Source organism: Rhinatrema bivittatum, chromosome 14, assembly GCF_901001135.1.
Source record: "Rhinatrema bivittatum chromosome 14, aRhiBiv1.1, whole genome shotgun sequence".
Lineage (NCBI taxonomy): Eukaryota > Metazoa > Chordata > Amphibia > Gymnophiona > Rhinatrematidae > Rhinatrema > Rhinatrema bivittatum.
Genome location: NC_042628.1, coordinates 60,948,932 through 61,021,020, shown reverse-complemented (window position 1 = coordinate 61,021,020; position 72,089 = coordinate 60,948,932). Strand labels below are relative to the sequence as shown.

The 72,089-nt window shown below is 45.3% G+C and overlaps 1 long non-coding RNA gene across 1 annotated transcript; it reads left to right on the top strand.

Annotated features, from left to right (window-relative positions):
• The first annotated feature begins 54,493 nt into the window (after window positions 1-54,493).
• LOC115076013 lies at window positions 54,494-68,621 on the top strand. The gene is made up of 2 exons (XR_003852672.1): window positions 54,494-57,133; window positions 59,730-68,621. It is a non-coding gene; the product is annotated as an uncharacterized LOC115076013 (long non-coding RNA).
• The last annotated feature ends 3,468 nt before the right edge of the window (window positions 68,622-72,089 follow it).

The window sequence follows — 72,089 nt, the reverse complement described above, 5'->3', positions numbered from 1 at the left end:
CAAGACCGATCAGATCGGCTTACAAAGGAACACTCCAAGCCCCCCCTAACAAATCCACTAGTCACACTTCCATCCAGAAACGAACCTTCTCCATGGCCGGTCCATATCATTGGAATCTTCTTCCCCCGGAACTTCGACAGGAACAATGCCCGTTTTCATTCAGAAAGAAACTAAAAACGTGGCTGTTCTCCCAAGCCTTCCCTTAATGGACACACTACTAACAGCACAGCCATACACTCCATTCTCACAGATCCGCCCCCTCCTCCTCCCTCATTCGTGCCTGCAGCTTTATAGATCTAAAGATTAAGCTATTGTCTAAGCTTGCTATATTCGCTCCTTATGTTAAACTTTGTTATGTTAAACTTAGTTATGTTATAATTTATTGTTAAGCTTATGCTTTTGCTCTCTACTCTCCCACTCTGTAAACCCCTATTCATTGTAACTTTATCTTCCTAGTTAATTGGTTACCCCTTGTTTCAATGTAAACCGGTACGATAAGACACTAGTCTTGAGTATCGGTATATTAAAAGAATTTTAAATAAATAAATAAATAAATAGTAGGTAAAGATAATGGAAAGACTAGGGGGCACTCCATGAAGTTAGCATGTGGCACATTTAAAAAATCGGAGAAAGTTCTTTTTCACTCAACGCACAATTAAACTCTGAATTTGTTGCCAGAGGATGTGGTTAGTGCAGTTAGTATAGCTGTGTTTAAAAAAGGATTGGATAAGTTCTTGGACGAGAAGTCCATTACCTGCTATTAATTAAGTTGACTTAGATAATAACCACCGCTATTACTAGCAACGGTAACATGGAATAGACTTAGTTTTTGGGTACTTGCAAGGTTCTTATGGCCTGGATTGGTTACTGTTGGAAACAGGATGCTGGGCTTGATGGACCCTTGGTCTGACCTAGTATGGCATGTTCTTATGTTCTAAAGGACTTCTCCTCCATGAACTTATCCAATCCTTTTTTTAAACACAGCTACACTAACTGCACTAACCACATCCTCTGGCAACAAATTCAGAGTTTAATTGTGCGTTGAGTGAAAAATAACTTTCTCAGATTCGTTTTAAATGTGCCACATGCTAACTTCATGGAGTGCCCCCTAGTCTTTCTATTATCTGAAAAAGTAAATAACCAAGTCACATTTACCCATTCTAGACCTCTCATCATTTTAAACACCTCTATCATATCATCCCCCCTCAGCCGTCTCTTCTCCAAGCTGAAAAGTCCTAACATCTTTAGTCTTTCTCATACAACACTGTTCCATTCCATTTATCATTTTGGTCGTCTTTCTCTGTACCTTCTCCATCGCAACTATATCTTTTTTGAGATGCGGCAACCAGACTTATACACAGTATTCAAGGTGCGGTTTCACCATGGAGCGATACAGAGGCATTATGACATTTTCCGTTTTATTCACCATTCCTTTTCTAATAATTCCCAACATTCTGTTTGCTTTTTTGCCTGCCGCAGCACACTGAACCGACGATTTCAATGTGTTATCCACTATGACGCCTAGTTCTCTTTCTTGGGTGGTAGCTTCTAATATGGAACCTAACATTGTGTAACTATAGCATGGGTTATTTTTCCCTATATGCATCACCTTGCACTTATCCACATTAAATTTCATCTGCCATTTGGATGCCCAATTTTCCAGTCTCACAAGGTCTTCCTGCAATTTATCACAATGTGCTTGTGATTTAACTACTCTGAACAATTTTAAATCATCTGCAAATTTGATTACCTCACTTGTCGTATTCCTTTCCAGATCATTTATAATAATTGAAAAGTACGGGTCTCTCTGTTTCCTGTCTTTTAGCCAGTTTGTAATCCACGAAAGGACATCGCCACCTATCCCGTGACTTTTTACTTTTCCTAGAAGCTTCTCATGATGAACTTTGTCAAACGCCTTCTGAAAATCCAAATACACACATCTACCGGTTCACCTTTATCTACATGTTTATTAACTCCTTCAAAAAAGTGAAGCAGATTTGTGAGGCAAGACCTGCCTTGGGTAAAGCCATGCTGACTTTGTTCCATTAAACCATGTCTTTCTATATGTTCTGTGATTTTGATATTTAGAACACTTTACACTATTTTTCTTGGCACTGAAGTCAGGCTAACTGGTCTGTAGTTTCTTGGATCACCCCTGGAGCCCTTTTTAAATATTGGGGTTCCATTAAATATTGGGGTTACATTAGCCACCCTCCAGTCTTCAGGTATTAATAGGTCTGAAATTTCATTTTTTAGTTCCTTCAGAACCCTGGGGTGTATACCATCTGGTCCAGGTGATTTACTACTCTTCAGTTTGTCAATCAGGCCTACCACATCATCTAGCTTCACCGTGATTTGGTTCTTCAATCCATCTGAATCATTACCCATGAAATCCTTCTCCGGTATGGGTACTTCCCCAACATCCTCTTCAGTACACACCGAAGCAAAGAAATCATTTAATCTTTCCTCGATGGCCTTATCTTCTCTGAGTGCCCCTTTAACCCCTCGATCATCTAATGGTCCATTCCGGTAGAAGGAGGGGCAGCTCTAAAGGATGCTCAGGATAGAAAAATGGAAGCTATCCTTAAGGAAGCCGTTGAGGTCATGACAATGAATTTGCAAATTGCTTCTTGTTGTTCCTTCATGGTTCGATCTAGTCTGCGTCTCCTTCAAGAGACTGAGGGAGCGGGTTCGGATAGCAGAACTGTAAAGGAACTGGGAGCCACCTTCTTAGCTGATGCAGGCTGTGACGTTGTTTGCACTGCCGCCAGAGGAGTTGCTTCCGTGATAGCTGCTAGGTGTCAGCTGTGGCTGCAAAATCGGTTGACAGACACCATTTCTAAGTCCAATTTCACTAGATTGCCCTTTATGAGTTCTCTTTTATTTGGCAGTGAGTTGGAGAAAATGGCAAATAGATGGGGGGGAAGCCTAAGTCCCTTGTTTGCCAGAGAATAAGAAGCCAGTTTCATGTCCTTTTTGTGCAAGTAGCTGTTCTCAGGAGATTTTATACTTATAGGGAGGGCATCTTCTCAGAGACCTCGTCCTTTCAGTAGGTCTCAGTCCTTTTGCCCCAGAAGGCCGCGGATGGATATAGGCTCCCAGAGCAAAGCCTCTCGATCTTCTCAATGAAGGTTTGCAGACTCACCTGTTGGTGCAGGAGATAAGCGGGTACCTATCTTGTTTTTATCAGAGATGTGTCCAGATCACGTTGGATCAATGGATCCTGGAAGTGATAAGGGATGGCTATGCTCTAGAATTCTGTCACAATCCTCTGGATTCCTTTATGATTTTTCCATGCAACTCCCTTCAGAAGAGGGTGAGAGTGGAGACTATCTTAAGGAGGCTATTGGACTTGAAGGCCATAATTCCTGTTCCCGATTTGCAAGAAAATATGAGCTGTTATTCCATCTACTTTGTCATACCCAATGATAGGGAATATCAACTTAGTGGGGGTGTGGCAGTTTATGTCCAAGAGTGTATAGAGTCCAACAGGAATAAGATCACACAAGAGACTAAATGCTCAGTAGAATCTATATGGGTAGAAATCCCATGTTGTTGCGTAAGAGTATAGTGATGGGAGTATACTACTGTCCACCTGGCCAAAATGATCAGACAGATGATGAAATGCTAAGAGAAATAAGGGAAGCTAACCAATTTGGTATTGCAGTAATAATGAGAGATATAAATTAACATCAGGACATGCTAGAGACATAAAGTTCCTGGATGGAATAAATGACTGCTTCATGGAGCAATTGGTTCAGGAACCAATGAGAGAGGGAGCTATTTGGATTTAATACTTAATGGAATGCAGAATTTGGTGAGAGAGGTAATGGTGGTGGGGCCACTTGGCAATAATGATCATAACATGATCAAATTTGAACTATTGACTGGAAGGGGGCCAATATGTAAATCTACAGCTCTAACACTAAATGTTTAAAAGGGAAACTTTGATAAAATTAGGAAAATAGAAAAAAAACTGAAAGGTGCAGCTGCAAAGTTAAGTGTACAACAGGCGTAGATACTGTTTAAAATACAAACTTAGAAGTGTAATCCAGATGTATTTCACGCATTAAGAAAGGTGGAAGGAAGGCAAAACGATTACCAGCACGGTTAAACGGTGAGGTGAAAGATGTTGTTTTAGCCAAAAAAGCATCCTTCGAAAAGTGGAAGAGAGATCCATCTGAAGAAAATAGGAAAAAGCATAAGTATTGTCACGTTAAGTGTAAAACATTGATAAGGCAGGCTAAGAGAGAATTTGAAATGAAGTTGGCCATAGAGACAAAAACTCATAATAAAAATGTTTTAAAATATATCCGAAGCAAGAAATCTGTGAGGGAGTTGGTTGGAGCATTAGATGACTGAGGGGTTAAAGGGGCTCTTAGAAAAGATGACATTGCAGAAAGGCTAAATGAATTCTTTGCTTCTGTGTTTACTAATGAAGTTGTTGGGGAGATACCTGTTCCGGAGATGGTTTTCAAGACTGATGAGTCAGATGAACTGAACAAAATCACTGTGAACCTGGAAGATGTAGTAGGCCAGATTGACAAACTATAGAGTAGCAAATCACCTGGACCAGATGGTATGCACAACAGAGTTCTGAAGGAACTAAAAAAAAATTTCAGAACTATTAGTTAAAATTAGTAACCTATCATTAAAATCATCCATTGTACCTGAAACTGGACGGTGGCCAATGTAACCCCAATATTTAAAAAGGGCTCCATGGGTGATCCAGGAAACTGTAGACCAGTGAGCCTGACTTCAGTGCCAGGAAAAAGTAGAAACTATTCTAAAGATCAAAATCACAGAGCATATAGAAAGACATGGTTTAATGGAACACAGCATGGATTTAATCAAGGGAAGTCTTGCCTCACAAATCTGCTTCATTGTTTGAAGGGGTTAATAAACACGTAGATAGGAGACCACGTGATGTGGTGAACGGGGCCGGTCGCATCTGGCAACGCTCCGGGGATGGGACCCCCCTAATCCCACTTCATCTGTCCTTCTGCGCCCTTTCTGCCGGATTTCATTGATCCTAATTGTGGCATATGTCGATCACCAACTATATGCATAAGTCGCCGGTGAACATGCCGCCGAAAACAGCGAAAAAACAAGGAAAAGCCGAGCGGCCTTGGAGCCAAGATGGCGGCGGACACCGGGAAAGCAGGCAGCGGAGAAGGGAACAACAGCGATCAGCAAGCGCACCCTACTACGCTGGAACTGCAGGAGGCGATTTTGCAGGCGCTAGAAAATAAATTTACAGGGCTTTCCGAACAACTGACATCGGTGCAATCATCTTTATCGGAATTTGCTCCTCGGCTTGATCAGGTTGAAGGGCGTACGGGAGTTTTGGAAGATGACGTATTAGCCCTTACAAATCGAGTACAGGTGCTTGAAAAAGCACTGGCAGAGCAAAAAGATAAAACAGATGATCTGGAAAACAGATCAAGGCGGTCCAATTTGAGGCTGATGGGCTTCCCAGAATCTATTCTGGACCAGAATCTCTGAACCACTTTGACGGCCTGAATCCCGGAGGCGCTTGGGTTAAGCGAACTGCAAACTCGATTTGAAATTGAACGAGCACACAGGCTGGGACTCGGGGAATCGGGGTTGAACCCTCGCCCGCGGATCGTCATTATTAAAATCTTGAATTACCATCATAAGGAGAGTGTGCTGCAAGCCGCGCGGAAAATACCTGACTTACAGTTCCAGGGGCATCGCATTCGCATGGCGCCAGATTATTCGGCCCGGGTAACAGCACAACGGAAAGCCTTCTCAGCGGTGTGCAACCTGCTTTTTGAGAAACAAATCTGATTTATGCTACAATTTCCAGCGAAATTAAAAGTGTTTCGAGAGGAGAGTTGGACAGTGTACTCCTCACCTGACCTGAAGCCACAAGACAACTGCAGGAGGACTTAAATAAGTGATGTATTCCTAATATAAGGTTCCATGTTATGTTATGGTTCTACTTGGTTCCAGTACTGGCAGGGAAGTGGGGGAGGGGGGTCCTATACTCCCAACACATCCCTACGTGCTCTCAATCTAGGCTTAGCCTGTGTGGGGTTAGCAGACCAGGAGGGGAAGGGGGGGGGAGGGGGTGGCAGGGGTTCTATATTTACTTCTCTCTTTTGGGTATTGCAAAGGGAATCATGTTGGTTGCGATTGTAATGGGGAGTCAGTGTGTGAATGAATGTAGTTTTCAAGATGTACTGATGGATTTGTTGGTGGGAGGGAGGCTAGGCTGGGGGCCTCCTTCTCCTTTCGCATTCGTATTATTCCGGAATGGAAGGTTTCTGGGGGAGGCTGGATAATGGGCTCCACTTATAAAGTGGTATCCTGGAATGTGGATGGCCTGGTAGCCCTATCAAACGGAAAAAGGTTTTCCAGCACCTGGCCCGACTCAAAACGCACATAGCGTGCCTCCAGGAAACACATCTTAATGTGTTGGAAAGTAAAAAGCTTTGTAGAGAGTGGGTGACTACTTGTCACTTCGCCCCTGCAGTAGGACGCAAACGAGGAGTTGTAATACTGGTGAACAAAAATACTCCTTACATAATCTCTAAGGAGGTGGTAGACCCAGAGGGTAGGTTTATTCTCATCACAGGCACGCTGGAGGGGCAGCCTCTCACTATTTGTAATGTATATGCCCCTAACAATTCAGATAGCAGATTCTTTGGCCATCATTTCCCAGATATTAGAGCACATCCAGGGCCGTCTGCTTCTGGCAGGAGACTTTAATTGTGTAGCAGATGCTACTCTAGATAAATCCAGCATACCTAGCAGTTATAAAATACCAAAAGAGTCTGACATAGATTATATTTGCAGGAAACTAGACCTGTTAGATGTCTGGAGGGTTTTGAACCCAACCTCCCGGGAATATACTCATGTCTCCAGAGCACATCATACTATGTCACGCATCGATTATGTGCTCGTCGCTTCATCTCTATTTCCTAGTGTAGTTGAGGCGGACGTGGGTTCTATTGTAATATCTGACCACGCCCCTACGTGGGTGTGTTTAAAACTGTCCCGGGAGCCCCAAGCCCCGGGATTGTGGCGATTCCCTGGTCAGTTGGGAAATGACAAACAATTCCCCTCTATCTGCGTCAAAAATGGGAGGAATTTGAGAGAAAATATTCAGCACACAGCTCAGCCACTACTTTTTTGGGCTACAGGGAAAGCAGTTATACGTGGTGACATAATCGCATATACTATTAAACGGCGGAAGCAATTGTTGAGCTCTATTTTACGCTTAGAAAAGGATTTAAAACAGAGGAAGACAATGCTAGCGCAATCCCCGTCACAAGTTACTAAAGAAGCTTATTGGGCATGTTTAAGCCAATTAAATTCCCTACTTCATATGCGGGCACAGAAGGCCTTAAAATGCGGAGCTCAATTACCATCGTTTTGGGAATAAAGCGGGAAGCTTACTCGCCAGATTAGTAGCCACTAAAAGGAGGAAAAACTTTATTAGTAGTCTTTGTACCGATAATGGGCAATTGGTTACAAAAACATCTGAGGTGTGTAAAGTTATGAGGGAATTTTATGTGCATTTATATACCGAAGACAGAGTAGGCACATCTCGGGATGAGGAGGAGTTTTTTTAAAGATCTTTCTCTACCGCAATTGACATCCTCTCAATTAGCAGCTTTAAACAAGCCTATCTTGGAACAAGAGGTTCAGCAGGTAATTAAGCAAAGTAAGCCACATAAAGCCCCGGGTCCAGATGGCTTCTCCTCCGATTTTTACAAAATTTTACAACTTCAAATAACTAAACCATTATGCCGGTTCTTTAGGGAAGCCGAATCTGTAGGGGAATTTCCGAGTGACTTCAATAAAGCTTATATCACTGTTCTTCCCAAACCTGGGAAGGATCCGTTAAAGGCCACTTTCTATCGTCCAATTTCCCTGTTAAATTGCGATCTGAAACTCTATGCCCGTATCTTAGCTAATCGTCTGAGTACGGTACTCCCAGATCTTATTTCTCTGCATCAAACTGGATTTGTTAAACATCGCAAACCAAGTGCTACTGTTATAAAGTTAATATCGGCAATTGAAGTCACTAGGAAGCAAGGTCACCCATCTATGGCTGTCGGATTTGATTCCGAGAAAGCCTTTGATAGGGTAGCCTGGGAATACATGTTTTCAGCTTTGCAAAGATTTGGGATAACGGGGAATATCTATCACAGGATCGCTATGTTATACAAGGATCCCGAATCCCATCTCATGGTTAATGACTCGCTCTCTGATACTATCTCTATACAACGAGGGGTCAGACAAGGTTGTCCCTTGTCACCTATTCTATATGTCCTTTCCTTAGATTCCTTGTTAAGGAAATTGGGTAGTTCAGTGGCAATATCTGGGTTTCACGGGACTTCCCCCCCATTCACCATAGCAGCATTTGCAGATGACATGTTAATATTTCTTAGTAATCCCTTGTCGGCCTTACCGGAGGTGCTTAACATCCAGAAGTCCTTTGGGAAGTTCGCAGGTTTGAAAGTTAATACAGATAAATCAGAGGCGCTGGACATTACAGGGAAATTACAGTCCTTATGGGAAGGAGTATTCCCTTTGAAGTGGGTAACTTCCGAATTAAAGTACTTGGGAGTAAGGATCCCAGCGGACCCTGCCCTTTATATTCGTTAAATGTAGGTCTCTTAAAGAAAAAAATGATTCGTAACCTAAAGCAGTGGAGGGATCTTCCCTTATCCCTGTCGGGGAAAATTCAATTAGTGAAAATGATGGAGATCTCCCGTTGATATATTTATTTCAAATGTTACCCATCTGGTTGACCCGCACTGATATTCTTGAGATTAACAGAGAACTCCGCTTATTTATATGGGGTGGTAAGCGAGCTCGCATATCCCTATCCATGTTAATGCAGTCAAAGCAATGGGGAGGTCTTAATTGCCCTGATTTATCTCTATATAACTGTGCCTGCTTACTTCGTCACATTAGGGATTGGCTCTTTGATACTGATTATATTACACCGTTGAAATTTTATAAGGATTGGGTGGCACCCTGGTCTCTGAGTTCAATTCTACATATGCAGACTGATATGTTACCCCAGCACCTACTTGATAGCACAATGATCAGCCCTATGAGACAAGCATGGAAGTTTATCTGTAAACAATTAGGATTGTGGCCGGGCAACACAGCTTGTCTCCATATCACAGGTTGCCCCTTGTTTGCCCCGGGGATGGTACGCTCTCTTTTCACTACGTGGAAGGAGAAAGGACTGATTTGGATCTCACAATTATTCAGTTCGGGCTCGGACCCGAGTCACCCTATTAAGCTTTCAAGATTTGAAGACTAATTTTCACTTGCCAATCAAGACCATTATGGGTTTCTTCAACTGCGGCATTTCATCCAGGAGCAATGTGGCCTGAATCCCAGGTTTCCAGCTTTTTCGTCCTTACATAATCTGTTGTTAGGACTGGACAACAAGCGTTTGAAATGTGCCCGTATTATAAAGGTTTATTGGACCTGAAGTCTCAGACTCATATTCAAATTCTCCTGGCGGCATGGAACTCAGGCTTGGGCACTTCCATTTCCAGCGACGCCTTCCTAACGTGTTTTGTGAATATTTCTAAAATGGTGGATAATGTGAACTTCAGAGACCAACAATATAAGCTGTTACATCTTGCCTATTACACACAAAGGCATGCGTATCATATGGGACTACTACCACAAGCTAGCTGTCTACGATGCTCACATCTAAGCCGGACTTACTGCACTGCTTCTGGTTTTGCCCTTATATACAGAAATTTTGGGCCGCGATTGCCAGGCGGGCGCACGGGTTGTGGAATGCTGCCATACCGCTGGTTCCTGAAACTTTGGTTGCTTGGCTTATATGACTCTCATATTGCTTGGTTGTCGGGGCCACAAAGACTGTTGCTTGACAAATTGGCTCTGATGGCGAAGTCTGCAATCCTATCCTCCTGGACGGTACATTTACCTGATTTATTTGCCATATGGACTCAGAAACTTCATCACTTACTACATTTGGAGCATTTATTAGCCCACTCGCTCGCCTCCAAAGCGTCTGCTTCTCTTCCAAGAGATATGGGATCCTTATTTACTCCTGCTGCCTGTAACACTTCAACATCAACTGGCACCGAAGAAATTTTCTTTGCCTAATCAGCCATCCTCTGCGTGAGGGTTTATTCTCACCGGTTGCATCCTTGCCCCCTGGGAATAGGGGATATTTGTCCTCGCTTTACCAGTGTGCTCGTCCAGCGAGGCTTATCCGTGGATGCCGATTCCTGAGTCTTCACGGTACTGGGGGACCTGGTGGCTCTGGCTTTAATTTAATTTCATATATTGTGTTGTGTGGTCCAGCTCTGATATCTGCTGACGTGTACAACTGGTAATCTTACATGACAAGTCTCCTTGAGCATCCTCTTATTACACATCTGACTCCTACCATGCATTTCCTTTTGACTCTTTAGTTCCCACCTGTTCTCTGTAACTCTAGTGCATACCCAAAGTGTAGCCATTCTGTTGCGAGGGAGGGAGGGGGGGGGGGGAGAGAGAATGAAGGTCGGTGGTGCTGTTATGGCCTTCATTCACAAAAACAGGTGTTTCAATTTCACTTTCGATTTTATTTTACAAGACGATATGTATCGGTATGTTCATGTTGATCAGTTGCTTGTATGAAGAGGAAGGTTGTATATCATTGTGAGATATATGGTTGTATACTTACGCCTCGTTTTTGCGTTACATACTACTATTGTGTTCAATGTTGACTGTTTCATGTAATGGTTTGTCACCTTGAATAACATTACTATGCAAAAAAAAAAAAAAAACACGTAGATAAAGGTGAACCAGTAGATGTCGTGTATTTGGATTTTCAGAAGGCATTTGACAAAGTCCCTCATGAAAGGCTTCTAAAAACTAAAAAGTCATGGGATAAGAGGCAATGTCCTTTCGTGAATTACAAACTGGTTAAAAGACAGAAAACAGAGAATAGGATTAAAAGGTCAATTTTCTCAGTGGAAAAGGATAAACAGTGGAGTGCATCAGGGATCTATACTTGGACTGGTGCTTTTCAATATATTTATAAATGATCTGGAAAGGAATACGACGAGTGAGGTAATCAAATTTGCAGATGATACAAATTATTCAGATTAGTTAAATCACAAGCAGATTGTGATAAATTGCAGGAGGACTTTGTGAGACTGGAAGATTGGGCATCCAATGGCAGATGAAATTTAATGTGGACTGTGATACATTTAGGGAAAAATAACCCTTGCTGTGGTTACACGATGTTAGGTTTCACATTAGAGTTACCACCCAGGAAGAGATCTAGGCGTCATAATGGATAATATTTTGAAATTGTCGGCTCAGTGTGCTGCGGAAGTCAAAAAAGCAAAGAGAATGTTAGAATTATTAGGAAGGGAATAGTGAATAAATGGAAAATGTCTTAATGCTTCTGTCTTGCTCCATGGTGAGACCTCACCTTGAGTACTGTGTACAATTCTGGTCGCTTCATCTCAAAAAGATATAGTTGCACTGGGGAAGGTGCAGAGAAGGGCGACCAAAATGATAAAGGGAATGGAACAGCTCCCCTATGAAGAAAAGCTAAAGAGGTTGGGGCTGTTCAGCTTGAGAAGAGATGGCTGAGTGGGGATATGACAAAGGTCTTTAAAATTATGAAAGGTCTAGAAACTAGTAAATGTGAATCAGTTAGTTACTCTTTTGAATAATTAAAGGACTAAGGAGTACTTCATGAAGTAAACAAGTAGCAAATTTAAAAACAATCGGAGAAAATTCTTTCTCACTCAATGTACAGTTAAGCTCTGGAATTTGTTGCCAGAGGATGTAGTTAGTGCAGTTAGTGTAGCTGGGTGTAAAAAAATGTTTGGATAAAGTCTTGGAGGAGAAGTCCATTATTTGCTATTAATCAAGTTGACTTAGGAAATAGCCACTGCTATTACTGGCATCAGTAGCATGGGATCTACTTAGTGTTTGGGTACTTATGGCCTGGTTTGGCCGCTGTTGGAAACAGGATGCTGGGCTTGATGGACCTTTGGTCTGATCCATCTCAAAGGAGTCAGTCGGCATTTGAAGGTGACTCATTTCTGAACGGAGACTGTGCACAGTAATAATAGTACAATCAGGGGAATATATCACATCTCTGGATCTGGCAGAAGATTATCTACATACTCCCAATTCACCATTAACATCAACAGTCTTGTGGTTTGCCATTCTGGGACATCATTATCAGTTTCAGGTCCTGCCTTTTAGGCTTGCCCACTACGCCCAGGACCTTCTTCAAGGTCATGGTGGTGGTAGCGGCAACTTTGCACAAGGATGGCATCCTGGTTCACCCATATCTGGATGATTGGTTGATTCAAGCCAAGAGTATGGAGGAGAGTGGTGGTGGTCTCCTTACTGCAGGATCTAGGGCTGGGTGGTGTAGCTTACAGCCATTTCAGATGCTGAAATATCTCAGCATTTGTTTGCTATGAAAACAGGACAGAGTGTTCGTGCCACAATCATTCAGCAGTTGATTACTCAAGTTCAAAACCGTGAGAAGGACTATTCGTCTGACAGTGTGGTTCTGCCTACAATTTGGAGTTGTCTCCTGGGTAAGGGTGCATTTGAAGCTTCTCCAATACACGTTGCTTTCCTGGTGGCGTCTGCAGCCTCAGGATTACATGGTGAGGCTTCATTTACCATTGGAGGAGAGAGTCTATTTGCAGTGGTGGTTATAGTCTGATCATCTCCAGAAGGAAGTTTCTTTGGAGTCACCGGAACGACAGATGCGAGCCTTCTGAGTTGGGGAGCTTACTGTCAGGAGTTACTGGTACAAAGTCACTGGAATGCCGAGGAACGGCAGTGAAGTATCAATCGATTGGATGCACGGGCAGTATATATGGCATGCTTGCAGTTCACTGAGCATCTTGAGGCTCGGGCAGTCAGGATAATGAAAAAAGTTTGAAAGTGGAATATAAATAAATAAATAAATAAATAATATCGGACATGCGACAGCTGTGGCCTACATCAATTATCGGGGTAGAACCAGAAGCCAACAGGTGTCGAAAGAGATAGCTGTGCTCATGGTGTGGCAGAGCAACATCTGCTAGATGTTATCTTTCTCCCACATTACTGGAAAGGACAATGTAAGGGCTGACTTTCTCAGCAGGAATTGCTTGGACCAGGAGAGTGGGGAATTAGCGGACAAAGCCTTTTAGCTCATAGTGGAGCACTGGGGTTGCACGTATCTAGATTTGCTGGCGACTTCCAGCAATGCGAAAGTTCAGCGGTTCTTCAGTTGCAGAAGGGATCCGAAACCTCTGGGCATTGATGATATACACTCCTTCATAATTTTCTCACATAGGCTCCCTCTCTTTGCACCCACGCACCCTCCAGCCTCATACTCCAGACTTCACAGCAAGAGGAAACGCCTCCGCTCAAAGCCGCACCGGGGCCTGCTCCATCTTCACTGCGAGCAGGACGGCCAAATTCTGCGCAGAATCTGCCCAGTAGGGGAATTCTGCGCACTGCAGTAGCATAGAATTTCCCCAGGACTAAGCTTTAGTACATCCCACTTGTGGGGATTGGCCTGCCTGAGTACAAAAGGAAGGAGAAATTACTACTTACCTGATAATTTCCTTCTCCTCTGAAGACAGGCCAATCCCCGACCCACCTGCGGCTGCAATTTTTGCCTTTGGGTCACCCTTTAGGTGCGAACGATGCAGAGTAGTGTTCCTGCTGTTCGTTGGAGGACTGATAAGTGTCTTAACAGCCCCTCAGTTTAATGAATGTTCATTGTTTTGTCTGAGCTCAGTGTTCCCTATTACTTGGAAGCATGAATGGTTGATTGTTAATAGATGTTCAAGTCTAATCAGTTGTGCACAGTTTGGCTTTTCCAGAGAATACCGGCAGGCTGATATCAGGACAGGGCTATATGTTCATGACAATCAGCTTTACTCATCTCCATCTGCTGGTAGGAGTGCGTAACCTCTCGTGTGGATGGACCCTGCCTTTCCTTAGAGGAAAGGAAATTATCAGTAAGTAGTAATTTCTCCTTACAAATCAAAAAACAAAATGCAGTGCTCTTTGCATATGTTAATGCTTGATGGGTTTTGTAGCTCGAGGTCAACTTTTTACCCCTTTGAAGTCACAAGAATGACAAAAAAAAGGTGACCATTTCCAGACCACACCAGCAGACTTTCTGCATTGTTTTAGTGGTGGGTGTCCAGAACTTAAATCTGTCATTAAACAGGCACATTTTCAAAAATGTCATTGCCTATTAATGGGAAAAAATATAGTTAATCTGCGCAAATCAGCCAGAGGCAGATAAGTGGACCCTCAGCCTTGTGCAGGGTACATAGTATATGTACGTTACAACATTTTCAAAAGGTTGTAAATAGTTGGCATGCCACAAACATGCCTCGCTTTACAACCCCTATTTTCCTTTTCCTATCTACATGCGGTCATTTCGTTTACCTTCATAACAACTCTGTTTTCAAACTCGGTGTGCGCTGGTGCCACCTTGTATGCAGGCTTTCCAGGGCGCGTGTACCTTTGCAGTGAGGCGTCTGACTTTACCCCACAGTACCATAAATGTTTTCTTCTGCATTTGCCCTTTCTTTATGCCATTTCCCCAACCCTAACACATTCACTGAGGCATCAACACTTTTTCACCAAATCTTTCTTTTAAAGGAGAACTCTGTCCTTAATGAACTGTTCACTGCTTCATAAGGCCCACAGCAACTAGCAACATTGATCCTTTGAGAGCACTTTTCAAAGGGCACTTTCAAAAGCCATTTACTTAAGTAAATACTAATTTATCCATGTAAATGTACTGCCTGAAAACTGCTCACCCATATCCCAGGTAAAAGTAGCCATGGGAATCCACAACATGCAGGCTTTTAGTCACCTTAGGTGGAGAAATTAACAGAGGCATGTTTAGGTCAAAGGAGGAAAGTAATGCACGTAGTTTTGCGTTTTCAATCTCCACAATGTAATTTTCCCCAGAAAAAGGACCCGCATCCAAAGCAGAGACACAGTATGCACATCCTATCGCTTGAAAATTGGTGCAAACACCATAGGTAAAAAGCATCCATGGACTTTGCAGCAATACAGATAGCTTGGAAATTGTCCCTTTATTGTTTAAATATGTTTCTCCTAATAAATGATTTTTTTAGGTTCTTAAGCCAATCCCGTGCACACCTCCTGGGATTCAGCCATGTTAGCAGGAGAGGTGGCCAGTTATCTCACATGATCACCAACTGGTTCAGATTGGCTGTGCTGTCACAAACTGCAGCCAATCAGCTGCCATTTCATATAAGGTAATTGTCAGTCCTGTTGCCAAGATGGCTACTGGAAGGAGTATCTAAAGAGTTTCACAAATGACAGTACAATTTTTCATTGCAGGAGGGTTAGGATTACTTCTTGCCTGGTGGGCTTTTGAAATATTCTACAGTACACAGATAGGATTGCATTCTTGAGACCCATTAGCTGAAATAATATCTTGTAGATGGAGCAATTAAAACAAAGGAAAAAAACACAGGCCTCTCCCCAGGGCTACATACACACATTTGGTCTTGTTTTCAAAAGGGTTTCCATTCTGAGTTTGTTTATGGTCAAACTCTTTCAAAAGGTGGGTCCACACTTTGTAGAGACAAACACACAGTTTCAAAGGCGAAAGGACATTGAGAGGCCTTGAAGACATCCCTAACAGAGTTAGAGATATAGCTGATGGAACTGCTGCTTCTAAACCAGAAGGCCACTGCTAGATCGGTGCTGGTTATGTGGTGCTACAGACAAAGAAGGGATTTAATCATCTCCCATGACTTTGGACATCTGTTTTTGGCTCTCTTTGATCTCTTTGTTCTCTCTTTCTTGTTCTGGTTTTTGCCAGTTGCCATAAACCCGTAGATCCGATCTTGCGGTATGATTGAGTCACACAAGCCCGAGTCTGTGGGTCTGTGTCGGCATGGCAATGACATCCAGATAAAAGAGGCATTCCCTACCCTATTATCCACATTTGGTGCCCAAACTCCAGAGCATTTTGCAGACCTTGGTGAAGATTCTCTTCCAAAGTAATCATTTTCAGGAGTCATATACATGAACTAAGAGGACTGGCACCAGAACCTCCTGCTGATTTGGTTAATGGTGCCTGTAGCTGCCAGTGTTTCCATTGATGATGTGGCCTAAGTTGGAGACTCCATTGCACATGGTCAAAGGTTGTTCTTTCACCCTCTCCCACTGAAAAGCTTCTTCACCCAGCAGTAAAGCATTTCGGCTCCCTCTTGGGCTCATCAGAAGATCCTAAGCCTTAAGTAAAAATGAGATCAAGCAGAGTCTGTGATATTGCAACAAGAAGCAAAAATGGATAGACCAGATGGGTTTTGTGGTCTTTATCTGTCGTCACAGTCTATGTTTAGATGTTGTATCAAAATTTATCCTCTTGATGAGATTCTTCAGCCATGTCTGATTGAAAAAAAATCAATCAGGTTGAAATGCCAGCTTTGGGTCTGTAGTGTTCAACTGCCACTGCCCCTCAGAAGCAGACAACATTCTATTGAAATTTAAAGCTGTTTTCCCTTTGCTTCATGATCTTTGGGTGCTGGGAGAACAGGGGTTCCACAATTTCATTTGAAGCCCACCAAAAGATTTATGATAGGCCTAGCAGAGCAATGGAGGGCAAAAAAGCTTCATGCTTACATTTTCTGGAAAGATGTTTTCTTCTTCTGAGGGAGTACTTTATTTCAAAATTGTGTGCCCTACTCTCACCCTATTGATGTTTTAAATCAGCATTTGAGGGCTATTCTTATAGGCCTCTCTGAACCAACAAGCCCAGCCCGTGTCCTCTAATTTTTCTCATCTGCTTCTCATCAGGGAATTTATCAAAGAGAGACTTCGGCTTTCATCAGCAAGCCATCATACACAACCTCCTGCTTTCCCATCTGCCTCTTATCAGAGAGATGTTGTACACTATGCCTTTGCATCCGCTTCTCATCAGGGAATCATTACAGCTTCAGTCCTTTCCATCTGGGAGCCACTGTATACAAAATTTCTTTCCCATCTGGCTTTTATCAAGGGCAATTATTAGAGGTAGGGGGAGGGGATATGGCCTCATTGAAAACTGCAAACTATTTTCTTCTTTTAATTTATATTTATAAAAATAAAGGTGAACAAATTGTAGGTGATAATTTTGTACTGGTCTAAATGCCATGTGGGACTAGCTTTCAAGAGCTCTGCTCCATCCAGCAGGTCAGTGCAGAATGAGCTAAGGATCTTAGCTCTTGCACTGACCTAATGAAAAGAGCAGAGCTCATCACAAATCTATGAAGATAGTCCTATAAAATAGTCTCACCTACAGCTTGCTTGTTGACTAGTATTTCACTGTGTCCATGTGGACTAACATGGCAAGCACACTTCTCTGTTTAAAAGTGTATAAAAAGGAATTTGGTTAGCTTTTAATTAAAAAAAAAAAAAAAGGGGGGGGGGGGGGGGGGTGTGGGGGGGGAGAGACCTCTTGAGTAAGTCTGTCTCCTGCAACAAGATTCTGATCCAAAGAACACACAGTGGATGCTTCTGCTAGTTAAGAAGGCTAGAATGCTTAGCTCCTTAAAAAAAATGAAACAGATTTCTTTACAGGAGAAGACTTCATCGGAAAGTTTCCCATCATTTGTGGGGAAGTGTGGTATCCAGCACAAGACCTCTGGTACCCCTCAGGATACCCCCTTGTTCCCTCAGCAGGCATGCTTCGGGTTGAGGTAGTAGGTTGTATAGTTTAGAGTAACATCACAGGAGGTAGCTGTACAATCTCCTAGCTTTACCCGGGGTATTGCTATGGCAGCTGAAGGCCTCAGGTTTCCAGAGCAAAGGTAAGTAGACCTCATCACACCCCTCCAAATCCGGAGGTGGCTTCTGATATTGTTGACAAAATGCATGCGCATGACTCTCAATTTGCCCCTTTAAATCCCTTGGACATGGCAAACCTGACTTCCAAAATAATACGGTTGAAATGAGAACTTAAGGTGTGCAGTCATCTTGTCTGTTTGTTATTGGATTTTCACAGTCTCCAATCTCACAAGTTGTCATTGGCAGCTTCTGCTACATCAATTGGTGGGTTGATTTAGCAGATTTTTTTGCATGGTCCTAATTATCTCTGAGTCAGGGTTTCCCTAACCTGTCTGACTACTCTACCGCCATCAGGTTTTCAGAATATCCACAGTGAATATACTTCAGTTAAATTGCCATAAACTGGATTTAGTGTATGCAAATTTATCTCATGCATATTTAGGGGCGGATTTTCAGAGCCCTGCTCGCCTAAATCCGCCCAAAACCGGGCGGATTTAGGCGAGCAGGGCCCTGCGCGCCGGTGAGCCTATTTTACATAGGCCTACCGGCGCGCGCAGAGCCCCGGGACTCGCGTAAGTCCCGGGGTTCTCCGAGGGGGGCGTGTCGGGGGGGCGGTCCCGGTCGTCGCGGCGTTTTGGGGGCGTGTTGCCAGCGTTTTGGGGGCGGGTACGGGGGCGTGGCTACGGGCCGGGGCGGTCCGGGGGCATGGCCGCGCCCTCCGTACCCGCCCCCAGGTCACGGCCCGGCGCGCAGGAGGCCCGCTGGCGCGCGGGGATTTACGCCTCCCTCTGGGAGGCGTAAATCCCCGACAAAGGTAAGGTGGGGCTTAGACAGGGCCGGGTGGGTGGGTTAGGTAGGGGAAGGGAGGGGAAGGTGAGGGGAGGGCAAAAGGAAGTTCCCTCCGAGGCCGCTCCGATTTCGGAGCAGCCTCGGAGGGAACGGGGGTAGGCTGCGCGGCTCAGCGCGCGCCGGCTATACAAAATCGATAGCCTTGCGCGCGCCGATCCAGGTTTTTAGCAGATACGCGCGGCTCCGCGCGTATCTACTAAAATCCCGCGTACTTTTGCTGGCGCCTGAGGCGCCAGCAAAAGTACACGAACGCGCGCGTGTTTGAAAATCTACCCCTTAGTGTGGATATCCTGAAAACCTGACTGGCTGTGGGGTCCCCAGGATAGGTTTGGGAAGTCCTGCTCTTGTTTCAGCCATGATGTACGCATTGTTGATTATTTCAATAGAGAGGCATTTTGATGAACACGAGGTCTGATCTGGGCTTGTTTCTAGATTCAGAGGTGACACTTCAGGACATTTGAGGATGGGGATGTGTCTTATTGCTCCAATATAATGGAAGTATTAGACTAGATTCATTTATTTTTAATGGTTTTTTTTATTTTTCAGGACAGAACTAAATGAAAGGTTCTCTTTTTCAGAAAATGAGACCATACTTCCAGACTCAGGACAAGGGCACACCTTAACCTACCCCTCATGGGTTGAACAATCACCCATTAACCACATCATTCATCACCATGGACTTCTATTACTACCCTCTTTTAAATAACATTTCTTTATATCAGTTACTCCATAGAACTCGATGGCATCTCCCTCTTAAACATCTCTTCTCTCCATCACTTAGCTCTGGAGAGTTCATCACAAGAGGCTCGTTGTACAAAGGGGAGCATACACTCCCTGACTGCTGCATTGCAGTAGGCTGTGTCTTAGGATGTAATGGCAGTCATTCAGTGCAGTCTTGCAGTAGGCTGCCTCAGGGTGTAATGAGAGGGCAATCAGTCAGTACAGCATTGCAGTAGGCTGTGTCTCAGGAAGTAAGAGGGGGAGTCAATCAGTGCAGCATTGCAGTAGCTGCCTCAGCGTGTAATGAGGGATCAGTAATGCAGTGCAGCATTGCAGTAGGCTATGTCTCATGGTATAATGAGGGAGCAGTCAGGAGGGGTGCAGCATTGTAGTAGGCTGTTTTAGGGTGTAATGCGGGAACAGTCATGCAGTGAAGCATTGCAGTAGGCTGTGCCCCAGTGTGTAATGAGTGGGCAGTCAATATAGCATTACAGTCAGGGTGTAAATGAACGAGCAATTAATGCAACATTGCAGTAGGTTGTGCCTCAGGGTATAATGATGGGGCAATCATGCAGTGCAGCATTGCAGAAGGCTGTCTGTCAGGGTGTAATGAGAGCAGTCATGCACTGCAGTAGGCTGTCTCTGTGTAGTGAGGGATCAGTCAGGCAGTGCAGCATGACAGTAGTCTGTCTCAGAGTGTAATGAGGGAACACTGCAGCATTGCAGTAGGCTGTCTCAGGATGTAGTGAGGGGACAGTCATGCAATGCAGCATTGCAGTATCCTGTTGTCTTTGTATGTAATGGGAGGCAGTCAGTCAGTGCATCATTAAAATAGGGTATCTTTTCTCTTTCCTATCATTCCATTAGCTTTAATGACTATTCTCTTTCAGACCTAAGATTTAATTTTTCTTACTTGAAGTCGTTTATTTTTATCTCTCTCTCACCCTCCATCATTTATCTGTCTCTATCACTATGATTCATATTCTGGAAACTTTATGGCATGACAGGTTGTACATGTCACAAACAAAGGAGGAGAGATACTGCACAGTATAAATCAACAGTCCAAGAGAGAAGTGCAGTGCAGTTATATAGAAGATCTACACAATATCAGATGTTCATGTAAATAATTTTAGTGAATGCAGCAACTCCACAATTTTAAAGATTGTCTGCAGTACAAGTTTTGAACAATCTCCCTGACACGGTCCCGTGTTTCGCCATGCGACTGCAATGGGAGGGACGGCAATAGTTTAAAAAATCTGAAAACAAAAGAAATTTAAATGTGGATACAAAGAGAACATGATGGAAAACAGCTCAAGGTTATTAAATATTTTACATTTTTACAACATACCTTAGCCAGGTGTCGGTGCACAACTTAAACAGGAGTGCACCAGAATGATACAATAGACAGCCCTTTAAAGCTGAAAAAAGGCACAAAAAGGCGCTTAACCAATCAGAACGGCAAATAATAGCGGACCTGACAGACGACTATGACGGTGTGAAGGAGCGCTTAGCCAATCTGAAAACAGCAGATAGAAATGGAACTAACAGACAGCTATGAATACTAATCATGTGAACACACCCCACTCGATTTCATTGTTTAAACCGAGTGGAGATAAACTTTTTAATAAAAAAATCCATTTTTGTTCTCTGTGGACCAAAATTTCTGAAAGGTTACCCCCCCCCCCCCCCCCAACGTGGAGGAAGCACATCAATTATACAAAACTTTAGATCTGAGATATCATAGGCTTGAGCGACCCAGTGGGCAACGAGAGGAGCATTTTCCCGCTGTGAATTGAGGTTTGAGTGAATTTTGATAATTCTTGTTTTAATCATCCGTGTGGTTTTTCCAAAGTAAATCTTATAGCAAGGACATCTAATGACATAAATGACTCTAGATGTAGTGCAATCGGAATTGAAGCATAATGGAAAAGAATCCATATGTCAAGAGAGAAAGAGTGAGAGCAGACAGAACAGGATCCACAGGAACCATGGCCCTTACAGATTTCCGTAGAACAGTTAATTGGGGATTTATTTATTTATTTATTTATTATTTTTATATACCGATCTTCTTGCATGGGATACAAATCAAACCGGTTTACAGTGAAACAATAACCTCTCATGAGAGCATTACATAGAACATGAAACATTGAATACACTTTGAATAAAACATTAGGAATATAGAACATTAGGTAACGTTACAATAAATTAAATTATATTAAATATAATATAGTATTAGACAATGGATAGCATTGAGCAGTTGGGGCTAGATCGGGCCAAATATAAGCAGATGCAGAAAGAACGAAATACATGGTACTTGCTAAGTGAGGTGCAGTAACATAGAGATGTATGAACTTGATGAAGAAAAGGATAATGAGAGCCTTGCTTAAAAAACATAAGAACTGAATATGAATGCTTGCTGGTTAGATACATACACACTTACACACTCATACTGTCAGTGTTACATACACACTTACACACTCATACTGTCGGTGTTACATGCACACTTACACACTTATACTGTCAGTGTTACATACACACACACTCATACTGTCAGTGTGTGGATGTCTCTCACAGAGGCACACACACACACACACTCTCTCTTGCTCTCAGACACAAAGGCACACCCACACACACTGACAGCAAGAAAGTGAGTGTGGGTGAGTGTGGGTGAGTGGGATAGCTCAGAGTGGTGAGTGTGGGTGAGTGGGATAGCTCAGAGTGTACTAGTAGATCCTAAGATTTTGTCCACGGTGAAAAGTAAATCTAATAGGACATGCAAAAATATTATGTAGAGATAATATTGGCCAATGTTGGCGGATAATAGATATAAGGGCGGTGCTCTGGACAGAAAAAGGCAAAATAAAATTGATAATCACTTCAGAGGAACGAGATTGAGGTAGGAAAGGGCACTTTTGAAGGCTTTCTTTAATACTGAAAACGGATATTCACCCTCTCTGAATTGAGCCAGCATTTGTTGAGACTGGGAGATAAAGTCGGACCTAGAAGAACACAAACATCAAAGCCTAAAAACTGACCAAATGGGATGTTGTTTTTTAATCTCAATGGATGATGTCTATTAAAGGCTAGCAAAGTGTTGCGATCCATGTCTTTCCTAAAAATAGATGTAATAAATGATTCAGAATCAAATGAAATGAGGATATCCAAAAAAGAAATTGAGTGATGAATATTGAAATTGAATTGTAGATGCCTATTGCAGTGGTTAAGCCAATCTAAAAACAGAAAAAATTGAATGTCAGTGCCGGTCCAGAGTAAAAGGATTCATCGATATATCAAAGCCAAAGGGGAATGAATTTGAACCATTCAGAGGGATAAAAAAACTTTTCCTCGAAGTTAGAGACATAGAGACAGGCTAGACTGGGGGCCATAGTGGCCCCATAGCCGTTCCCTTTATTTGCTGGTAATAAACTGAATCGAAAATGAAAATTTTTTTGTTAAGGCTAACCTAGTGATTGACACTAAAAAGTCAGTGGGGACATGAGCCGGACCTGGACGGGAGTTAAGAATATCTTCTATCAAAAGAAGAGCCTACTCTTCATTTTTGATTCAGTTTATTACCAGCAAATAAAGGGAACGGCTATGAGGGCCAATATGACCCCAGTCTAGCCTGTCTCTATGTCTCTAACTTCGAGGAAAAGTTTATTTATCCCTCTGAATGGTTAAAATTCATTCCCCTTTGGCTTTGATATATCGACGACATCCTTTTTCTCTGGACATTCAGTTTTTTTCTGTTTTTTAGATTGGCTTAACCACTGCAATGAGCATCTACAATTCAATTTCAATATTCATCACTCATCAATTTCTTTTTTGGATATCCTCATTTCATTTGATTCTGAATCATTTATTACATCTATTTTTAGGAAAGTCACGGATTGCAACACTTTGCTAGCCTTTAATAGTCATCATCCATTGAGATTAAAAAACAACATCCCCTTTGGTCAGTTTTTAAGGCTTCGATGTTTGTGTTCTTCTAGGTCCGATTTTTATCTCCCAGTCTCAACAAATGTTGGCTCGATTCAGAGAGCGTGAATATCCATTTTCAGTATTAAAGAAAGCCTTCAAACATGCCCTTTACTCTAATAGAGATCTTCTTTTTATACCTCAATCTCGTTCCTCTGAAGGGATTATCAATTGTATTTTGCCTTTTTCTGTCCAGAGCACCGCCCTTATATCTATTATCCGCCGCCATTGGCCAATATTATTTCTACATAATATTTTTGTATGTCCTATTAGATTTACTTTTCACCGTGGACAAAATTTTAGGGATCTACTAGTACCCTCTGAGCTATCCCCAATTAACTGTTCTACGTAAATCTTTAAGGGCCATGGTCTCTGTGGATCCTGTTCTGTCTGCTCTCACTCTTTCTCTCTTGACACATTTAGTCACCCTCCTATATGGGATTCTTTTCCATTACGCTTCAATTCCGATTGCACTACATCTGGAGTCATTTATGTCATTAGATGTCCTTGCTATAAGATTTACGTTGGAAAAACCACATGGATGATTAAAACAAGAATTATCGAACATCGCTCAAACTTCAATGCACAGCGGGAAAATGCTCCCCTCTTTGCCCATTGGGTCGCTCAAGCCCATGATATCTCGGATGTAAAGTTTTGTGTAATTGATGTGCTTCCTCCTCCACGTTGGGGAAGGGGGGGGGGGGTAACTTTTCAGAAATTTTGGTCCGCAGAGAACAAAAATGGATTTTTTTATTAAAAAGTGTATCTCCACTCGGTTTAAACAATGAAATCGAGTGGGGTGTGTTCACATGATTAGTATCCATAGCTGTCTGTTAGGTCCATTTCTATCTGCTGTTTTCAGATTGGCTAAGCGCTCCTTCATGCCGTCATAGTCATAGTCGTCTGTCAGGACCACTATTATTTGCCGTTCTGATTGGTTAAACGCCTTTTTGCGCCTTTTTTCAGCTTTGGGCACTCCCGTTTAAGTTGTGCACTGACACTTGGCTAAGGTACGTTGTAAAAATGTAAAATATTTAATAACCTTGATCTGTTTTCCATCATGTTCTCTTTGTATCCACATTTAAATTTCTTTTGTTTTCAGATTTTTGAAACTATTGCCGTTCTTCCCGATGCAGCGGCACGGCGAAACACAGGACCATGTCGAGGGATTGTTCAAAACTTGTACTACAGACAATCCTTAAAATTGTGGAGTTGCCGCATTCACTAAAATTATTTACATGAACATTTGACTTATTGTGTGGATCTTCTATATAATTAGGTTGTACATGTCACCAGAATAATACATAAATTTGGGTAAATTTTCAATCACTCACCTGGGCGTGTTGTTTTGGCCAGAAAATTTACCCACAGAAAGAATCAGGCACAGACCTCTGCCAGTACTCTTTCTAAGGGCACTAGTCAAAGCAGAACTACCTGCAAGATGATAATCCACGTAGTATTGCTGCGATCATTGATGCAAGCCCTGAGGGGACAAATGTTCCCACAGAGGTTACACCAATGTAGACAGCTGGATTAAATGTACCAACTTACAGGTCGATACAGTAAAGTGTGCTCCATCGGAGCGCACTGTCAGCCTGCTCTGGACGCGTGTTTTCCCTTACCCCTTATTCAGTAAGGGGAGGAAAACACGCGGCCCACCCGCGGCACCTAATAGCGCCCTCAACATGCAAATGCATGTTGATGGCCCTATTAGGTATGCGCGCGGGATCCAGTAAGTAAAATGTGCAGCCAAGCCGCACATTTTACTTTAAGAAATTAGCACCGACCCAAAGGTCGGCGCTAATTTCTTCCGGCGCCAGGAAAGTGCACAGAAAAGCAGTAAAAACTGCTTTTCTGTGCACCCTCCGACTTAATATCATAGCGATATTAAGTCGGAGGTCCCCAAAAGTAAAAAAAAGTAAAAATAAATAAATAAATAAATTTGAATTCGGCCCGCGGCTGTCGGGCCGAAAACCGGACGCTCAATTTTGCCGGCGTCCGGTTTCCGAGCCCGTGGCTGTCAGCGGGCTCGAGAACCGACGCCGGCAAAATTGAGCGTCGGCTGTCAAACCCGCTGACAGCCGCCGCTCCAGGCCAAAAGGAGGCGCTAGAGTCGCGCTAGTGTCCCTAGCGCCTCCTTTCCCTCGTTTGCACCGCGTCGCCTAATTTGCATGCTGGAGCATACTGGATAGCTCGCACCGGCAAAGGGCCGGTGCGTGCGCCGGGAGAGCGGGCGTTCGTCCACTCTCCCGCGGTTTTACAGTATCGGGCTGTTAGTTTCCAACCCCACCTCCAAGGCCCCCTCCCCCCACCCCCCACCAAGAGCAGCTTTTTTCTATGCAAGCAGAAGTCTGAGAGCTCTGAAAGCGCGGGCATGCCTCCTGGCAGCTAAAAACCCCACTTACCGGATACAGCTGACTTGGGGAAGTTAACTTGATTTTTAGCCATGCAAAGGACACCCAAGTGTTTGAAAATGTACCCCAAAGTTAATAAACATAAAAGAGAAAATATAATAATAATAAAATAAAATTGCAGAAAGAGCAATGAGGACAATTCCAGGGTTCTAGTGATGATCAGTATCGTCCCTGTGGTATCCTGCCTGGTGGCAGGATACCACAGATTTTGCTGCTACATCTGATGTTTCTCCTCCTTCCCCCAGGATTACAGTTAGTTTTTCCTGCTCTTTCTTTTGTGGGAAGTCTTCAATTTTCTCTGTCAGCTGTGGGAATGTACGCTTCATCTATTTTGTACTAGTGAGAAAGCCCATCATTGAATGACAGGAAACCAAGATGGCAGGGTTTAATTTCAGTCTTCCATCCTCTCTTCTCCCCTTCGCCTATGAATCTCCCACCTCACATACACACACATGGAACACCCACCCCCCTCTTCTATTAAAGGTACCCTATGGGACCCCAGACTTCTAACATTTCCAAATGTGCTTAATGGCTGATGGATCTGTGTTGGTGGGTAGTGTCATGGAGTCTGAGAGGTGTGCGCAAATGTGTGAGTGGGTAGAGGATGTGTAGGATATGACCGGGTGGATGCCTGCAGTGTATTGGTGGGTGATGGAGGCACGTGTATGATTTGTTGGGGTTATATGTCTATGTGTGAGTGGCGAGTTTGTGGCTGTGTTTGTGGTTGGAGAGAGAGTGGATAGGTGATACAGTTTATGTGAGCTGGTGGGAAGTGTGAGTGTTGAAGATGTATGAATGGAGAGTGTATGTGTGAGCAAGTAGGGAATGAGTAGATGGGGTTGGACAGGTGTGTGTGTCCACGTGGGGTGTGAGTGAGAATGATAGGGGGTGGGGGTGGGTGTGTGACTGGGATATGGTTCATGGATGTGTGCATGCATGGGTTGGGTGTGTGATCGTGGCTGGGGGATATGAGTGGGGTGTGTGTAAGTGGCTAAGGGGCATGTGTAGTAAGTTGTGTTTGAGTTGGTGGATAAGGGGATATGTGTGTTGTGTTTGAGTGGGGTAGGAGTGAGTATGGAGGGTATGGATGGGAAAGGTGTGTGTTCGATGTATGTCTGTGTATGGAGTGTGAGTGAGTGGGTTGAGGTATGTATGGTGAGTGTGCTCAGGTGCGTGGGTGAAGAGTACATATGGTGAATGTGTGTGAGTGGGTTGGGACGTGTAGGATGAGTGTATGAATGGGAAAGCCCACTCTCTCATTCTTGTATTCTCCACTCACAAACCTTTTCCTTTGCACTCAGGCAGGCCAACCCACACTGGTGGGTTGGCTTGCAGATGGAGACAGAGAAAACTGACTCGCTAATCTCACTAGCATATAGCCCTGCCTCAACATCAGCCTGCCAGTATTCTCCGAAGATGGTGGCCATGCATCTCCCTAGTGTTAAAAAAAAAAAAAAAAAAAAAAAAAAGGTTGAGCTCCTAAGGTGACACCAGGTTGGTCCGTCCCTCAGTTGAGCCTTAATGCATGGCCAGATTTAGGCACTAAAAAGAAAGATCATCTGAGGACAAGGGGGAGCTCTGAGAACATAAGAACATAAGAAAATGCCATACTGGGTCAGACCAAGGGTCCATCAAGCCCAGCATCCTGTTTCCAACAGTGGCCAATCCAGGCCATAAGAACCTGGCAAGTAACCATTGCTAATGGCAGTGGCTATTCTCTAAGTGAGGCTTGTGCCCTCCCCCGCCCCCCGTAGCCACTGGCCTGATCATGCTTTCAGCTGGGGAGGGCTGAGCTCAGGTAAAAGTAAGAAGGAAAGGTGATAGAGATCACCTTTTCCTACCGGGTCGTTTCTCCTCCTTGGTGCTAAATCCCCTCACACACCTCTGGTGAGTTATTGGAGTCTAGAGGCCAGTGATGTTCTAGGTTTGTGAGTTGGCAGTTAGGGCAGCGTTTGCAGATCCTGTCTTTCACTTGCATGGTGGGTGACTAGGTCACTATGAAATGCGCTTAGGCTGCAGTGGGTGGTTTATTTCCTGTGCACGTGAGTCTGCACAGTAGGGCTGTAGCCTAGATTTGGCACGCACGTAAGCATGTGTGTATGTGTGCAAGCCCACATCCTAGACTTGAGTGTGTAATCGTATAGGTACATCCATGCATGCATTGATGTGCGTGCAGGAGACCGCATAGACAGGAGAGTGGCCTTTTGGGTATGGATAATGGATAATACTTTATTAATGCAGAGACGTTTCAAGTAAATTGGGCAATTTACTTGAAACGTCTCTGCATTAATAAAGTATTGAAAAAGATTAAGGCATCTATTCCTTTTGTGCTCACCTGACGGTATCATAGATCGCCTACCTTTCTGAAAGGGTATCCAGTGCAGGCTAAGCAGCCCTATAAGGAGGGGATGCATCATAGGTTTTCTCACTTGGTGTCCAAGTCGAGCAAGCGCCATAAAGAGGCAGTCCCTGGTGAGGTAGAGGAGGATGAGGATCATGAACCATTGAATGATTCCGGTGATGACTCAGATTCCACACCTCTGGAAGAGGGGGAATTTCTACCAGACTTGGAGCTACATAGGATTTTTTTCACAAGGAAGAAATGCCAGGTCTGTTAAAGCAAATGCAGGTGTGACTTGGTGCGTACAGTCGCTAGAGTGTAACTTTCATAATAGCAGAACGACGCCTGCTGTGGCTGCAGAACTGGTCAGTGGATATGATTTCTAAGTTGAATTTGATAAGGTTATCCTTTAAGGGTTCTCTCTTGTTCAGGAGTGAGTTGGAGAAGATGGTGAACAGATGGGGTGTATTCAAGATTCCATGAATGCCGAAGGATGAGAAAGCGGTGTTGCGTTCTTTTGGGGCAAGGAGCCACTCCCATTGTTTTTACCGTACAGGGGTGCATCAAATCAGAAGTCACATCCCTTCGTAAGATCTCAGGCCTTTCGGCCTAAGAAGCCAAATTAGGACACGGGCTCCTGGACCAGAGCATCTCGTTCTTCACAATGAAAGTGCAGGGGCCCACCTATCAGTTCCAGAGATTGGCAGATGTCTATCTCACTTTTATCTCGAGTGGGCCCAAATCACAATGGACCAGTGGTTCCTGGATGTAATAAGAGTCAGCTATGCAGTAGAATTTCTCCAGATCCCCTTGGATTCCTTTATGGTCTCTCCATGCAACTTAGTAGTGAAGAGAGTTGCAGTGGAGGTCATGTTGAGAAGACTGATAGAGCTTAGGTGTAATTCCAGTTCCCAGATCGAAGGGCAATACGAGGCACTATTCTATTTTTGTCATTTTCAAATAGGAAGAGGTTACTTCTGATTGATCCTGGATCTGAAGGGAGTCAACCAGTATTTATGCATAACTCACTTCAGAATGGAAACCTTAGGGGCGGATTTTCAGAGCCCTGCTCGCGTAAATCCGCCCAAAACCGGGCGGATTTACGCGAGCAGGGCCCTGCGCGCCAGGAAGCCTATTTTACATAGGCCTCCCGGCGCGCGCAGAGCCCCGGGACTCGCGTAAGTCCCGGGGTTCTCGGAAGGGGGCGTGTCGGGGGGCGGGCCCGGTCGTCGCGGCGTTTCGGGGGCGTGTCGGCAGCGTTTTGGGGGCGGGTACGGGGGCGTGGCTACGGCCCGGGGGCGTGGCCGCGCCCTCCGTAACCGCCCCCAGGTCGCGGCCTGGCGAGCAGGAGTCCCACTCGCGCGCGGGGATTTACGCCTCCCTCCGGGAGGCGTAAATCCCCCGACAAAGGTAGGATGGGGGTTTAGACAGGGCCGGGCGGGTGGGTTAGGTAGGGGAAGGGAGGGGAAGGTGAGGGGAGGGCAAAGGAAAGTTCCCTTCTAGGCCGCTCCGATTTCGGAGCGGCCTAGGAGGGAACGGGGGTAGGCTGCGCGGCTCGGCGCGCGCAGGCTATACGAAATCGATAGCCTTGCGCGCGCCGATCCAGGATTTTAGCCGATACGCGCGACTACGCGCGTATCTACTAAAATCCAGCGTACTTTTGTTTGCGCCTGGAGCGCAAACAAAAGTAGGCTGTTCGCGCTCGTCTGAAAATCTACCCCTTATTCTCCATAATTATGACAATACAGAAAGAGGAGTTCCTCACCTCTCTCGATGTGACTGAAGCCTATCTTCATATCGCCATTCAATAAAAGCATCAGCAGTTTCTTTGTTTTGCCATTCTATGGCATCATTATCAGTTTCAAGCCCTACCATTTGGTCTGATTATGACTCCCAGAACCTTCTCCAAGGTCATGATGGTAGTAGCGGCGTGTGCAAGGAGTGCTTTCTAGCTCATCCATATTTGGACAACTGGTTGATTCGACCTAAGAGTGTGGAAAAGAGTCAATTAGCATTTTATAAAGTGATCTGCCTCCTTCAGCGACTAGGCTGGATGGTAAACTTTGCCAAAGGCAGTTTACAGCCGGCACAGACCCTGGAATACCTCAGAGTGCGATTTGATACGGAGCAGGGCAGAGTGTTCCTGCCAGAGAAATGTATGTGTAAATTGATGACTCATTAAGTCCTTGAGGATGGCCATTCATCTGTGTGGACTTATCTTAGGGTCAGTGGCAGCAACATTGGAGGTAGTACCCTGGGCAAGGGCGCATATGCGGTCACATCAGCATACGGTGCTCTCATGGTAGAATCCTAAATCACAGGAGTACACAGTAAGGCTCCACTTGCTGATGGAAGTGAACTACCTCAGGAAAGGAGTGCATTGGAGACATCGGACTGGTTGGTGCACACTATGGGGTAGATTTTCAGACGAGCGCGAACAGCCTACTTTTGTTTGCGCTCCAGGCGCAAACAAAAGTACGCTGGATTTTAGTAGATACGCTCGTAGTCGCGCGTATCGGCTAATATCCTGGATCGGCGCGCACAAGGCTATCGATTTCGTATAGCCTGCGCGCGCCGAGCCGCGCAGCCTACCCCCGTTCCCTCCTAGGCCGCTCCGAAATCGGAGCGGCCTAGAAGGGAACTTTCCTTTGCCCTCCCCTCACCTTCCCCTCCCTTCCCCTACCTAACCCACCCGCCCGGCCCTGTCTAAACCCCCATCCTACCTTTGTCGGGGGATTTACGCCTCCCGGAGGGAGGCGTAAATCCCTGCGCGCCAGCGGGCCTCCTGCGCGCCGGGCCGCGACCTGGGGGCGGGTACGGAGGGCGCGGCCACGCCCCCGGGCCGTAGCCACGCCCCCGTACCCGCCCCCAAAACGCTGCCGACACGCCCCCGCAACGCCGCGCGCTCCGGCCCCGCCCCCCGACATGCCTCCCGACACGCCCACTCCGAAAACCCCGGGACTTACGCGAGTCCCGGGGTTCTGCGCGCGCCGGTGAGCCTATGTAAAATAGGCTCACCGGCGCGCAGGGCCCTGCTCGCGTAAATCCGCCCGGTTTTGGGCGGATTTACGCGAGCAGGGCTCTGAAAATCCGCCCCTATAAACACAAGCCTATCAAGAATTGGTGGCAGAAGGCCAGTGGAATGCCGAGGAGCAACAGTGGACCATCAATCGTTTGGAAGCACGTGCAGTTCACTTGGTGTGTCTGTGATTCGCTGAGTGTTTGGCAAGTCGAGCAGTGAGAGTAATGTAAAACAACACAATGATAATTGCCTACATAAATCATCATGGTGCAACCAGAAGTTGTCAGGTGTCAATGGAGATAGATGCTTTCATGGTGTGGGCAGAGCAACGTTTTCAGGTGTTATCCACCTCTCACATTGCCAGAAAAGACAATGTGAGGGCCAGCTTTCTCAGCAGACATGCGTTTGACCAAGGAGAGTGGGAGCTGGCAGACCAAGCTTTTCAGCTTATAGTTTCTCAATGGGATCGGCCGAATCTGGATCTAATGGCAAGCTACACTAATGCAGTCGGAGAAAGGACCAGTGAGTGCTGGGAATTGATGCTCTCATCCAATAGTGGCCACCAAGGGGTGTTATGTTTTTCCTTCCTGGCCTATATTCAGCAGGATAATTTGAAAGATTGTAAATCATACCGAGACTGTACTTCAGGTGGCTCTGGATTGGCCACAGAGACCGTGGCACATCAATCTCCAGCGACTCCTAATGGGCAGTCCTGTGAGACTGCTGATCAGGGAGGATCTTCTGCATCAGAGGCCAGTCATGCACAAAAATTTTCGTCAGTTATGTCTTACGGTTTGGCCCTTGAAAGGGCTCATCTGCTGAGGATTGAGTATTCTCAGACATTGCTTTGTGCCAGAAAGTTTTCTACATCTCTGGCTTATATTATTTGGAGAATATTTGAGAACTGGTGCGGGGTGAAAGATCACCCTGATTTTGGAATTTTTGTAGGAAGGGATTGTTTAAGGGCTTGGCCCTAAACACCCTGAAGATGCAGGTGGCAGCTCTCGCATGCTATAGAGGAAGGATTAATGGTAGGTCCTTGTCCTCCCATCCAGATGTGTCTAGGTTCTTGAAGACATCTACATCTTCCCTTGCGTCTACTGGTGCCTCTTTGGGACCTTAATCTGGTATTGAGATTTGTGACGGGTCCTACCTTTCGGCAGCTATCTCTCCTTGTGGCTGCTTACTTTGAAAAAGCTTTTCCTTGTGGTTGGTTATCTGTTAGGCGAGGCTTATCTCCAAGCTGCAGGCTCTTTGAAACCGTTTCTACAAATATCTCCAGCAGTGGTGCAGCTCAGGACTGTACCTTTCCTTTTGCCAAAGGTGGTATCGGTGTTCCATTTGAATCAGTCTATTTCCCTGTCCACACTGGACAGAGATAGAGTTGAGCAGGATTTTCAAACATTACATGCCTTAGATGTAAAGTGGCATCTGATGCGGCACTTGAAGTTTACTCACTGTCTGAGGAAGACTGATCGGCTTTGTTCTCCATGGTTGATGTAGACAAGGGGAACTGGTGTTGCAGGCGACAGTAGCCCATTGGGTTAAAGAGGTCATCACGGCTGCCTATGTGGATGCAGATGTTCCATTGCCTAGACAAGTCAGGGCACATTCCATTAGAGCACAGGCAGTTTTGTTGGTCGAGATTTGCCAGACAGCAATATGGTCCTCTTTACATACTTTCTCCAAGCATTACTGCTTGGATGTTAAGGCTCAAGAGGATGCAGCCTTCGTATGGGCAGTGTTAACAGGAGCGCAGGCAGCTTCCCATCGGTTTCGGTTTCTGTACATCCCACAAGTGTGGAATGGCCTGCCTGAGTGCAAAGGAAGGAAAAATTACTTCTTACCTGATAATTTCCTTTCTTCTAAGGAAGGCAAGTTAATCCACAATCTGACCTTGGGCTGCCTACTTTATTTTGGTTTCAGCTTGTCCCTTATTTGGGGACGATGCAGAGTGTTCTTTCTTTTGAGTCGTTTGAAGGACTGGTAAGTGAAGAACCAGAACCTAAGATGTTACATTTTTTACTGAGCTCAGTGCTTATGAGTTGACTGGAAGTGACGAATCATCGGCTGTTAATAGTCATCATTCAAGTATAATCAGTTTTTCCACATGTTGGCTTTTCTAGAGATATTGTCAGGCTGATGTTGGGGCAGGGCTATATGTCGGTGATTTCAGCAAGTCAGTTTTCTCCATCTGCTGGTAGGATTGCATAACCTTCCGGTGTGGATTTCCCTGCCTTCCTTAGAGGAAAAGAAATTATCAAGTAAGAAGTAATTTCACATTCCCTCTCCATCTCCACCCTCCCAACACTGTACTCCCTTCCTTTCCCACCTGGGCCCTGGAGGATGCAGTTGATGGTGCACTGACTGCCATGGATTCCCAGCTCAGTGCCAGAGGGAGAGGATTTTATTTAGCTGGCAAGGCTAAACCCCTCCAGTGCTGCAGTCTCCAATGCCAGCAGGGCCTGGCCTCTTTACCAATGGCACAGCTCTCTTCCTTCAGTACCATGATCTCAGTTGCTGGCAGGGCCTGGCCTCCCCACTAGCCGTGTTGCTCTATGCAACTGGTGGGCCTGCAGTCATGCCGCGCCTGTGCACAGGCTGGCATGGATCAACAAATATCACCCAAACATACAGTTGCAAAGTACATGAGGAAATGCATTTGTTTCTATTTCTCTGATGTTGCACTGCATGCGGAGTCTGGGCTATCAGAGAGTCCTTGGGATCAGGGCTATTGGAAGGGCAAGTGAGATGAGGCGCCACAATGTTGCTGTAACAGAGTGGTAGCAGACGCAAGTAGCTGAGAGACCAGGTCGGCCCTGCGTGGCCACGTCTTCAGCAGGGGGCTTTGTCATTAAAGGGGTACCTCCCAGCCAGAGACATTATTGCAGGGTTCCACCCCCTCACACATACACACACTTTCACAGTCCTTCTAGAGTGCCATTTGGCCTAGCAATAGTCCTGCTGGGGTTTCCAGTTCAGTTTTTTCCTGTACATTTCTCTCTCTAATTTGTGGTGACAGGACAGTTCTCAAAAGGAAGTAACCTGGGTAAAGATCACATGGGTAAAAATTGCTTTCCCCTCTGTGGTTAAAAATAGGAGGGAAAATAAATGTTCCTGGGGTAGAAATGCATGCATGGGGGATTAGGTTTCCCACCCCACAGACCGCAAATGCAAAGGCTGCAGTGCTTTTGGATGGATTTGCAAAACTTGTGGGTCCTGAGGCATTCGTGGCGCTGTCTGCCCCTTGAATTTCCAAGGCACATTCTATAGATACAATTCACTTAGAAACCTGGGGGCACAAACCCTGTATAAATTTTGATACTTGCCCCCTCGTCTTGCACAAAAGTCTGCATGCAGTAGGCCTGCCCCTAAGACACGTACATTACGGCATCCTTTCACAACAGGTGAGGTATAGACTTAGCTGTCGATATACAAACAAAATCCACAGATACCTAGTGTCTGAAAATTGACTTATTCTACATGGACTGAAAACTCTCGCATACTTTGCAGTTGGGTGTCCAGCTGCCAATGGCTAAAAAATAAAGGGGTAGATTTTCAGACGAGCGTGAACAGCCTACTTTTGTTTGCGCTCCAGGCGCAAACAAAAGTACGCTGGATTTTAGTAGATACGCGCGTATCGGCTAAAATCCTGGATCGGCGCGCGCAAGGTTATCGATTTCGTATAGCCTGCGCGCGCCGAGCCGCGCAGCCTACCCCCGTTCCCTCCTAGGCCGCTCCGAAATCGGAGCGGCCTAGAAGGGAACTTTCCTTTGCCCTCCCCTCACCTTCCCCTCCCTTCCCCTACGTAACCCACCCGCCCGGCCCTGTCTAAACCCCCATCCTACCTTTGTCGGGGGATTTACGCCTCCCGGAGGGAGGCGTAAATCCCCGCGCGCCAGCGGGCCTCCTGCGCGCCGGGCCGCGACCTGGGGGCGGGTACGGAGGGTGCGGCCACGCCCCCGGGCCGTAGCCACGCCCCCGTACCCGCCCCCAAAACGCTGCCGACCCGCCCCCCGCACCGCCGCGCGCTCCGGCCCCGCCCCCCCCGACACGCCTCCCGACACGCCCACTCCGAAAACCCCGGGACTTACGCGAGTCCCGGGGTTCTGCGCGCGCCGGTGAGCCTATGTAAAATAGGCTCACCGGCGCGCAGGGCCCTGCTCGCGTAAATCCGCCCGGTTTTGGGCGGATTTACGCGAGCAGGGCTCTGAAAATCCGCCCCAAAGACCTCACCTCTTACTTTACAGCTTATGGCTTCCTTAGTGCTACTCAACATCGGCACAAGAATACATAGAAGACCATCCCTGCACAATAGAGCTTACAGTCTAATCAAGGCGAAGAGACAGAGTGAAACTTTACCATCCTCACCTCATTCACTTACCTCTCTATCCCCTCCTCTCTGTATATTCCACCACCCTTACTTCTCCCCTTACCTTCTCTCCTTCCTCACCCATCTCACATCATCCTATATTACCCTTCCCACTTCTGAGGTGTAGTTTTACCAATCCTAATCTCTCCACTTAAGCTCCCCTTCCTCACTAATGCCTTTCCCTCTTCATCTTCCCCTCTCCCTTTACCTTCCCCACCTTTATCTTTCTCTCTCTCCCTTTCCCTTTCCCACCTTTATCTCTCCCCCGCCCTTTACCTTCCCCACCTTTATCTCTCCCCCTCCCTTTCCCTTCCCCACCTTTATCTCTCGCCCCCTCCCTTTACCTTCCCCACCTTTATCTTTCCTCTCTCCTTTACCTTCCCCACCTTTATCTTCCCCTCTCCTTTACCTTCCGCTTCCCCACCTTCTTCTCCCCCTCACTTTACCTTCCCTCTCTTTATTTTCCCCACCTTGATCACTCCCCCTCCCTTTACCTTCCCCACCTTTCTCTCTCCCCCTCCCTTTCTCTTCCCCATCTTTATCTCTCTCCCTCCCTTTACCTTCCCCACCTTTATCTCGCCCCTCGCTTTACCTTCCCCACCTTTATCTCTCTCCCTAGCTTTACCTTCCCCACCTTTATCTTCCCCTCTCCTTTACCTTCCCCACCTTTATCTCGCCCCTCCCTTTACCTTCCCCACCTTTATCTCTCTCCCTCGCTTTATCTTCCCCACCTTTGTCTTCTCCTCTCCCTTTACCTTCCCCACCTTTATCTTCTCCTCTCCCTTTACCTTCCCCATCTTTATCTATCCCCCTCCCTTTACCTTCCCCACCTTTGTCTTCTCCTCTCCCTTTCCCTTCCCCACCTTTATCTTCCCCTCTCCTTTACCTTCCTCTTCCCCACCTTTATCTCTCCCCCTCCCTTTACCTTCCCCACCTTTATCTTCCCCTCTCATTTACCTTCCCCTTCCCCACCTTTATCTCTCCCCCTCCCTTTATCTTCCCCACCTTTATCTCTCTCCCTCCCTTTACCTTCCCCACCTTTCTCTCTCCCCCTCCCTTTCCCTTCCCTACCTTTATCTTGCCCCTCCCTTTACCTTCCCCACCTTTATCTCTCTCCCTCCCTTTACCTTCCCCACCTTTATCTTCCCCTCTCCCTTTACCTTCCCCACCTTTATCTTGCCCCTCCCTTTACCTTCCCCACCTTTATCTCTCTCCCTTGCTTTACCTTCCCCACCTTTATGTTCCCCCTCTCCTTTCCCTTTCCCTTCCCCACCTTTATCTTTCCCTTTCCCTTCCCCACCTTTATTTCTCCCCCTCCCTTTACCTTCCTCACTTTATCTCTCCCCTCCGTTTACCTTCCCCACCTTTATCTCTCTCCCTCCCTTTACCTTCCCCACCTTTATCTCTCTCCCTCGCTTTACCTTCCCCACCTTTATCTTCCCCTGTCCTTTACCTTCCCCTTCCCCACCTTTATCTTTCCCTTTTCCTTCCCCACCTTTATCTCTCCCCCTCCTTTACCTTCCCCACCTTTGTCTTCTCCTCTCCCTTTACCTTCTCCACCTTTATCTTCTCCTCTCCTTTACCTTCCCCACCTTTATCTTTCCCCTTTCCCTTCCCCACCTTTATCTATCCCCCTCCCTTTACCTTACCCACCTTTGATTTCTCCTCTCCCTTTACCTTCCCCACCTTTCTCACCCCCCTCCCTTTACCTTCCCCACCTTTATCTCTCTCCCTCCCTTTCCCTTCCCCACCTTTATCTTCTCCTCTCCCTCTCCCTTTCCCTTCCCCACCTTTATCTTTCCGTTTACCTTCCCCACCTTTATCTCTCCCTCTCCCCTCCCTTTACCTTCCCCACCTTCATCTTCTCCTCTCCCTTTACCTTCCCCACCATTATCTTTCCCCTTTCCCTTCCCCACCATTGTCTTCTCCTCTCCCTTTACCTTCCCTACCTTTATCTCGCCCCCTCCCTTTACCTTCCCCACCTTTATCTTCTCCTCTCCCTTTTCCTTCCCCACCTTTATCTTCTCCTCTCCCTTTACCTTTCCCACATTTATCTCGCCCCCTCCCTTTACCTTCCCCACCTTTCTCTCTCCCCCTCCCTTTCCCTTTCCCACCCTTTATCTCCCCACCTTTATCTTTCCTCTCTCCCTTTCCCTTCCCCACCTTTCTCTCTCGCCCCTCCCTTTCCCTTCTACACCTTTATCTCTCCCCTCGCTTTCTCTTCCCCACCTTTATCTCGCCCCTCCCTTTACCTTCCCCACCTTTATCTACCCCTCTCCTTTCCCTTCCCCTTCCCCACCTTTATCTTCCCCTCTCCTTCACCTTCCCCTTCCCCATCTTTATCTTTCCTTTTCCCTTCCCCACCTTTATCTTTCCCTTTACCTTCCCTACCTTTATCTCGCCCCTCCCTTTACCTTCCCCACCTTTATCTTCTCCTCTCCCTTTTCCTTCCCCACCTTTATCTTCTCCTCTCCCTTTACCTTTCCCACCTTTATCTCACCCCCTCCCTTTACCTTCCCCACCTTTCTCTCTCCCCCTCCCTTTCCCTTTCCCACCTTTATCTCCCCACCTTTATCTTTCCTCTCTCCCTTTCCCTTCCCCACCTTTCTCTCTCGCCCCTCCCTTTCCCTTCTACACCTTTATCTCTCCCCTCCCTTTCTCTTCCCCACCTTTATCTCTCCCCTCCCTTTCTCTTCCCCACCTTTATCTCGCCCCTCCCTTTACCTTCCCCACCTTTATCTTCCCCTCTCCTTTCCCTTCCCCTTCCCCTTCCCCACCTTTATCTTCCCCTCTCCTTCACCTTCCCCTTCCCCACCTTTATCTTTCCCTTTACCTTCCCCACCTTTATCTCGCCTCCTCCCTTTACCCTCCCCACCTTTATCTTCTCCTCTCCCTTTACCTTCCCCACCTTTATCTTTCCCCTTTCCCTTCCCCACCTTTATCTCTCCCCTCCCTTTACCTTCCCCACCTTTGTCTTCTCCTCTCCCTTTACCTTCCCCACCTTTATCTCACTCCCTCCCTTTACCTTCCCCACCTTTATCTCTCTCCCTCCCTTTCCCTTCCCCACCTTTATCTTCTCCTCTTCCTTTACCTTCCCCACCTTTATCTCTCCTCCTCCCTTTACCTTCCCCACCTTAATCTTTCCCCTTTCCCTTCCCCAGCTTTTTCTCTCCCCCTCCCTTTAACTTCCCCACCTTTGTCTTCTCCTCTCCCTTTACCTTCCCCACCTTTATCTCACCCCCTCCCTTTACCTTCCCCACCTTTATCTCTCTCCCTCCCTTTCCCTTCCCCACCTTTATCTCGCCCCCTCCCTTTACCTTCCCCACCTTTATCTCTCCTCCTCCCTTTCCCTACCTTTATCTTTCTCCTCCCAATTTACCTTCCCCACCTTTCTTTCCCTTTCCCTTCCCCACATTTATCTCTCCCCCTCCCTTTCCCTTCCCCACATTTATCTCTCCCCTCCCTTTCTCTCTTCCCCCTCCCCCTTTACCTTCCCCACCTTTATCTTCCCTTCCCCCTTTACCTTCCCCTCCCCCTTTATCTTCCCCACCTTTATCTCTCCTCCCTCCCTTTACCTTCCCCACCTTTATCTCTCGCCCCTCCCTTTCCCTTCCCCATCTATATTTCTCCCCTTTCTCCCCTCTCTCTTTACCTTCCCCACCTTTATCTCTCTCCCCTCCCTTTCCCTTCCCCACCTTTATTTCTCCCCTTTCTCCCCTCTCCCTTTACCTTCCCCACCTTTATTTCTCCCCTTTCTCCCCTCTCCCTTTACCTTCCCCACCTTTATCTCTCCCCTTTCTTCCCTCTCCCTTTACCTTCCCCACTTTGTCTCCTCCTCCTTCCCTACCTTTATCTTTCCCCTCTCCCTTTACCTTCCCCACCTTTATCTCTCCTCCTCCTTCCCTACCTTTATCTTTACCCTTCCCCCTTAACCTTCCCCACCTTTATTTCTCCCTCCCCCCTCTCTTTACCTTCCCCACCTTTATCTCTCCCCTCTCCCTTCACCTTCCCCACCTTTATCTCTTCCCTTTCTCCCCTCTCCCTTTACCTTCCCCATCTTCAGTTGTCACCTTAGTTTACTTTTTTTTCTTTCCTCTCCTCTTCACATCCCTATTGTCAGATCACCTCTCTCCTTTCCCAGCACATTCTCACTTCTCTCCATCCTCACCTCTCCTTTTGCCTCTCTCCATACTTCTTTCTCCTCTCCTCACCCTTGCTTTCCCCATCTCTCCCCTTACCCTTCCCTGACGGTCCTAATCCTCACCTTCCTCAGCTCACTCCTCCCCCTCCTAACCTCTCCCCTATCTGTTCCATCCTCTCCTCTCCCCTCACCCTAGCTGCCCTCAGCTCAGCTTGGAAGCATTCACATTTTTTCCTGCCAGACTGGAGATGAGAAGCATGTGTCTGTGTCTGGGGTGTGTTTATCTGGGTATGAGTGAAAGCATCTCTGTAGCTCTGTGTGTGTGTGTGTGTGTGTGTGTGCGTGCGCGCGCCTATGTGTAGATGTAGCTGTAAGTGTATGTTTCTGTTTGTAGACATAGATGTAGCTATTTGTGTGTATGTGTCTGTGCTTAGGTGTGTATGTGTGTGCCTGTGTGTAGGTGCAGCTGTGTGTGTATGTGCCTGAGTGTGTATGTAGGTGCGTGTGTGTGTGCACCTCTGTGTAGATGTAGCTGTGTCCGCATCTGTGTATAGGTGTTGCTGTGTGTGTTTGTGCGCCTGTGTGTAGACATAGGTGTAGCTGTGTGTGCGTGCCTGTGTATAGGTGTAGCTGTGTGTGTATAGGTGTAGCTGTGTGTGAGTGCCTGTTTGTAGATGCTAGGTGTAGCTGTGTGTAGGTATAGCTGTTTGTGTATATGTACCTGTTTGTAGGTGTAGCTGGGTGTATGTGTGTATAGGTGTAGCTGTGTGTAGGTGCTATGTGTAGCTGTGTAGGTATAGCTGTTTGTGTGTATGTACCTGTTTGTAGATGTAGCTGGGTGTGTGTACACGTGTGTAGATACAGGTGTAGCTGTGTGGTATGCCTGTCTATAGGAGAAGTTGTGTGTGTGTGTGTGTATAGGTGTAGCTGTGTGTGTGTATGTGTCTGTGTGTGTATAGGTGTAGCTGTGTGTAGGTTCTAAGTGTAGCTGTGTAGGTATAGCTGTTTGTGTGTATGTGCCTGTTTGTAGGTGTAGCTGTGTGTGTGCATGTGTGTAGGTGTATGTATAGCTGTTTGTCTATGTGTAGGTGTGTCTGTGTGTGTATATGTGCCTGTTTGTAGGAGTAGCTGTGCGTGTATAGGTATAGCTGTGTGTGCCTGTGTGTAGATATAGGTATAGCTGTGTGTATGTGTGTAGCTCTGTTTGCGTGTCTATCGCTCTTTTTCTCTCCCCCTCCCCTTCTCCCTGTCTGGAGCCAGCCAGGGCTGGAGGAGCTCTAAGGAGAATAGGACTGCCGCATTGCGCTCCCTGCCTGTGACTGAGCTGCTGGCCCGGGGTTGTGGGGAGGGGGTGGGTGGCTTTCATAAAAACTCCCCCCTCAGCCCTAATTGCTGGCTGGCTGCAAACTCCATAGACCTGAGAGACAAGGTGGGGCGATTAGGGATTCAGATGATTGGAGATTGGAGGTGGGGGAAGAGAGAGAAAGGGAAAGGTGAATGGAGGAAAAATGAAAAGGCGGAGAAAAGCTAAGAAGAAAGAAAATGTTTAAATGGAAGGGGAAATGGTTGTGTGGGGGTTTAATGTCATGGTAGAGAAAGGCGCCTGATCAGTGTCAGGCAAGGTGGAAGGGGCAGCAAAGGCACGTGAGGTTCTGAAGAGGGCAGGGACAGTTCTCCTCCCCCCCCCCCCCTTCAGACAGGGAACCTGCCAGACAGCCCAGACACTGCGGGAGGAGGAGGAGACGGCGGGCTGCAGACACAGCACAAGAGGCAAGTGCATTCTATCTCTCTACCCAGACCCAGCTGAGTACTAGTATTATTATTATTTAAACAAGAAGAAAAGGCAAAAGGCAAGCTGTCACTAGTGCCCTCGGCGTGAGCAGGCAAAAGAAAAAGGTACCGTGTGTCTGAAGCTTTTAGTACGGCTAGGAGAGCGTGTCTGAATACAGATAACATGTGCATGTGTGTATCATAGCAAGCGGAGAGCTAGCAATGTACACTGTGTGGATGGATCCACATACATGCTTCAGTGTAGCATTATGTGCTTCAGTGTAGCATTATGTGCCTAGCATTTTTGTACGTTATTCTGTGCATGCATACAATCTCCCTGCCAGCATTCACAGGAGCTTTACAAAGAAAGGAGAGAGAAAAGTCAACACGGCTCCAGTGATTAACCCAAGTCCTGCAGCTACAGTAAGTGTGCGAGGTCCCTGACCCCAAGATCTTCATTTTATATAATATATGTATAGGCATGCACTTATAACTTTATAGTTATTGCTGTATAAATGTATGTGCATAAAATATAGAAGTGCTCATGTTTATGTAGCTGAATGATTACATCTCTCTATATGTTTGTGTGTATATAGATACATGTATATTATCTGTATATATATATATGTATATGTAACTTTATTGCTGTCCATGCACAGCTCACACTGTACCTGCAGCTCTGATGATGCCTGCAATGCTCTTCCTCCCTGTGTATGGCTGGCACTGTATCTGTAGCCCTGGATGATGCCTGTGCCTCCCTCCCACTCTCCCTGTGCATAGCTGCCACTGTACTTATAAGCTTTGGAGCTACATCCTGACACCAGAGATGAATTCTTTGCTCACTGTGTACCCGGCCCTTTGAACTAACAGTTTGGGCAGGAGGGGATTCCATTCCAGCAGCCCAGTGTCTCTTTGCCAAAACATTGAGATTAATATGATATAATAGAATTTAAATATTAATTTAGGCCCACCGAAGGCATATAATATAGTACGACACAATATAATCAGCTTCAGGGTCCTTTCCCACAATCCTGTCCCTGCAGTAGGACAATAATGGGAGAAGCACCAGGGAAAAGGACTGAGAGACAGGCGCAGTGGAATCCAACGATAGTCTGAACCCCAGATACTGAGAGAATTTCATGGAGGTGAAGATCCCCAAAGGCCTGGGGCAGAAAAAGATGAGTCTTCAGCTGGAATTAGAGAATGGAAAAGACAGATAACTCTGAAAGTATATACTCCTTGGAGTCAGCTAGGATAAAATGCAGCTCTCGTTTAATCTGAAAATGGAAATCTTTAGAAAAAGTTTCATGATATGAATTCTGAGGTGTCCGAGGAGATGCAGGATACCATGCAGGGTCTTCCTGTCCTAAGGGTACAGGATGGAGGAATAGAGCTGAACATCTTCAACTCCCTACGTTAATAGTGAATATCAAAGACATTAGAAAGCTCCCTGAGGTTTGTTTTTCTTTATTTTAGTGTATAATAGTTTAGAAACATAGGCACCCTCCTCCCACCCTACCCAACTAAAAGCTGCTCTGTGGCCTTGAAAACCCCCTTTAAGTCTCAATTCTGCTATCCATCAGTCTCTGCTTGACTTTGAGCAGGAAACACAACCTCTCTTGTGATCAGCCTCAGCTTGCAAGCTCTTTGGGACAGGGAAATTGTAGCCATATGAATGGCCTTGTACAACATCATGTTCTGTTGTAGTGCCATATACCTAGGATTTTCAGCTCCTGCCGTCAAGGGCCTCAGATGGGTCTGGTTTTTCACTCTTAACCAAACTGCAAATTAGCTTTGTTCTTAGGCAGTATGTATATAAATACAAATACATCTGATTAATATTCATTGTGGATATCCTGAAAACCAGAACCTGTTTGCAGCCCTCACTAACATTCCCAACCCTTTCCTAGAGGCACACCTAAGCAGATTTTCAAGATATCCATAATGAATATGCATGAGATCGATTTGCATATATTGGAGACCCACTGTATGTAAATCTGTCTAATGCATATTCATTGGGGCAGTCCTGAAAACCTGACTGGATACATGTGCCACCAGGTCAGGGATAGGAAGCAATGCTTTATTAAATATATTTTAAGACGGATACACAACTTCAGAATTCAAGGGTCACAAAAAGTCTGTTTTTGAATATTTATGAAGTTGCTTTGCATACTTATGACTTAAGGAACAGATAGTGTGCATAGCTTGGTTATCCTAAAAAACAGACTCATTTGTGGCATTTAAGAATTGTGCATCCCTGTTTGAAGGCATACATCTAATTTTTCTCCCCCACCCCTCCTTTTTTTGTGTGACAAAAATCCTTAGTGGCCCTGCCCTCTGCTAGTTCCCAGCATGCCCCTCTGTCCCTGAGACCCTTAACCTGTGAGGAAAGTGAGAGGTCACAGGTGAGGCTCTTGGGAACTGTGTGGCATGTATCTCCTTCTCGTCCAGCAAGGAGACCCAGAAGCTAACCCATCAGGAGCGTTCCTCTGGCCTATGCAGCTGTGGCAAATTTGATGAGAAATGACTGAACTGCATGCATGGTGGGGAGGGCACATTGATCAGCTAGCTCTTTGTTGTGAGGGGCAGGCAGATCCAGTCCTGCTTCCCAGCCCCCTTCCATTGCATTAAAGAGAAACTGGAGCTACAGCAGGCTAATACCAGGACTGGCTCAGCATGTCCTTGATGACATGGAACTGCCTGGTCACCTTAGCGCCCCTTTCCCAAGTGAAGACCCTGATCTTGAATATGTAGAATTATAGTGAAAAATGTATTCCATGGAGCTTTTTACTCAAGGTAGATGTAGCTGCCTACTGGCTCCATTTCCTTTTACCAGCAGCCTGATCCAATCCTAGTTTTGCCTCAGTTAAGGTGCAGAGATACTGTTCTGATTTCCCAAAGTGCCTACAAATTCATACAGAGAATGAGGGTAAAACCTGAATTGGCTCAGCCTACAGGATTGCCAGTTAGTGCCTACTTTTCAGGACAGGTAGATCAGGGCCTGGGTTTAGCCCAATTTCATGCAGGGACTTGTAATGTTGATTTCCCTATTGCAGTCCATAAGAAAAGCAGTGGGAAAGCCAGGACAGGATCAGCCTGTCCCAAAAATGCAGAGCCAGTTGGCAACCCTATCAACCTGGACTAGGTGACATGAAATAGGTGAATGCTAAGGTCTTTTTGCTGGGTAAGGGATGGTCACTAGGCCATTTCACTTCGACTCACTGAGCTTAGTAAAGCCAAAAAAATTTTGAGGATTGGAATCCTATGATTAATGATTTAAAAAAAAAAAAATCAGAAGAATAGAATAGGCTAGAATCCACAATCATTGGAAATTCCAAGGCAAAGTGCACATCTTCAGCAGAGCAAACCCCAGTACTTAGCTATTGTTATCCATTGTTTTCATCCATACTCATGTCTGTCACTAAGGTTACAATCTTGCATACCTAACCATCCACAATGGAAACCCCCCGCCCCAATCATGCACACACCAAAATTAATACTACCGAGTACTCGTGAACTGATCCTCGATTCACATGCCTTATGAACAAAGACTCATACATGCTCTTGGGGCCAGGAGAGGCTGGGGAAGGGAAACTTAGCCATTGCTCAACGATGACACCTAGTGGCCAGACTCAGGGTCCATGTTAGCTGGATTTTGAAAGAGACTGCAGTGTGTAGCCCCTGGCCTAGGAATGTCAATGTAAGGCTGGGTTGAGCTAGGAGGGGGAGATGTAAAAAAATAAGTAAGAAACCCCAGGTGATTGCAAATGCAGATTTGAGTCATCATAACCAATGGGGGCCGATTCTGATTGAGCAGGAAGCCCAAAGAAGCAGGAGGAAAATGCTGAGGCCAGAATCAAGAGTAAACCTGAAAAAAGAAATGAGGGAAAAAGGAAGCAGGAGGGAGGCTGCAGTAAGTGGAAATGTCACTAAGGGAGGGTCAGTGCATTAACCTGCATTAACACGTCTTAAACACTTGCATTATGTAATGCAAACATTTAACATGCTATAACAGCTTAATGCTTAGTAAACCAGCTTGCATTAACACAAAATCTATGCTAATGTAATGATACAAATGTGTGCTAAACAGCTCATTACCTATTAGTGTAGCAAAAAATAAAGCGAGTTGAAATGCGCAAAATGCAACACAAACACTAAAATTGAATAACACTTCAGGGAGGTGTAGTTAACTTTTTGTATTGCCACCCTATTAACATGTATAATCTACTGGGCACACTTCACCATCTGGGTAAACGTGTGTCTCATTTGCATTTTCATTAACGTCATCCGTTAATGCACGCATTAAAAACTGCGTAAGTGACTGATAACATGGTTTAGTACAGTGGTTTCCAAACCACAGCCAGTCAGTTTTTAGGATATCTGTAATGAATATGCTTGAGATAGATTTGCATATACCGCCTCTATTGCATGCAGATTTATCTCATGCATATTCATTACGGATATCCTGACAACTCAACTGGCCGGAGGCTCCCCAGGACAGAGTTGGGAACAACTGGTTTAGTGCATGGCTGTGTGTGGATAGTGCTTGTATTTCCCTAGTTGCAGGAAGGGACTGGGGCACAAGTGGATAAATGGGCTGCCGCCGGCATCACTGCTGCTGTGGAGCCAAGTTGGGTCAAGAATAAGAGAATCTCCAACTAAGCCTGATTCGTATTCAGCTCTTGGGACCATGTAGGCACTTCCACTCCAGATGCAGAGTGGCACTCTTGCACTGCTAGCCGGTGTCAGCCTGCATGGCCGGCCATTCACAGATCCCTTCCTGGAACCTTAAGAAAAGGCGGAGCTGTATAGACTTTGTGACTCTTCCACATACCACAACTCTCCCTCCTGCTTCCTTTTTTCTCTGTGTTTTATCACTTTTCAACTCAAGTTAGTACATATGTGGTGGTTAAATCTCTCCTCTTGTCCATTTGACAGTGTTCCTCAGAGTGAAGCGATCAGATGAAAGCCAACCACAGGCTTGGTATTTACTCTGTTGAAACCCTCTACCTGGTGAAGCTAAGATAATTTTTTTATAAAATAAAGGAGAAAAATGTTGGAAAATTAATGTATATGTTGCATTTTCACTTCTTCCGATCTTTCTTTGTTTCTTTAAGTTTACTTTGGTGGTGTGATTCTTTTTTCATACTAGATGTGAACCAAGTAGCTCATTTAAAACAAATTGAAGAAAATTCTTTTTCACTCAGCGCATAATTAAGTTCTGGAATTCATTGCCAAAGGATGTGGTTACAGCAGTTAGTGTAACTGGGTTTAAAAAAGGTTTGGATACATTCTTAGAGGACAAATCCATAAACTGCTATGACAGTAATTAATAAGCAGTAGTAGCTTGTGATCTAACTAAAGTTTGGTATTTGCCAAGTACTTGTGACTTGGATTGGCCACTGTTGGAAACAGGATGCTGGGCTTGATGGACCCTTGGTCTGACCCAGTATGGCAATTTTTGTGAATTTAAGTACCGTACTTAGCTTTCACACGTCAGAATAAGTATTGCTATCACCAAGCTAAATGGTGCCTTGGGCAGTCTGGGGGAAGGAAGTGTCCTGAAGTCGCAGCCAAGCCAGGGAGGTCTCTGTCTGATGATGTGGCCATCCAGGCATGTCTGCACGGGAATTTCACTGCAGCAGTGGCATGGTGCACTAATACCCCACTAGGCAGGCGCCTGTTTTGCAGCTCTATGTGTAAGACTTGGAGCGGGGGTCATATTTTCACTGTGGTTGCCTGGGTATACAAGATTGTAATTCCAAGAAAGACCAGTAGGTTATATAAAATGAGTAAGTATTAAAAGTGTTTTTTAAATAATGAAAGTGTGCTCAGATTTATGGGGAGTTTTTTTTTGTTTGTTTTATTCAGCTGTCCATGAAAGAATTTCATAGGAATTTTGCTGGAGACGGAAACTCCTTTAGTGAAGTCCCAGGAGAAAGACTGGCGTTTCCATCTAAAACACCGGATCTGTGGAAAAAATAAATACTAAAATAATCTCCACCACAAAACAAATATGTTACACACCCAGCCAATTTCACATTTGTACCAGATTCATGACTTGCTCAGCCCAATACAACTGACTTTAAACATTTCTCACCATTAGCACAATGCACCATTTTGAACTTGTTTATAAGGATGCATGCCATTTACTTGGCACAATTTTTACCGGAGACAGAGGCTGGCATTAAAGAAAATTAGTTATTTGTGGCCCACTAAAAGATGTGGAGATAGTGCTTATTTCACCTCTGAAGTAACCTGCATGCAGAAAATACACCTCTTTCACGTCATTCATGGTCCAGATATGGGAGCAGGTTTGATGGGTGTCTCTGTATTCAGCAAAGTTCTCAAAGCAAGACAACCTCAAATGGTGATCCCGCAAGCAGCCACATGGAGCCCCACCTCCCCTTACACGCACACTCAGATGCAGGATGCCTGTCACTCATCTAAGTGGCCGTTGAGTGTTCAATGGGGCAGCCTCACCATCTTTGCAGTGTTGTTAGGGCAGTGTATGCTCATTCCTCATAGTATGTGCTTAAGTGTCACCATGGGGTATTTGCATAGCAAATGCAATATCATCTCATTGCTGATGTAGTATTTTCTCACAGGACAAGCAGGATGGTTGTCCTCACAAATGGGTGACATCGAGGATGGAGCCCAACCACGGAAAACTTCTGTCAAAGTTTCAGGAACTTTGACTGGTCCCTACTGGGCATGCCCAGCACGGCACTAACCCTGCAGCCAGCAGGGGTCTCCCTTCAGTCTTCTTTTTTCCGCGCAGCAGTAGCCACGCGGTCAAAGAGCTCTAAACCACGTTCCTGACAGGAATTCTTCAATTAGAAATTTCTGAAGAAAATTTGCCCCTCAGAGGTCTCCCTTCTTCGAATTTTTTCATCCGCGGAACTTCGGTAAGTTTTTGCCGTCGTTTGGTCGACTACCGTCGAGTTTGGCCCTTGAGGCCCGTTGGCAGTCGACAGTCCCGCAGCTAAATTTTTGGCCTATGGCCATGGCGTCGGGGTTCCGTCGATGTCCGGATTGTACCCGAACTATGTCAATCACAGACCCACATAGAGTCTGTGTTTTGTGCTTAGGAAGCGAGCATGATGTCCTGACTTGCACCAAATGTGCCCTAATGACACCCAAAGGTCGCAAAGCCAGAATGGAAAAGATGGGACTCCTCTTCCATACTCGGACCCCAACGCCATCGATTGCATCGACGTCATCGGAACCGGCACCGTCGAAGTATCATCGCCATCGACAGCTCTCCGGTGACCGTCCGCCATCGACAACTTCATGGCCATCGACTCCTGTCCCTTCCCCTGATCATCGAGGGGATCGGAAGGAGAAACATCGCCATAGACGTCATAAGTCTCGGCCCGTCGAGGAATCGGTCATCGACCTCCGTACCATCCGAGCCTCCGCCAAAGAAGTCTCGACCAGAAGTGGCACCGTCCACTACTGTCTCGCAGACACCGAGGCAACCCTCACCCCTCCGGGGTTTGGGAACCGCGATTCCACCGGTGACGGTGGTCCCTCTGGCTCAGCCTCCCTCTCCCGTCGAGCCGGGTCTTGTTACCCCAGGTCTCCGGGCAGAACTGGACCGGTTGGTCCAGGAGGCCATCGACAAGGCGATACTACGGTTCCAGACTCCTCCGGCACCGAGAGTGGAACCGGTCACCGATCCGATTCCAGCAGCACTGGCACCACTGCTTGCCCAGATGGAAGCGCTCATGAATGCCCTTCCACCGGCAATACCCGGATCACCGACAGCTTTCTCATCAGGTGGAGAAACACCGTATCGAATTCCCCCTTCGGGGATAGTTCCATCGGTGCCTTGTCGTCCCTCACCACCGATACATTCCTCGGGGGCGATACATACATCAGCTCCACCGAGGATTCCGATGCCGACACCGGTTCCTTCGATACCGGCATCGATACCGATACTGGCATCGATTCCACCGAGGACATTCTCGATGCCCCCGGTGATTCCTTCGAGTTTCTCGGAGCCTCAACCGGGGCCTTCAGGTATTCAGCCCGCTCATGGTCCTAAGGGTCAGCAACCTGATCCTTATGACACTTGGGGTGATGATACCTCGACTGACACCGATGATTTGCCTTCACCACCCTCTCCTCCGGAGAGTAGAAAGCGTTCTCCCCCTGAGGACCTCTCTTTCATAAACTTTGTGAAGGACATGTCAGAGTTGGTCCCTTTCCAGCTTCAATCTGAACAGGATGACAGGCACCAGATGATGGAATTGCTCCAATTCCTGGATGCCCCTAAGGTCATCACCTCTATTCCAATTCATCAGGTTTTTCTAGACCTTCTCAAAAAGAATTGGGAATCTCCTGGATCTGTTGCTCCGGTAAATAAAAAAGCTGACTCTACCTACCTGGTGCAGTCAGCACCTGGCTTTCAGAAACCACAATTGGACCATCATTCTGTTGTGGTAGAATCAGCTCAAAAGAAAGCTAAACGAGTAAAGCCACATTCTTCCATACCTCCTACTAAGGAAAACAAATTCCTAGATAGTATAGGTAGGAAGGTATACCAGGGAGCCATGCTGATTTCTAGAATAGCTTCTTATCAGCTGTATATGACTCAATATAATAGAGTCATCCTTAAACAAATGCAGGAGTTCTCAGATGCCTTACCAGAACAGCTCCAGCCACAGCTTCAATCCCTACTAAATAAAGGATTTGAAGCTGGGAAGCATGAAATAAGAACAGCTTATGACATATTTGATGCTTCCACTAAACTTTCTGCTACGGCTATCTCTGCTAGACGCTGGGCTTGGCTCAAGTCATCTGACCTTCGCCCGGAGGTTCAGGACAGGTTCTCTGACTTGCCTTGTCTAGGGGATAACTTATTTGGTGAGCAAATTCAACAAATTGTTGCTGAACTAAAGGATCATCATGAGACACTTAAACAGCTCTCATCCATTCCTCCTGACTTGCCTTCTAAACAGCCGTTTAGAAAAGACTCCAGAAAATCTTTCTTCCGGCCACGGAAGTACTATCCCCCACTAACCAAGGCTAGGCCTGCGAGGTCTTACCATAAAACTCAACCTCGCCAGTCTCGTAAACAAAAGCCCGCACCAGCTCCACAACCTGGCCCTGCGGCGGGTTTTTGACTCTCATTTAGAGAGCACTTGCCAAACCCCTCTTCCAGCCATACCAGTAGGAGGTCGCCTGTGCCACTTTCTAGAAAAGTGGCGTCATATCACCACAGATCAGTGGGTAATAGCGATAATTACACAGGGTTACCATCTCAACTTCATGACTCTACCTCCCGACTCCCCACCCCTGCAGGCGTGGAGACTCACCGATCACTCTGTTCTTTTAGAGCAGGAAGTTTCTCTTCTCCTACAGTCAAACGCTATAGAACCCGTTCCTCCCTTACAAACAGGACTAGGGTTCTACTCCAGGTACTTCCTGATCCCAAAAAAGTCAGGGGGACTTCGTCCCATCTTGGACCTACGGGCCCTCAACAAGTACCTTTACAAGAAGAAGTTCAAGATGGTAACCCTGGGCTCGCTTCTCCCTCTGCTGCAAAGAGGGGATTGGCTCTGCTCTCTAGACCTCAAAGACGCATATACCCACATTGCGATCACACAATCTCATCGCAAATATCTGCGTTTTCTAGTAGGCCGCAATCACTACCAATATCGAGTGCTACCTTTCGGCCTGGCATCCGCACCACAAGTTTTTACCAAATGCCTCGTGGTAGTGGCAGCCTTTCTGAGGAAGGCAGGTGTCCACGTCTACCCCTACCTGGACGATTGGTTAATCAGGGCCCCAACTCAGCAGATAGCTCGGTCCTCCCTGACCCTAACAATTCAAACTCTGCTTTCTCTAGGATTTCTTGTCAATTACGACAAATCCTACTTAGTCCCATCACAGACCTTATCCTTCATTGGGGCGGACTTGGACACCTTACAAGTAAAAGCCTTCCTTCCTCATCCACGGGTTCAAACCCTTGTGTCCCTAGCTCGCCAGCTGCAGTCTCAACCCACAGCTACAGCTCGCCAATTCCTCATTCTACTAGGACACATGGCCTCCTCAGTTTATGTGACTCCCATGACCCGTCTGGCCATGAGAATCATGCAATGGACTCTGAGACTGCAATGGACACAAGCTGTTCAGCCTCTGTCCTCCATTGTTCGCGTCACCGATGCACTCCGTCTGTCTCTTGCCTGGTGGACAAATCAATCCAACCTCCTACAGGGCTTGCCTTTTCTTCCACCAGATCCCCAAGTAATCTTCACCACCGATGCTTCCAACATCGGTTGGGGAGCCCATGTAAACAATTTACAAACTCAAGGGTTCTGGTCACCAGAGGAAGCCAAACACCAGATAAATTTCCTGGAACTGAGAGCAATCCGATATGCTCTCAGGACCTTTCAAGATTGCCTATCAAACCACACAATCTTAATTCAGACGGACAACCAGGTGGCCATGTGGTACATAAACAAGCAGGGAGGCACAGGCTCCTTCCTTCTGTGTCAGGAAGCTGCGCAGATTTGGGCAGAAGCCCTCTCCCACTCTATGTACCTCAGGGCCACCTACCTGCCGGGAGTAGACAATGTATTGGCAGACCAGCTGAGCCGTGTCTTCCAACCACACGAGTGGTCACTCGACCCCGTGGTAGCGACCTCTCTGTTTCACAAATGGGGTTATCCCCACATCGACCTCTTTGCGTCCCCTCAGAACCACAAAGTGGGCAATTACTGCTCTCTCATTCGGAGCCAGCACTCTCGGCCGAGGGATGCATTCTCCCTCACGTGGACAACCGGTCTGCTCTATGCATTCCCTCCACTTCCTCTTCTATCGAAGACTCTCGTGAAGCTGCGTCAGGACAGGGGAACTATGATCCTGATAGCACCGCACTGGCCACGCCAAGTGTGGTTTCCCATACTCCAGGATCTCTCCATCCGCAGGCACATTCCTCTGGGAAAGGACCCGCATCTGATCACTCAAAACGACGGATGCCTCCTCCATCCCAACCTCCAAGCCTTGTCCCTGACGCATGGATGTTGAAAGGTTAGTCCTTCAACCATTTAACCTTTCGGATTCAGTTTCTCGTGTCCTGATCGCTTCACGAAAGCCTTCCACAAGGAAATCTTATTCCTACAAATGGAAAAGGTATACATCATGGTGCACTTCTCAGTCCCTTGATCCCCTTTCCTGTCCAATTTCTAAATTCTTGGACTATCTCTGGCATCTATCAGAATCAGGTCTAAAGACCTCTTCCATTAGAATGCATGTCAGTGCGGTAGCCGCCTTCCATAAAGGTATCAGGGGTGTCCCTATTTCAGTACAACCCCTTGTTACACGTTTTCTTAAAGGATTGCTCCATTTGAAGCCACCTTTACGTCCTCCGGCCCCATCTTGGGACCTGAACCTGGTTCTTGGTCGCCTTATGAAACCACCTTTCGAACCTCTTTACTCCTGTGACTTAAAATATCTCACATGGAAAGTGTTATTCCTTTTGGCTATCACTTCAGCTCGCAGGGTTAGTGAATTACAGGCCCTAGTTACCTATCCGCCTTACACTAAACTCCTGCACGTCCGGGCGGTACTCCGCACTCACCCTAAATTTTTACCTAAGGTAGTTTCGGAGTTTCATATTAATCAATCCATCATACTACCTATCTTCTTTCCCAGGCCCCACTCCAACTCCGGGGAACAGACTCTGCATACCCTTGACTGTAAACGGGCTCTAGCTTTTTATCTAGACCGTACAGTTGCCCACAGGAAGAGTACTCAATTATTCGTCTCTTTCCATCCTAACAAGTTAGGGCAACCTGTGGGTAAGCAGGCTCTTTCCTCCTGGTCGGCGGATTGCATCTCCTTCTGCTATCAGCAAGCTGGCATTCCATTTCAAGACCGTGTTAAAGCACACTCTGTGAGGGCCATGGCGACTTCAGTAGCACACCTTCGATCGGTGCCACTTCCTGACATCTGCAAGGCTGCAACCTGGAGTTCCCTCCATACATTTGCAGCCCACTACTGTTTGGACAAAGCTGGAAGACAGGATTCCATCTTCGGCCAATCTGTCTTGCGTAATCTTTTTCCAATATAAGGTACCAACACCCTTCCACCTTCCCGGTAGGGTGCGGATGCCCTCTACCAAATTCCACCCCAGTTGTTGTGCCTGTTGCACGCCGTTGGGTACATTTGGTGCATGTTAGGACATCCTCAGCTCGGTACTCACCCATTTGTGAGGACAACCATCCTGCTTGTCCTGTGAGAAAGCAAATGTTGCTTACCTGATGTAACAGGTGTTCTCACAGGACAGCAGGATGTTAGTCCTCACGAAACCCGCCCACCACCCCGCGGTGTTGGGTTCGTTTTTATTTTATTTTTCGGCACTGCCTGTAGCTTTGAAACAAGACTGAAGGGAGACCCCTGTTGGCTGCAGGGTTAGTGCCGTGCTGGGCATGCCCAGTAGGGGCCAGTCAAAGTTCCTGAAACTTTGACAGAAGTTTTCCGTGGTTGGGCTCCATCCTCGATGTCACCCATTTGTGAGGACTAACATCCTGCTGTCCTGTGAGAACACCTGTTACATCAGGTAAGCAACATTTGCTATTTCACATAGAATTGTAATTTATTTTTTAACATTTTAAAAATATGTGTGAATATAGGAGAGAGAGCGAAATAGAAGGTATGTGCATGTATACACACACATATATTGTATCTATAAACATGCAGTTTTTAAAATTATGATGTGAACCCTCTATGCATGCATGATAGGATGAATTTGATGTTTTATTAGGCAGAGTCAACCTCTGGAAGGAGCCACATGGACCTCCCGCACTTCATTGCCCTACCCAACTGGATTTTGAAAGATGTCACCAATTTAAAATGCCTTTGAATTGTTCAGGGCAGTGGGGCCAGATGAGATACTCTCAAGGGATTAAAGGAGCTCAGGGAGGTTCTGGCAACTCCACTGGTGCTTCATTTTAATTCATCTTTGCAAACAGAAGTGGTTCCAGAGTACTGGAGAAAGATGGATGATATCGAGCTTCATGAAAATAGGAAGAAAATTGGCAACTATAGGTGAGTTAGTTTGATATCAGTGAAGGGGTAAATGAATGGAGTTGTTACTATAGGAAAGAATAGTGCAGTATCTTGAATTTGGTGAGATGCCCTTTCCGAGACATCATGGTTTTACCAGAGGGAGATCGTGTCAAACAGATATGATGAATTTCTTTCATTGAGTAACCGGAGAATTAGATCAAATTGGAATTTAGTAAAGCTTTTGACTCTTATCCCACATGGGAGGCTCATTAATAAACAGTGCAGCTTACTGGTGAGCTGGAACTGTGGTTGACTGAGTTAGAAGCTGGTTGAGTGATAAGACAACAGAAGGTAAATTAAGCTAAGGAAAGAGAAGTTATCTGGAATGTCTCAGGGATCAGTCTTAAGATAGTTTAATTCAACATTTCCATAAGTGATATTCAGACCTGGATTTGCCAGTAGACACTCCAGGCCTGTGCCTAAAGCAGTAAAAGTCTTGGCAGGGAGTAGGAGGCAGCAAACCAGCTGAAGATTTGCTGCCTCCCAGCTGTACTGAATCTTACTCAGCAGAGAACAGCCTTCTGCATTCTGCTTCAGCCCCTCCTCTCCCCGTACAGAGAGTGGAAGGACAGGGATGAGATTGGAAGGGACAGAGCAAAGAAAACCTGCTCTATTCCCTCTCCTGTCATTTAGGGACATAAGAGGAGAAGATCAGTCTGGAGCAGAGAAAGCAGAGCAAAAGGGCTGTGCCTCATTTGCCTTAGACCTGGGCCTTGTCTTGGGGGGGTGCGCACAGTGCCCAGGGGCAGCAAAATCCTGAATCCTTCACCGATGATATTGCAGAGGGTTTATTAGGGAAGCTTTATCCTTGTGTAAATGAAACTAAGATCTGCAATAACCTGGACACCCCTGATGGAATCAACAAAATGAAGAGCAATCTAAAAAAGTTTGAGGAGTGGTCAAGTGTTCTGCAGATAAGATTCAGTGCAAAAAGTGCAATGTCATGCAACTGGAGTGGGAAAAATCCCAAAGAACTGTACACTTTGGGAGGTAAGATAGCATTGTGCAGCTGATAGGGGAGAGATCTTTGGATGATCACTGTTTATCTCAAGACTGCAAAACCGTGTGATGAGGCAGAAGCCAGATCCATGGTCAGGATGCACAGGAAGAGACATAATTAGTAGAAGTAAGCTGAATAAGTCAATACTTCCAGATTAACATATGGAAGTCTTGTATTTTGTTTGCCAGTTTTGCTGCTCCTGCCAAATAATGGATAGCCCTACTCTCACAGCACATCAGGTGCCCTCCCTCTGGACAGATTTGGCTGAAATTTGATTGACATGTTGATACTTCAGTAAAAGACTCTCATAGCAAGTTTCAGCCTAAACTGTCCATTGAGGGGGCTCCTGATCCGTGTATATCTATAGCCAAAAAAAGGACAGCAACAGGCACTTTGCACTGATGACATGAGTCCAAAAAGATGCAGCCTCATTGTTGGGACCTCATCTGGAGTACAGTGTTCATTTCTGGAGGGCCTAACTCTGGAAGGATAGAAGAAGCAGTCCAGAGAAGAGTTACCAAAATGGTGCAGTCTGCACCAAGAGCCCTATGAAATGAGTCTTTAGGATTTAATTATGTATAACTCAAAGGAGAAGAAAGAGCGATAGAGACATTCAGTTGTGCTCATAAGTTTACATACCCCTGGCAGAATTTGTAAGATATGTAGCATTTTAAGAAAGGGATTATACCACCAAAGTTATTAGGAGGGTTTACAAGCGGTCCTTGTACACCAATCGTGAGAACTTATTAATAACAAGTCAACGGTACCAGATGTCAAGAATTCTATGTGCTCTCCCATATTCTAACCGGGTGTCACAGATTAAGGAGCTCATATGTAGGCATTGGAGCATACTCTCAGATGACAAAAAATTTAAGGAGCCACCTGTCTTCTCTTTGCAGAGAAGTAGATTGTTGTGGGATCAATTGGTTCAGGCTGCACTTCCCCATGATACACAAAGAGAACAAAGCACATTTGGACAGTTTACCTGTAGTGCGTGTTCTGTGCATATCTTCATTTCAAAGTAGCAATAGTCCACGTGCACATAATCTGATGGTCATTTTACATGCAACAAGGACCAGGTCGGGTGGTTTTTGTTTAATCTTTTTATTGAATTTATCATCATTGATACAGAAACTGTCTGCAACCACAACCACTGTGTAATGTGTTATATCAATAAACCATAAACGATATACGGTACAATAAACAATATGGCTCAACATCCTTGGCTGACTTTGGAACTCCTTTACAGTGCCGCTATAAGCCCAGGCGTTGCATAGGCTAAGTAAATTGTAGCTAAGGTCACCGAGCTAACTTTAAACATCACACATTATGCACATTGGCTTTCATCACATTAGGTAGCCCCGCAATACTTTCTGTTGTAGTAGTGTTGTGGTAGTGTGAGTTTTACCACTTTTTTACCTTCCCTCCCTAGCCCCCCCCCCCCCCTTCCTCTCCACCACCCCCCCCCCCCCTTTATTCCCCTGTCAGGAGTAAGAAAATTGTCTTCACCGGTTATACCATGTTGCCTAGTGAGAAGGAAGTTAAGAAAACCAAGAAAAACTAAGAAAAGAAAGGAAAAAGCCCCAAACCCAGGACCAAGAAGCGAGAAGAAATACAGAGTTGGAGGAGGTAATAAGCAAGAAATCGGATATGAACAATTATACCCCTTTAAGAAAGGCCGAATTACCTTTCTGCAGGCATTCTGGGCTATATGTTTGGACCTTCGGTTGTATGTACTCTAACAATTTTGACCAGCTGTCCGTCACCTCTATGCTCCACTTACCTCCAAGAGTATTGGCTAATAGTAACTCATGTGAACACATGTTAAGCAGCCTTTTGAACCAATGTTCTTTCTCCGGAGCTTTATCCTCTAACCAAACTGTTAATATAATCTTTTTTGCCACCAGTGCTGCTTTCATGATAAAGAGTAATAGCACAGGGTCTAGAGATGCCCCATCCTTTGTTCGGCTAAACAGCCATATGCTTGGATCCCTGGGAATGTCTCCCATATTACAGTACATTGCTTTTGTACATCACCCCAGAATGCCTCAATGATAGGGCAGTCCCAGAAATGGTGGTAATACGAGCCCTTTGCCTGCTTACATTTCTGACATATTGGATTGTCCCTGATTTTATATCTATAGGCTTGAACTGATGTCACGTATTCTTGCCATAACAATTTGTATTGGGTTTCCCATAAAACCTCATTCAGTGTATTGCCATTAATACACGAGAAAACCTCTAGCAATTCCTTAGTTGAAAGCTGAACGCAGGGCCACTTTGCCCATTTCTGAACTAGGGGCTTTATGTCTTCAATTCCAACACCTGTCCCCAAACTTTTATAAAACAAAGATATGGATGGGCCCTTCTTGTCACAGTATGTGTCCAAACCTAGCAAGGCTCTGGTGGTTTTATGATTGTCCCAGCTAGCTGAGTTTTTAAGCATAAAGTGGCGGATTTAAATGTACGCATAATAGTCCATCTTAGGGAGTTGAAATTGCTGTTGTATATCCTGAAAGCTGTACAAATCTCCCTGTAAAGGTTTTAACAATTGGTAGATAAAGTCTAGCCCCCCTCTTTTGCCATCTAAGAAAGACTGACAGTCCCCTCCCAGGTGCAAAGTATGGATTGTTTGTGATATGCATTAAAGGTGTAACTCCTTTCGATTGTTGGACCTGTCTGCATATTTGGATCCATGTTTTACAGCATGTTCCAATAAATAAGTGGCACGGATAGCTTCAGATAGTTACCCCCCTTCGACATGCAACAAACAATTTAAGGTCGCCCCTCCGTACGAGTCTTTTAGATGAGCAAATGGTGTGAAAAATGAAGTGCCAAATATACAGTCTTTGACATATCGCATATTACATGCTATATTATATCTGTAGAGACTGGGGCATCCCAGGTCTCCATTTTGGGTAGTCCCTGGTAGTATTTTTAAGGCTATTCTAGCCTCCCCCCCCCCCCCCCCCCCCAAGCAATCGGCTAAGTGTGGTATTAACGGCCTTGATGTCCTAGAAACATAGAAATGACGGCAGAAGAAGACCAAACGGCCCATCCAGTCTGCCCAGCAAGCTTCACACATTTTTTTCTCTCATACTTATCTGTTTCTCTTAGCTCTTGGTTCTATTTCCCTTCCACCCCCTCCATTAATGTAGAAAGCAGTGATGGAGCTGCATCCAAGTGAAATATCTAGCTTGATTAGTTAGGGGTAGTAACCGCCGCAATAAGCAAGCTACACCCATGCTTATTTGTTTTACCCAGACTATGTTATACAGCCCTTATTGGTTGTTTTTCTTCTCCCCTGCCGTTGAAGCAGGGAGCTATGCTGGATATGCTTGAAGTATCAGTTTATTCTTCTCCCATGCTGTTGAAGCAGAGAGCCATGCTGGATATGCATCGAAAGTGAAGTATCAGGCACATTTGGTTTCCTGTTTCTTAAATCATAAAGGCAACATTTGGAATACATACATCCTATTTGGAAGTGTCACCATTTGGAATAGATGAATATGGCCTTTCAAGGATAGAGGAAGTGACTCTTACCTCTTAAAGGCTTCTAGGGTAGATTTTAGCTTAGGGGCTATGTTGACGGTATAGATAGTCTCCAATGAGGCAGGGATCACAACTCCGAGATACTTGATTCTATCTGCTGCCCATTTTAAGTGGAAATCCCCCTTCCAGTTGGTTTTTAGATGTTTACTAATGTCTAAAGCATCTGATTTCTCCCTATTAATTTTTAATCTGGCAAATGACCCAAATTCTGGTTGTAGTTCCAACAAAATGGGTAGGGCTACCTCAGGATTGGTAAGAAAGATCAGGACATCATCGGTAAATGCCGCTATTTTGAACCCCCTTTGCAGCCCTTCAAGCCCTCTAATTTCTGAGTGTTGGTCAATTTTTCGTAACAGAGGGTCGATAGAATGTAGAGTAAAGGGGACAGAGAGAACACCCTTGCCTCACTCCCCTCTGTAAGTGAATCTTCTCCGACCGCAAGTTGCTCTCTTTTTTTCTTCCCCATGTCCGACGCCGGCACAAGGGCCCTGCGTGATCGGCGCCGACCCGCCAGGGTCAAGAAGCCACGTGGCCACCCAGGTACCGTCGCTGTTGCCGTCCACCCTCTCGGCCAAGGATCCGCCCACTGGAGCATGTCATCAGCAGGGCTGAAGGGGAACTTTAAAACCCAGCACTGACTGCAAGTTGCTCTCTTTTCTCTTCCCCATCTCAGACGCCGGCACAAGGGCCCTGCGAGATTGGCGCCGACTCGCCAGGGTCAAGGAGCCTCATGCGGCCACCCAGGTACTGTTGCAGTTGCTGTCCATGCCCACAGGAGCACGACATCAGCAGGGCCAAAGGGGAACTTTAAAACCCAGCGCCAACCGCAGGCGTCGCGTGCTGAAGGGGCGCAACCAAAGGGGCCTGCCCCTTAGTGCACCCCTTTGTGTGGCCTCCTTTGTGCTTCCTCTCACCGACCTACTACCAGACTGAGCTGCCAGGAAGCTGACCCCATTTTCCATTTTCCCTCGCTCTCCCGACCCTTTTCAACAGCATAGGACACTAGCCTTTTATCCAATTTTCACCATCTCCTCCCCCCCCCCCCCCCCCATTGCAGGACCTCCTCTTCCTGTTAATACCCTGCATCGATATCCCTTCCATCATTTCCTCCCCCAACTCCCTTACCAATTATATTCTCACCTAACGCTACCTCCAGCCCTAAACCTCCAACCTTCTGCTACTATTCTTCCCCCGGTCACTGGATATCCACCATTCCATGCCTACAACTTCTCTTCCTAATCCCACTCCTTCACCATCAGACATGCTATCTTACCTTATTCCCACCCTCAAATACCACCACTACCACCATAAAAAAAACCCTACCAATTAATCATCCCCCCTCAAAATCACTTGTGCCAATCATGATATCCCCACTCACCCAGTTTCTTGGTCTCACTGCCCTCTCTCTCTTTCTTATCAACTCCCAATTGCTAGTCAAAAAAACGCCCATCTTCCACGACCTCCTATCAGACAGGCAACCTGATATCTGCGCAATAACTGAAACATGGTTCAAACCTACGGACCTAGTGCTTTCAAACCAACTACCCGCTCAACATTATGACATTATCTCCATACCCAGGCACAAAAAAAGAGGTGGAGGCCTCTTATTAGCCACCAAAAAAGAACTTAGGATAATTACCCAGACCGTTAACTTCATCCCCAAAGCTGAAATAGGCCTTTTCAAATTCACTCAATTACAAGTCTGCCTAGTCTACACTCCCCCTGGTCTACTAGAAAACCCCTCCCCCCTTCATCGAATTCATAGCAGATAACATAAACATGGACATCCCAACCATTATACTCGGAGACTTCAACCTCCATGTGGACAAGGTCCCTCTATCCCCCAACTGCGAAGCTTTTCTATCATCTATGTATGCCTTGGGTTTTAAACAAATTGTTACCAGCCCCACTCATAAAGCTGGCCACACCCTGGATCTAATTTTCATAAACTCTCATCTCCTCGGCAGACACCCCTACCTGTACTCCAGTACCCTGGTCGGACCACTCACTCATAAAAGCCAACTTAACTATTAAAAAATTGAGCTCCCCACCCCTACACAAAAATACCATTCATTTTAGAAAACCCTGCGCCAGAGAAGACCTAATCTCCGACCTCTCCAATGACATCAACAACCCTGACCTTTCAAATGCAGAATTGGCCCTCTCCTCTTGGAACAAAATAACCAACAACATCGCTAACAAAATTTGCCCTTTAATGACTAAAGAATTAAATCCAGCCCTTAATACCAAAAAACCCTGGTACACACCGGAACTAAAAAAAAAACTAAAGCATGAACTAAGAACTAAAGAAAAGAAATGGCACAAAGACCCTTCCGCCACCATGTTGGTGACCTATAAATCCTCCCTGCACACCTACAGATCCACTATCCTCAAAACTATCTCAAAATCCACAACTTTCAATATGACCCCAAGGCCCTCTTCTCATATGTCTCTGACCTCACGAAAACATCCCCATCCTCCATCCCTGAAAGTGAGGCCAAAAGCAAATGTGATGAACTCGCAGTCTTCTTCCAAGACAAAATCTCCAAGCTTGTGTTACAATTTACATCTCCCCCCTCACCCCCCTTACACTAACCCTAACAACTCCGGAGCTTCCTTTAACTCCTTCGAGTCCACATCCTCCCTCGAAATAGAATCCCTGCTAAAGAAAATGAAACCGTCCTCACACCTACTCGACACTATCCCCACAAAAATACTACTGACTATTCCAAACTTAATTGCCAAACTCCTTGCTGATATCATTAACTGCTCCCTCTCTCTTGGACACATCCCTAAATCATTGAAACAAGCTATCCTCAAACCCATATTGAAGAAACCTAACCTGGACCCTGGAGATCTAGCAAACTTCCATCCAATCTCAAACCTGCCATTTATAGCAAAACTCATGGAAAGGGTAGTTAACATCCAACTGACTGAGTTTCTAAAAAAACAAAACGTTCTTTACCCATCCCAATTCGGCTTCTGAAAATTCTTCAACATGGAAACATGCCTAATATCCCTCTCCGACGCCCTCCTCGAGGGATTAGATAAGGGCCAATCTTACATACTCGCATTACTAGACATCTCATCAGCATTTGACACTATCAACTTCTAAATCGTTTCACCGAAATTGGCATTACAGGAACCGTCCATCGCTGGTTTGAATTCTTCCTCAACAATAGACACTATAAGGTCAGAATAGGTAATAAGGAATCCACCCTCATAAATTTAACTCGAGGTGTCCCCCAAGGTTCTTCCCTCTCCCCAACCTTTTTCAACATTTACCTCTTCCCCCTTTGTCAACTCCTAGCTAACATAGGTCTTTACTCACTTTATCTATGTGGACGATGTCCAAATCCTCATCCCCATAACTGAATCCATTCCCAAATCCCTCAAGATCTGGGACAAGTGCCTTAACTCGATTAACCATCTTACCAGCCTCAATCTCACCCTTAACACAGCCAAAACGGAACTACTCATCATCTCTCCTGACCAAAACAACCCCACCCCTCCTGACCCCGCCGCAACGACTGCCCAACATGTGAGAGACCTTGGTGTCATTCTGGACAACCAGTTGAACCTAAAGAAATGTATCAACGCCACAATAAAAGACGGTTACTTCAAGTTCTAAAAAAATTAAAACCCCTCCTCCACTTCAACGGCTTTCGCACAGTACGCCAAGCCACTCTATTTTCCAAAATTGATTACTGCAATTCTCTGCTCCTAGGCCTCCCTACGACCACCATTAAATCCCTCCAAATGCTCCAGAACACTGCAGCTAGAATCCTCAATAATACCTGCAAAAAAGAACACATTACCCCTATCCTCAAAAATCTCCACTGGATCCCTATCCACTTTAGAATACTCCATAAGAGCCTTACCATCATCCACAAGTCACTTCACAACCAACATACCCACTGGCTAAATGATTCCTTACACTACTACACATCCAACAGACTTGTCAGATCCACTTACAAAGGGTCCCTCCACATACCATCCCCAAACTGTTCCACCACATTTCCACCAAAGAACGTTCCTTCTCCTTAGCAGGACCTTCATTATGGAACTCTATGCCTCCAGACTTATGCCTAGAACACTGCACCCAAACCTTTAAAAAAAAAACTAAAAACCTGGCTGTTCAAACAAGCCTTTCCATAATCTCATCCCCCACCACTGTATCTTCCTTGCTATTAACAAATTCCCACTGCCCTGTCCTTCCTGATTGTAACTCCCACCTCACCCCCAATACTCTCTTTCAAGCTAGTAAGAACTATGGTACCCTACAGTAACTTTCCTCCTTTTTTTCCCCATCTCACCCCCTCCCATCTTACTCTCTCTTCTTCAGCCCATCTCCACCTTACCCTCTTAATCAATATAATCCTTAAATTTATTGGCTGACACCTATTGCCTTTCTTCTTCCCCTATTCCCTCTTAATCTATAAAAATAAAACGTTTATCGGTTGACATTCTTTTGCTTAATTCATTTAGCTTAATTTATGCCTTAGTTAGCCACCTTTATTTTTTCTTCCACTATACTATTTTAATCTTTATGTTATCAGTTTCCTCCCACATCCAAGTTACTTCTCCCTGTTCAATGTAACTTTGTCTTTTCTCCATTTTATTTTATTTTACTCTATTCCAGTTCTATGTAAACCGATGTGATATGTTTATATGAATGTCGGTATAGAAAAGTTTTAAATAAATAAATGAATTATTAACTATTATTTGAGAGGTGGGCAACCTATACAGCAGCCGGATATATTACAAAAATTCCCCTTGGAAACCATATCTATGTAGAACTGGGAAAATATATGGCCATGACACCCAGTCAGAAGCCTTTTCCGAGTCAAATCCAATGGCTCAGGCCTTTACCCCTTTTTCTTGACACATTTTCATGGCTGTTATAAGCTTTATCACATGACCCATGGCTTTCCTCCCTTTGACAAAGCCCACCTGCGTTTCTGAAATTAATCTGGGTAACAGTACACTTAGCCTGTCCGCCAAGATCTTACCTAAAAGCTTCAAGTCACTGTTTAACAACGATATAGTTCGGTAAGACTCTGGCAAAGTATGATCCTTCCCTGGTTTGGGTAGTACGATGATATGAGTGCTATTGAATTGCTTCAGAAATTCATTTTTTTCCAATCCCTCTATGAAATACTGCATAAGCAGTGCCACTATATATTCCTTAAATATTTTGTAAAAGTCGTACGAAAACCCATCGGGTCCCGGAGATTTCCCTATAGCCACCGCATTGATTGCTTGGAACACTTCATATGATTGGGGCGATTTAGGAATTGGTTATGTGGCGTGGTGTTGCGATTGGCGGTAGCCGACCCCCACAATTGACCGCACTCACCGGCAGCCACAGCCAAGGCAGGGAACCAGCAACCCGGTCCCTGCAGTGCAACTGCTTTAAGTCTCCTCAGGATGCCACCGGCAGCGGCAGATATAGGGTTCCTCGGCGTTCCCCGTGCCGCCATCATCAGTGGCAGAAACAGCAGGATCCCGGCAGCACTGCTCCTGTAGGGACAGCCTCAGTTAGTCGCAGGCTAACTGAGGCCTGGTTAAAGGAGCCGTGGCAGGAAGCCATTCAAGTTCCTAGGAACCATTTCCTGTCCAGGATTATTTAAGGAGGCCTCGAGGGTTCCACTGTGCCTTGCAATAGGTCCAGCTTGGTGTGTCTTCTGCCTTGCTCGCCTGCCTTTAACCTTGCTTCGGATACTGGACTTTGCCTTGCCTGCCGCCTGCCTTTGACCTTGCTTCGGATACTGGACTTTGCCTTGCCTGCCGCCTGCCTTTGACCTTGCTTCGGACTTTGGACTTTCTTATTGCCGCCTGCCTTCGACTCTGGACTGTCATGAATTCTTCTGCCTGGCTGCTGTTCTGCTGGCATGGCCTCATTTCCTGGCTGCCATCCCTGAGGCCCATCTGCCAACGAAGAACCGTGGTAAGCATTTTACACCTTATCGTTGTGGCCCAAGGGTTTACAGATTCATTGAATCGTAACACGCTGACACCCGGGGCAATTTAATGTAAAAAAATAAATAGATCTTCCCTCCCGAATACAGGGTTTGGATCTTGTTTATATAGGTTCTCATAAAAGTTCCGAAACACTTTTCCGATTTATTCATTCGTCACTACCAGTATACCCTGTTTGGATTTCATAGATTTTACAAATGTGCGTTGTCTAGTTGCTTTCACCAGATTGGCTAGGGGTCTCCCAATTTTGTTGCCAAATCTAAAAAAATTATGCTGTGCTTGCATGTAAGGATTTGTGTGCCCTAAGATGAGGGATGTTATTTAACTGGTGTAGAACACTGGCATATGCTCTCCTATTGCCTTTTGTAGATATACATATATATTCCCCTCTCTTTTTCTTCAGTGTCTCCTGTAAGTGTAAGATTTCCTTATCTATTGGGCACTGAGGTATGCAATAATTTCCCCTCCTAATACTACCTTGCCCATTTCCCAAAATAACGTAGCATTGTGTTTATATTGTTCATTGTGTGTGGTGTATTCCTTCCATTTTTCTTGGAGATTTTTCTGAAGGTGTTTATCATCTCTTAGGAAGCTGGGGAAGCACCATATCTTATTACTCTTCGATCCCACCCCTGGTCTTAAAGAGATTGATACTGGAGAGTGAGATCACCGGGTGTTCTATATTTGCCCTTTCAATTAAGGAAAAAGCTGCCCGCGTGACCAATATGTAGTCTATCCTAGAAAAGGAACCATGAGGGTTTGAAAAAAATGTAAAATCCCTCTCTGACGGATGTAGGACCCACCATACATCAAGAAGCCCGAGGTGTTCACACATATACTCCACTCCTCCCAAGCACCGAGTACTGTGTTTTGGGTTTGCAGGAGACCAATCTAGAATCGCTTACACTGTTAAAGTCCCCGGCTACATAGAGGTGACCCGCTGTTAGACAACGACACATTCGTTAGATTCGCAAAAAATGTGTGAGGGGGTCGTTTGGAGCATACACATTGCATATGGTGATATTCCTGTCCTTCCATTTCCCAACAATAATCACATACCTTCCCTCCAGGTCTGTGATAGTTTTTTCTAGCAGGAAATCTGCGTTTTTGTGAATTTGTATTGCCACACCGGCCTTTCAGCCTTGTGCCGCTGAAAAGACGGTAGTGCCCACCCAATCTCTCTTTAGTTTGTAACTTTCTTTCTTGGATAGATGGGTCTCCTGCAAACATGCTATTTCCACCTTTAATTTTTTTAAGTTAGTTAACACTTTCTTTCTTTTAATAGGCGATCCCAAGCCGTGCACGTTCCAGGATATTATTTTGGTCATGTTATCCCCTGAGATTCTCCCTGATATGACAGCCAGCTCAAACTTATACACATGAGGAGGAATCCCAGCCTATTCCTCCTCATATTCATTGTCCGCACCTCCATGTCCTGACATTGAGACTTCTCTATACATCTATACACTCCCCTGAACCCTGTTCCCTTCCCCCTGATCCCCCTCTATCCATCGCCCTGCTGGTAGCCCGTCTCTAAACTGTTGACCTCCTGCCCTCTCTCCGTGTTCCCTCCCCCCTACCTCCTTTGGGTTTCCAAAATCCCCAAAATATAGAGCAAGAAACCCCAAAAACTCTCCAAAGACTCTTTCTCCAAATCTGGAGATGAGTAAGGGTCACGCACTTCTGAACTGGGTGGTCTGGCACTCCGCTTCCAAACATATAAGTGAATCAAGTAACTTATGTACCCTGCATTTGGCTTATTACCCATTGTTATTCAGATGCAGGGCCAATAATAAGTCTAGAACCTTCATATTCTGTTCAGTAATCATCTAGAAAGGACTTAAACCAACATATGTTGCTCTGGTCCTGCAACATATGTCCTTGATCAGTACAACCCACTCCGGCTGGGTCAGCTTGCCTCGAAGTTGTCTCTTGATGGTAGGATCATATGCTGTAAAGAACTCAGTTCCTTTTGATTCAAACTGTACGCACAGTGCATTGCTGGAAGATATCTTTAGTGGTTAGCCCTGCTGCTTCGACACATATCTCTGGGCTTCTTCCAGGCTTTAAAATGTGAGTGCTTTTCCTTCGCGCCATATTTTAAGAGTGGCAGGGAACTGGAGAGCAAATTTTATTTGCATGTTGATCAGCTGTGAGCATACCGAGGAGAATTTCTGGCGTTGTTGAGATACTTTAGCCAAGTAATCCTGCAAAATTCTGATTTTATGCCCTTGATACAAAAGCTCTGGTGTTTTACGGTAGGCCATCCATATTTGCTACTTATGGTTATAATTAAGAATCTTTGCGATAGCAATTCGCAGTCTGGAGTCAGCCGACATCCGCGATCCCAGTCTATGGGCCCTTTCGATACATAACGAGCCCTGCAAGGCCTCTAGGCCTACAGCCTCGGGGAGCCATTTCTCCAATTCAACTCCCAGGTTGCGATCCTCAATTCCCTCAGGTAAGCCCAAGAATCTTAAATTTGCCCGTCTAGACCTGTTCTCCAGGTCATCAATTTTTTCTTGGCATTTTATGGTTGTTTCATGTGCGGAGAGCTTTGCAGCAGCTGCCATGATATCATCCTCCGCTGCCAATACCTGGCCTTCTATGTGTTCAATACAGGGGATAAGTTCCGCGATTGCCGCTCTTACCTATGAAAGCTGGGAGTATATGAAAGCCAGTTTTTCATCTAAAGCCTCCGCAATAGTTTCTTAGAGAATCACCACTGTAATCGAACTCGCGGGAGTAGTTACGGCATCACTCGTGGACGCCGCCATTTTAGGATTGGCGGCCCTACCTTTTTCTTTTTCTTTCTTGCCGGCCCTGGACGTCATTTATTTATTATTTATTTATTTGAGGTTCTTTATATACCGACATTCGTTTAGTAACATCATGTCGGTGTACATTCAACAAAACTTTAGCAGCAGCGCTGGAACAGATAGAAAATAGCGGCAGTGCTTTACAATTAATATTCAACTTAGAAAGGACATTAGGAGATTATAACAAGGAAAAATTGGATCAGGGAATGCAAACAGGGAAGGGGAGGGAGAGGGAAAATAAAGGAAGTTTTAAGAAGAATATATTAACGTTAATACATATGATAAATACATTAAATACATTAGTTATAATAGATTACTAGGCATCAACTTTATAGAGATATTAGAGAGGAGTAAATTATGTAACTCGAAGGATAATGCATAATTACAAATTTACATAAGTTTGGTCTCAGGGGGAAGCAAGGGGGGAGTAGCTGGAAGTGAAGGTGGTTGCTTTATGTGAAGGCTTTTAAGAATAACCATGTTTTAAGTTTCTGCTTGAATTTTTTTGGGCATAGTTCCTGACGAAGGCTGGAGAGATCTCTGTCATCGGCTGGGGAGATCTCTGCATAAAATGCACGATCGACATATGCCTCTTGCAGCCCATATGTTTTCAACCAGTTAAGTTGGCGTTATCGGGTGATGCCGGTGGATTTCGGGAGCGTGATGCCTGGAGCTGACGGGGAACACGTCCGCGTCAGTACATCACCCCACGTGACACCCCCCCCCCCCGGACGAGGTTGTTTATGCCATTATGTGCCCATATAGACTAGTGTACATCATCAGACTAAACGCAGTATTAAAGTCTGCATATGCTAATATTTAAGTTGCATTCACATTAGTAAAATACAGGCATCTGTAGTGCAACATTGGGTCAATAATCAGCATACTATTAATGATTTAAAATTTTTTGTTGTTTGACATCTTATCAGGGTGGTGATTTATCATGGCAGTTGATTCAGAGAGAATAACACTTCATATTTAATTGGACTATTATCGAACCTCATGGATTAAATCGTGAGGTGAAATGGGTGAATTTGTTATAAGGTGGACACAAATATTTTGGGCAGATTTTTGCCTCCTTAGATTTTGATTAAAGTATTTTTTTTTGAGTGATGTCTGATGGTCACATGTCCTTAATAGGTTGATACGATTGGCTCCTGCTTTGGGTCTTTAAAAATGTTTTGAGGCCTAGGCAGCATGCACTGTATTTTTATGGCAATGTAGTAGTGATCTCTGTTGCCAGTTAATTTCTATTTGACCATGCAAGGTTGGTATCGAGCCAATTATCTAACTCAATACAGGCTAACACATCAATATATAAGGTTGTATAATATGTATTTATTTGTTTTGTATATTGTATTTAAGTGCGCCAGGTCGCATAATGTGGGGTTGACCCACTAGTCATTGCATATTCAAATGATATACATTCAGCAGTGGGAATGGGGGTGAGATTTGGGAATCGTGGTTTATCAAGCATATGAAGAGTTTAACATTGACGAAACATTTGCGATCCCCTATACATTGTGAGAGTGAGGATCTTTTCCAGCAACTGGATTTCTAGCCAGTGTTTGCAAGTTACATTTAATGAAGGGAGTTTTTATGTTGAACCCCATGAATTAAGTGTTGATTCCCCTGAAGAAGCCATTAGAGGTGAAACCGCAAGGACTATTGTCAGGACATATCCATAAACTCTCTAAAAAAGTGGGGAGAGTATCTTTGTGGACATTTTCTGTATTAGCATCACGTTTATATAGACATTTTCTATATTAATACTACATTGTGGATTTTGGAATAATGTTAAATTTGAATATTGATTAATGTTCAAATTGTACAATGCTGGTGTGTAGATAGAATTACAGATCGATATATTTTTATGTATGTGTGTGTGAATGGTACATTGTGAATGAATCTATGGATTTTAGATGAATTTGATGTTTGTAATATGTATATGTAAGTTAATTGTGTATAATTAATAGGTGTATGAACTTATAGGTGTATAAGTTCTATGTAAAGCTCTTGTTGCTGAATTTTGAAGTTCTATTGTAAACCGATCTGATGTTTCTTTACGAAGTTCGGTATATAAAAGCCACAAAAAATAAATAGATAAATAAATAAATAAATAAAATGTACATTTGAATGTTTAATAAAATATCTTTTGTAAATTGTATTTAAAAATCAATTCTTTTTCATGATTATAAATAGCAATTTAAGAAAATATGAGTGATCAGACAAAACAGATTTATTTTTAATGTTTCAAATTAAAACTAAGAATAGCACAATGATTAAACAAACCATAGCAATAAGACAAATAATAAAATGGTCCTGTCCAAAAGTTTACATACCCTTGAATGTTTGGACTGATAATATACACTCAAGTTGACACGCACTGTTTGACATGGCAATGAAGGGTAGGTATCCATGTTTTTGCCTTGTTTGATTGTAATTAGTGTCTGTGTATAAATAGTCAATGAGTTTCTTAGCCCTTGGGAAACCCTTGTGCATTTCATTCAGGGCTGCATTAACTTTGGTGGTTATTGAAGCATGGGGAAAGCAAAAGAACTGACAAAGGATCTACGAGCAAAAGTAGCTCAACTTTATAAATCAGGAAAAGGATATAGAAAGATATCCAAAGATTTGAAAATGTCAATCAGTACTGTTCAAACTCTGATCAAGAATAAAAAAATTATGGGTTCTGTTAATATCAAGGTAGACCAAGAAAGATTTCAGACACAACCACCAGGAAAATTTGACAGGATGCAAAGAAAAACACATAAGCAACTTCTACTGAAATTCAGACTTCTCTGAAACAACATGGTGTGGGTATTTCAGCACGCACAATAAAGAGATATTTGAACAAAAATGAGCTGCATATTAGAGTTGCCAGAAAAAAAATCCATTGCTGCAACACCACCACACAATAATCCGTTTACAGTATGCCAAACAGCACCTAGAGAAGCCTCAAAACTTCTGGAACAAAATAATTTGGAGTGATGAGACCAAAACTGAACTTTATGGTCACAACCATAAATGCTATGATGAGAAGCACACCATCCCTACTGTGAAGCATGGAGGTGGATCTCTGCTGTTTTGGGCGGGAATTTAGTCCAAATTGATGGCAGGATGAATGCAGCATCTTACCAGAAAATATTGGCAGAGAACGCTAAGCACATCCTTTGACCGATATACTTGCAATACTCATTATATTGTAAAGACTATTCTGAACCCCAAATTTTTCAATTAATTCCTGACTCACAAGTAACCTACATTTCCTGTTTTATATTCCCAAATTGTAAATATTTGTATTGTTATTTTGATCTTCCAGCCAAATGGATTGTAGAGATGTGAATCGTGTGCCCGATCGTCTTAACGATCGGGTTCGGCTAGAGAGGGGAAAAAAATCTGATCGTGGGTGATGTGGGTGATGTGAATCGGAATTGGTTCCGATTCACATCGTTAATTTTTTTTTTTTAGTGAGGCCCAACCCTTTAAAATTAACCCCTTACCTTCCCCCACCCTCCTGAACCCCCCCCCCCCCCCCCAAAGCTTTTTACGAGTACCTGGTGGTCCAGTGGGGGCGCGGGGACCGATCTCCCGCTCTCGGTCCATCGGCGCCATTTTGGCTGCCACTCAAAAATGGTGCCGATGGACCGATAAAAAAAAAACCCACCCGACCCTTTAAAAATGACCCCTTAGCTCCTCCACCCTCCCGAGCCCCCCAAAACATTTTAAATTTACCTGGTGGTCTAGTGGTGGTCCCGGGAGCGAGCTCCCATTCTCGGGCCGTCGGCTGCCACTCATAAAGATGGCGCCGATGGCCCTTTTCCCTTACCATGTGCAGGATATCCGTGCCATCTTTACGACGGCGGTGTCCTTCTTTAAAGATGGCGACGGCCAGCCAATGCTCCTACCCTGTGACGGGGGCCGGCCAATGGCACGGATACCCTGTCATATGGTAAGGGCAAAGGGCCATCGGCGCCATCTCTATGAGTGGCACCCAACGGCCTGAGAACGGGAGATCGCTCCACTAGACCACCAGGTAATTTTAAAATGTTTTGGGGGGATCGGGAGGGTGGGGGAAGCTAAGGGGTCGTTTTTAAAGGGTCGGGTGGGTTTTTTTTTTTATCAGGCCATCGGCGCCATTTTTGAGTGGCAGCCAAAATGGCGCCGATGGACCAAGAGCGGGAGATCGGTCCCCGTGCCCCCACTGGACCACCAGGTACTCTTAAAAAGCT